The sequence below is a fragment of the Lissotriton helveticus genome, chromosome 9 (assembly GCF_964261635.1).
Source record: "Lissotriton helveticus chromosome 9, aLisHel1.1, whole genome shotgun sequence".
Classification (NCBI taxonomy): Eukaryota; Metazoa; Chordata; class Amphibia; order Caudata; family Salamandridae; genus Lissotriton; species Lissotriton helveticus.
The window spans coordinates 236,113,817-236,185,905 of record NC_136070.1 but is presented as its reverse complement, the minus strand read 5'-3'; the positions used below and the strand labels follow the sequence as shown (position 1 = coordinate 236,185,905).

At 44.1% G+C, this 72,089-nt stretch overlaps 1 protein-coding gene across 1 annotated transcript; it reads right to left on the bottom strand.

The window, feature by feature from the left end:
* Positions 1-13,465: 13,465 nt before the first annotated feature.
* Positions 13,466-55,168, bottom strand: LOC144783161 (uncharacterized). The gene is made up of 3 exons (XM_078662286.1): positions 55,093-55,168; positions 44,866-44,921; positions 13,466-14,143 (listed from the first exon to the last, which is right to left on the bottom strand). Exons 1-3 carry the CDS (start codon positions 55,166-55,168, stop codon positions 13,685-13,687), a joined length of 591 nt encoding a protein of 196 aa, XP_078518412.1. The 3' UTR covers positions 13,466-13,684.
* Positions 55,169-72,089: the final 16,921 nt, after the last annotated feature.

Below are 72,089 nucleotides of genomic sequence, written 5' to 3'. Positions count from 1 at the left end.
TGAGAGTGACGCTGTCTTTTCTCCTGCCGAGAAATCCAGCTCCAGTGTTTCCAGTCACCCTTGCGGGTTGCTGGGAGATCGAGTCCTGAGAGAGAGATAGAAGACCTCCTTCATTCTATGAACCAAGGTACGGAGCTTATTAGACCCTTAGAGAATTCTTGATTCAGATTCTTGGCAAAAACTATCTTAACTCACACTACATCTCACTTACTCCTTCCCACGTACTAGGCTTAGGTTAGGTACACCGGGGTAGGCGTATTTTAGAAACACCAGTTGAGTATGTTTAGTCAACTTTTATCATTGTATGTATTTTATCCGTTTTAAGTATCTTATGGCTTAGAAACCATATCAATGCTTTTAGAGTATTATTTCATAATACTCCTTTTACTGTATGCACTTTACTTTATGACAAGTATTGCAATTGTGCCAATTAACTTCTCTTGCATTCCACTTTTATTGAAAACGCCTGTCTCTCTATTTCTCTGCACTCCTGGTGAAACTAAGCATGCACGATTGACTGAGTGAAATAGCTATCTATTGTTTCCGCGACTCTGGAGATATACTCCTTATTCTGGAGGGAGCAAAGTTGTCATGTTTATGCGGTTGTCAGAAACTAATCCCTTCTTGTCTATTCAGGAAAGTTAACTCCTTCCTGTTCACTCGAGAAAGTTTCTAGTGACCTCTAAGCTAGCTGGCATTCATAATTAAGTCTAACATATTCAGTAGAGACCTAGTCGACCTCAGTCCTACGTCTAAACTATCGTTTATGTTATTCCAATGCGCAGAGCCTATTGAGAATATAGGAACTACACTACAAGAGGATGAGCTGGGTGTCGTCAGTGTAGGACACGATGCTGAGTCCGTGTTGTCTGACGATGGCGGTGATCGTGGCCATGTAGATGTTGACTAGAGTAGGGCTCAGAGAGGATCCTTGGGGAACTCTGCAGACGATGTCGGTGGGTTTGGAGAGAAAGGGGGGAGCCTGACTCTCTGTGTTCGGTTCGAGAGGAAGGAGCGGATCCAGTTGGGGGCGTTGCTATGAATTCCTGTGTTATGGAGCCTGGTGGTTAGTGTGCGGTGTGAGACGGTGTCGAAAGCTGCTGAGAGGTCCAGGAGGATGAGGACTGCGATATGGCCCTGGTCGAGAAGCATACGGATGTCATCGGTGGCAGCGATCAGGGCTGTCTCATTCTGTGGTTGCTGTGGAAGCCGGATTGGGATGGGTCCAGGATGCTGTTGTCTTCGATGAAAGTTGTCAGCTGGGAGTTCACGAGTCTTTGAGTGACTTTGGTAGTGAAGGAGAGGAGGGAGATGGACCGGTAGTTCTTGAGGTCAGTTGGGTCAGCCGATGGTTTTTTGAGGAGGGGCTTCACTTCTGTGCGTTTCCAGTCCATGGGGCAGGAGCCCGAGGCCAGGGAGGAGTTGACGGTGCGGGCTAGCTCTGGAGCAATGGCCGTGGAGGCTCTGTGAAGGATGTGAGGGGGTCAGGGGTCTGCGCGGTCTCCTGAGTGAGTTTTCTTCATAGTGGTGGCAATAAGTTTGATGGACGCGTGGGACCAGGTGGTGATGGTCGGCTTGGCGGAGGTAGAGGCCGTAGGGGGGAAAGCATTAGTTGGTTCATTGAAGTTGTCATAAAGGGTCATGATCTTCTGGTGGAAGAAGGTGCTGATCTTGTCGCAGAGATCTTGGGAGGGTGTGAGGTCAGAGGCTTCAGAAGAGGGTTTGGTAAAATGCTTGATGACATTGAAGAGTTTGCTACTGTTGGCTGCGTTGGCGTTGATTTTTTCTCTGATAAAGGTTCTTTCGTTGTCTCTTATCAGCTGGTGGTAATTCTTCATGGCGATCTTGTGGTCGGTGTGGGCTTCCGTGGTCTTTTGGTTCCTCCACGTTTTCTCGAGGCGCATGCAGGCGCATCTGGCCTTTAGGAGTTCGGTGGTGAACCAGGCCGCTTTTGGAGGACGTTTAGTGGTGATCTGCCGGAGAGGGGCTATTTGTCGGCGCAGCTGGTGATCCACCGGTGGAGTTCCTTTGAAGCGGTGTCGGTGTCAGTGGTGGCTGAGGGGGGGGTCGTTAAGGAGGGTGGCGGTAAGAAGGTCCTCGAGATCTTACTCCAGTTTCGTCGAGGCAGGCACAGGGTTTGTTTGGGTGCGGTGCTGGATGTGAAAGTGAAATGGATACAGTGGTGGTCTGTCCAGGAGTGCCGGGTGGTGTGGGTGAACCGGATGTTCGACCCTTCAGTGGAGATGGGTCTAGAGTGTGTCCTGCAATGTGGGTGGGTGTGTTTACCAGTTGATTGCGCAAGTAGCGCTTTGGAGTCGAGGTCCTGGCAGTTCTCGAGGTGGAAGTTTAGATCTCCGAGCAGAATGTAGTCCGTGGAGGCGATGGCGTGGGAAGCGGTGAGTTCTGTGATGGTGGCAGTGGGTTGGGCGCAAGGTCCTGGTGGTCTGTAGATGAACATGCCCCTCAGTGTTGTCCTGAGGTTGGTGTGGATCTGGAAGTGGAGGTGTTCTAAGTTGGGAAGAGTGATGTTTGGGCTGGACGTGGAGAGTTGGAGGGATGTTTTGTGTGCAATGGCGAGGCCACCCCCCGGGCTGTCTATCCTCTTGAGCTTGTAGCCGTCGGGTATAGCCGTGGCGATGTCTGATCCGGAGCTTGCGTTAGTCCAGGTCTCAGTGAAGAAGGCGACGTCAGGGGCGAGAGTGTCGAGTAAGTCCCATATCTCTATGGCGTGCCAGTGAAGGGATCGCACGTTGAGAAGGATGCAATTGATGGTGTTGGCGGTTATGGTGGCAGGCGGAGCTTTACTGGCTGTGGGTGCGGCGTACATGGAGAAGGTGCTTAGGCAGTGAGCGCATGAGTAGGCTCCTTGTGTGTTGTCGGGCGATGCTTGTACGCAGTACTCGAGGCGGCTGGGTTTGAGTGCGAAGAGGCTGGTGAAAGTGTAGAGGTGGAGGCCAGTGGAACCACGGTTTCTGGCGCCTGGGCCCGGTCCAGGGGCAGACAGGTGTAGATGGGCTTGCCTTAGGCACGCCTTTGGCGCAACAGTGGTGAGTCCGCTGTGCGACCGTGCAGCTGTCGCCGTTATGATGGGGAGGGGGTGCCGGTTCGAGGAGGAGGCAGGCGGGACTCTGGAGGGGGGCGGGGCTGAGGGGAGGGATCACCAGGGAGGCGGTAAGGTGCTACGGTGCTAGTTAATTATGAGGCAGAACCTGTAAAAGTAAAGAAGTCACAAAGCACAGAAAACACAAATCACAACAAGCACTGGTGTCAGAAGCGTGAAATACCAAGTATTCTCAGAGCCTGTGGCAGAGTCGAGCGCGAGGCTCGAACTCTGTTGCTGGGGCTAATAGAAGGCCTTTACAATCCTGAGGGCAGGGTGCTTGGTTCTAAGTGAGATGGACCCCTGCAGTATACGGAGTCCATTCTCCCGGGTTGTCAGTGAAACAGCCGTATACTATATAGAGGGGTACCGCGGAATAACTGGATAAGCATCTCGAAAATGGCTGTATGAATCCTATCATGTTTGGTATCAAACATGTTGGAATCATACCCCCACACCCTAAACAGTATGGAAGGTATGGTTTCAAGCACGGGAAGAGCCCTCCGTTAGGCTCTCAGTGTTCCCGGGTCCAGCCTTCTCGTCCCGTACAGCACAAAATGGTTGCTGCCGACCAGAGACACATTTATGCCCTCCTGCTGCTGAGCCAAGCTCGAGCAGGGGAAGGCATCCACCTCCTGTCACAAGGAGGTGTGACCACCTCCCAGGCAGGATTTCGTGTATTAGGGCTGGGAGGGTGTGCTTGCCAGTGCCTGAAAGACTGCATGAGGGGCACATTTGGGGCCGGATTCACAGAACTAACTTAAGACAAAATCCTAAACTTACTACCATTTACTCATTTTGGTATTCACAGAAGGCACTTACTCATTGATGAGTAAGTGCCTTCTGTGAATACCAAAATAAGTAAGTGCACTTACTCATTTTGGTATTCACAGAAGGCACTTACTCATCAATGAGTAAGTGCCTTCTGTGAATACCAAAATGAGTAAGTGCCTTCTGTGAATACCAAAATGAGTAAGTGCCTTCTATGAATACCAAAATGGTAGTAAGTTTAGGATTTTGTCCTAAGTTAGTTCTGTGAATTGGGCCTTGGTGTCCCTGTGCATAGTCCAGTTCAAACCAGTCCTGGGAGCAATTTACTCCTGCTCTGGATCGAAACTGGACAAAGGACATGCCCAGACCCTCCCCTGGGAAGGTCCCGTGAATCTTGCCAACCCTTTCCATAGGGTACTTAAGGGCTTACCCGGGTGTAGGTCCCTAGATTAATCATGGGGTTAGATTCAGAACTGAAACCACAGCACTTCTACCATCTGGGCACTTTGGACTTGGCTGGACTTCTTTTGGGCCTGACTTTGTGTCCCTTCCAGTAGGCTGCATCGTCTGTGCCTGTGCATCATACAGGAACCTTCCAAGGCCTGTGAAGCATCAAGGACAACCAAAGTAATCTCTCTTGGAGTGAAGGAGTCACTCCCCTGCATTCACAGACACCACAACGAGGATGACCTGTCTGCAGACTCCGAGCTCCTCCAGACTCCGTGGGCTCTGCAACACAGGTGGTGGTTTTCCTCTGTGTCTGAGGTCCGCTCTACCTTCTTACCAAGTTTGAGGCCAGTATTCCTTGTGGGAGCTGCAATAACCAAACTCCTGGGTACCCCTTTTCTTTGCAGTTGCAAAGGCTTGTTGATATATTTGCAAGAAAGTGTTCATGCTCTGAGTATCCCCAACCATGAGCATCTCCAGTGACCAGAATATTTGGCCTCACCGCATTGTGTGCATCGTGGCCTGCATCTTTTGGTGAGCTGCTTGAGGTCCTCTCACGACTCATGTACCGTTGGCCTGTGGGCCCATTTGAGGGTCCCTTTTGTTTTCCTTGGGCTCCTCTGATTGCCCGGGCCTGCCCTGACTCCCCTGCTTGTGGTGAGTGTCCTGGACCTTGCCAGTCCCAACCGTGCACCTTCTTGCCTTGCTGCATGGGTTGCATTTACCAAGGTTTGTTGATGCTTCCGCCGGACAACGAACCCTCAGCACTCGACATCCTTCGAGGGACAGCTTGTATCCAGGTCCTGGTCATCCTCAGTATTGCCTGATCCCTACAACTGCAGAGGCAAAGTCACTGTCAACTTAATTGAAGCACCCGACATTGGAGAGCATCCTTCTTTTAAGTTCCCTGGTCACATCCGAGTGACATAGACTCTGTCCCCTCTGCTTTCAGGTACTCCTCTTCCAGAATCTATGTTTGTATTCCTCCAGACACTTTCTCCTCTTCCAGCAGTGGCACTTTCCTGAAGTCCTCCATTGGGTTTGATGGAGGTTTCAGACGCCACTTCACACTAGTGCACCCACCTCTCCTGGGATAGGGAACTTGGGTACCACGGGATCCATGAGTAGGGTGGCTCTCCAACATTCTGTCTCCCACAGGGTTTCTTCAGGGTCCACTGGGAAGGGTCCCTAATCTTTAAAATTTCAACTGCGACTTGCACATAGACTTGTACGGAGCACGCAGTTGTGTTCACACACTGCACACGCTCTCCGTGAGGTCCCTATCTACATACCTTGGGTGGTTCTGTGGGTTCCCAGCAATTCTACCTCCTCTCGACATTGTCCTGACTCGAGTCGTGGTTCTTATACCAATTTATTAGTATATGGTTTGGTACCCCCCTGGGGCCCACTGTGTATCAGTGCTATTTACTGTGAGTTATTTGCTTAAGTATTGTGTGATTTGTGTCTATCTCCATGTAGGAGATACTGTAACATACTAGATAGTGTTATATAATAAATACATATTTTTATAAATACTTTGTGTGGTTCTCTTTCATTTAATCTATACTATAAGATTACATTCTCGTAAAAAAAAGCTGCTTTACACTCCTTCAAGACTAAGCCTGATTTCTGCTCTCCATAGCTACCACTTGGATAGCTTTCTAAGGTTGTCTGAGAGCTCTTAAATGACCATAAGGGTTGTTCGGACTGGTGCAGGGTGCCACTTACTTTAGTGGACATACTATACCGGACCAGGCTCTCACACCGGTCTAATGTTTCCCGAAACACTTGGTCACGCAGCACTCTGGGTGGAAGCCTCTAACTGAGTGACCTGGCTGGGTACTCAGGTATGTACAGTGTGATCAGCACTGGAGAGGGATCAGAAAGGGTCCAGGGCAAGTATGCTACCACCTCGACCCATGCCATTGCATTGCAGGAAGCCAATCAATAGTCAATCCTCGGCCAGGAAGGCCCGGCAGAAGACAAACGTGCCCTGTTCAATATTGGGGTTTTTGCTCCCCAAAACGTCTACCAGAATGCTGCCCGCTATTATGGAATTGCACTGCAGCTCTAGGAAGGGAACAGCGGGAGTCACCTGATCTTTCTTTTCTAGAGTTGAGCACTACATTGTAGTCTACTCCCCACAGTATCGCGCCCAAACTCAGATAGTCCGGAAGTCTCCAAATCTCTTCAAAGAGATCCGGGTCGTCAATATTGAAACCGTATATTGGAATCAGGCTGATAAAGTGTCCTCCCCCAAAGGGCCCGCTATCATCACATATCTTCCTTGTTTGTCCCATATGACCATGCGCGTATGCCAGTGTATTCCTGTCCTAATGAGTATGGCCAGCCCATGCGCATAGTTTGAGTAGCATGCTAAATGCCTATAGCCCATCCACCCTGCTGGTAAGCGCTTGTGCGTGTACTTTATGAGGTGAAGCTCTTGCAGGAAGCAGAAGTCTACCTCATGGAGATCTAGATTTGCGTAAACTATTCTTACTTTAATCTTGTCATTCAGGCTACGTAAATTCCATGTAAGGCACTTCAGTATAGACATCTCATTCTATCTTGCATCTGGTAATTCAGCATCATGTGCTTCCATACTGTCGGAAGTGCCCCCTGCAACGCAGTGAATGGGGCAGGAGCCGGTCGGGGAAGAGGAAAGTGAAGGAATGCAGGGACTACATGTTTAGAATGCAACAATAAAAACACCCCCCATGAAACCTGCCCTTCATCCACTCCAGCCCCCCAAAAAGGCTGAATATTGTCCCCCAATATGCTGCAATACCAACTAAAGTCTTTGATCACACAGAGAATGGGAATCATCCCTGGGGGGGAGCCTCTAGGTGTCCGGCATGTCCCAGACGGTAGTATCTGTGTGGCTGGACAGGTCTTGCACAGTGAAGCAGGTTACCTCAGTGCTTTCCAAGCAGCATCAACAAGCACATATTTAAATGGGAAATAAAGGGGGGATAGTTACTGTCCTGCAGATTGCCTCTTGTTGTCATGGAGAGGCTGGCGTCTGCTACAACTCAGGGATCAGTGGCAATATTCATGATCAATCATTGTCACTGGTGTGGCCTCCCTCTACCGGGTCTTTTCCTATCATAATGCCTGCTTGGCCAAACAGAGGTCACTCACAAACCTTGCCCCACTCTTCAGATCTGTAAACTACGAGGTCTTTCCGGCATGAAGCATGAGCAACTTCCCCATGTATAGTAGGAAATATTTAACATCAAGTTGCTGCATGGTACATTTAACTGCTAGGAATTCTCTTCTGGCCACTTGCACATCTAGAATGAAATCAGGATAGAAAAACACTGAGATCCCTTGATACACAACGTTCTGCTGGTCTCTCCCTAGTCGTAGCACCGTGTCTCTAGCCTGATAATTTAATAGGTGTGCGATAATTGTTCTAGCGGGCATGCCTGGTGGTGGACTGGGGCCCAGTGAACTGTGCGCTCTTTCTATGATGCACATGGGGACACCGAGTTCCCAAAGAGAGCCCACAGCATTTCTTCTGAGTAGTATTCCACTTGCGCCATTGCGGTGTCCTCCAGAACGCCCATGATTCGCAGGTTGTTGTGGCATGACCTGGCTTCCAAATCCTCATTCTTGTTTCTGATCACCTCCAGTACCTTTTCCATACTGAGTTTTTCCTGAGTCCCCCTGCTCTCGTCCTCCAACGTGGTGGTGCGTTGTTCGACCTGCTCAATACGTTCCTCATGGTTCATCGCCTTCTCTTTGAGGTGATCAAATCTGTCTGCAAGAGAGTAAATGTTATTATCGATAGCTGTGAGGGACTGTTTGAGATCCCTGGAACATTTCTCGAATGTCCTTTTCAGGGGGCGTACGCTTACTGGTCTGTCTTGATGGCTGTCCTCCATGGCCTAGGTCCTCTGGGGGGCTGGCGTTTCTCAAAGACCAGTTTTGATTGCCTGATATCAGCTTTTCCCATCCTACTGGTCTGCTTATATCGGCAGTGGGCCATGTTCCCTGCTTTGCTGAGGCTTACGATCTTCTGCCGAAGTAGGCAGTTAATCATGTGAATACCCCAATCTGAACAGCTGCCTGCTGGTCTGGACAGTGTCTTCTCTGGCTCCTAGTAAGTCCCACAGGGCATAGACCACGAGGCCCCTGCACAGCTCTCGGGGGCAGCAGGGACTCACCTACTCTAAAAGATCTCACTCTCTAAATGGCACCTATCTATTGGGTGTAAGAATGTGGGAGTGCGTTATCCATGTATCCTAATAGGCCTGATTCTCTTCACAGTTTAGCTGCGAAGCAGCCAGTGTGGTTGTCTCACTGTCCTGCGTTACCGCCACTATAGGTGAGAGCCTGTGTAGTGATCCATGGGTGTCGCAGTGCCGTATCTCACCCAATTACATCCAATTTAGCAAGCCCTGCTCACATCAGGCCTGGTGGGCCAGCCGGTCTCAGTTTGTGATGGCTGTCGCACTCCGCCTTGTTACCCTTGGGGCCCAATCACCACAAGTGCCGGAGGCCCTGTCCGCATGGCCCCTGTGTCGCCTTCTTCAGTCGGCTGCACAGTGCACTAGGCATGTGATTGCTGCAAGTCAGCTGGGCTGCCCAGTGCATGTGATTGCAGCCCAGCGGTGGCCCCCGCAGTACTCCTACCCTCTTCCACCGTCTGCCGCGGTCAACGGCGGCTCTGGCAGGCCTATCCTGCGGGGCTCATGACCTACCTCCACTGGCAGCCTTGGGTGCTCCTCCGCTCTACAATGTAGATCTTGGTCGGGTCGCAGAACGACAGCCCAGACACAGCCCTCCGCTTCTCCAGGGCGTGCACTCCAGCTCTCATCTGCAACGAGCACAGGTCCTTGTCTCCTTTACTTGCCGGTTGTGCCACCACATTTCCGATCTCGGTTGGGCCGCGTCCCCACTCAGCTGCAGCAAGGCCAAACTCCGTCCCAGGCCTTTTTTGTTTTTTAGCGCTGTTTCTCACACAGGCGGCATAATGAGGGTCTCCGTTGGCAGTGGGTGCCCCCTGCTGAGTTACATGTGTCAATGCCAGCTGCAGATGTTTCATAATTGGCAGATTTGCTGTCCTGCCCGCAGCCTCACCAAATGGCAGCCATCTTGCTGCCAGGCTAGATAGCACCCCTTCAAGCATCATATTTAAATGTACATCATATGAATGCTACCATTTTTCATTATCATTATTGTCTGCCATGACAGAAGAAGCTTTGCAGTACCAACTAATCAGAGGTGTTCTATCATGATTTAAAGTTGCTCTTCCCCCCAAGGGAAAGAGCCTAGATCCTCGGATATGTCCTACTTGAAAAAAAGAGTTGTACGGCCCTTATTGGAGAGTACTGTTCACTGATCTTGCAGACCAGATGTAGGCCCAGCTGACTGAGACCTGAATGGAAGACACTTCGATGTGAAAGGATGTCCAGGTTGCCACAAGTGCCTGCAGCCAAGTAGACTATGACCAAATCCTAGGAGTCTCGAAAACATTTGCATCATGAGAACTTTTGCACCTGCTGGTGAACATACACAACAACCTCAACCTGTTGTCTGGACATCTAACCCACTGGCTATTAGTGTGCACCTGTACAATTGACCTAATTGTGCACAGGAGCATAGCCGGAGGAAGGTCAGTCAACCTGGTCTCGATTTTGCAGAAGCAGTGCGACCCATTCCTGTTTCCAAAAGGAGCTCCAAGAGTTTCCCATTTCACCTAAGATACCTGGGTGTTTACTGTTGGTTGAAGCTGGTCAGGCTGAGCTCGGTAACATTGCAATAATAGCCCTGTGGTCTATGATATCCTAACTATTACTGTTGGCAGCACCATTTGTACCCTAATCCTAAAGGTGGGACCTTCACTTCACCCTGTGTCGGTAATGAGCTCCGTAAAATTGCCTGTCCCGATGGCTTCCATGTCGACAGCAAACTCATCGTTGTAACCAGTTGTTACCAAAAGACAGATGAATGTCATTGGGTGCAAGCTATAAGGTATCATTCTGTCTTCTGGTGCTCAGAACCTTCATGGTAATAGTCTGTACAGGGTACTGATTGCCTGAGCTGTGTCCATGATTCCATTCCACTATTACAGGAACCTGGTTCACTAGTTTTGATGTGAATTTGAAAAATCTAAATTTTCAAACCGTTAGCAGCCTCATTTTATGGTTTGGATTCCCATATCACTTTTTGGGTAGCAGTCCACTGAGTTAAGGGTAAACATATTTTAGCATTGAAGATAAACTGTAGCAGTTCATTAGTGGATTATGATTGATATATATGAGAGTAGTTCTCAGGGGTTACTTGAGGACATAAGAACTGATCTGTTATGTGCAAACAATGCACATTTTGTTACAGTTGTCACCGTATACATTTGGCTTTTGTTACTATAATTTTTCCAATCACTGTATTAACATTTGGGGCCATAATGTTCCAAAACATTGTTTGAACTTTTTATTTTTCTGTATTGTGCATTTTTTTATTTAATCCACTTTTTCAATATTAACCACAGACCCCTTCAGTTGATTTCATTTTGTGAATAACTGTCTTTTATTTTTTGTGAACTCCAACTCTATTGTCACCTATTTGAGTCACTCATGACAACCCCCTCAATGAAATGTGCATTGTTAAATTACTACTGTGTCAAAGGGATGGAGCATGGTCTGGCCTGCTCAGTGCAGTAGCACAATGAGATTCAGCTTGTGTCCACTCCTTCCCCTTGTTATGGCAGCGCATACAGTAGTGAACTTAAAAGTCAACTCATAGTTTGTTTAAATAACAATAGCAAGTGTCTTCCAATACTTACATACATTGCAGAGGAAGTCCAAATTCAGTTTCAGTAAGTTGAAAGAGGCTCCTCAAAACTGATTTTCTATGTTAACTCTAATTAACTGTGATTATCTGAACTGGCAGGTGCCTCTTCTGAACTTGGACTGTCTGGGCTTAGGGTACTCTAACGCCAAGTACCTCCGGCAGTGAGGCAGCTGCCCTGAACAGGGTTGGTTCGAATCTCTATGTAGATGACCTTAGGGCACCTATTCTCTACATTTTGGAAATAATTTCTGGAGACGAGTAATTCAGGCAAAGGTAGGACTAGATCTTCCACTGTAACAAACAGGGCTGCCTTTAGCTGTCAGGAGTCAAAGTCTTCCTCCTGCTTCCTACGGACTAGTTCTGAAGTGTCATTGGGACTCATGGCAGGCTTTTTTTTAAAGAAGGTCCAGTATATAATTGTTAGGTTATCTAAGAACAATCACTAAAAAGTTCCATTGGTCTAAATGCCCTCGTTTTTCTACAATCTGACGTAGTTCCTGTTTTAAGAGCATGTCCAATGCTACTTAGATTATCCCAGAACTTTTTTCAAATAAAAATCCTGCATGGCTTCAGGCATCCTTTGGCAATTCTTCTGCCATCCAGATTCACCTGCTGCTAAACACTCAGCTGAGCCTACTTTAAAGGCATTTTAGCTTCTGCTGGCCTTTCCATATAATGCTCCACAGAGCAGTGGAGATAGAGTCTGGAATTAATCCCTTTGTGAAAGCTGATGGCACAGTTAATCACTAGGACATTTGAGGGTAGCAAGCCTTTTCACCACTGCCTTTCTTCCTGGGCAGTGTGAGTGTTCCACATCAAATGCCAGGATTCTAACAGTATAGGCAGTAACGCTAGGAGTCCTGAACAGATGGGAAGCCATTTGGTCAAACATGTGAATGCCTAGATATCCTATTAAGCTGGCCCAGTTATACAACATTCCATATCTCATAAGTACCAAAACAACACCGGCTATCTAATGACTTACCGCCTATTTTATATTTTGATCTTTTCAGGCCAATATGAGATTCTAGTTCTTTTATTTCTAGCCTTATGAAACAGGAGTACTGCAATACAACTGTTAGCAGTCGAGAAAGCGCTCTAAGATGCATGACATATATTATGAAGTCTGGAAAAAATATAATGCTCTATAATTTCAAACTTTCCCAAATGGAACATGTAGGGTGCCCTAGTAATTTAATGTTACCTTACAATAAGCTAGTGATATCTTTCTATTTTCCAGTGGAAGTTTGAGGCTCTAAGAAGCAGTCCAAACAATGCTACAATAGTATGGGCTGTATTTCAAGAAAAAGGCATTCAGTTGTAGCATAGAATATGTTTTTGGCAGAGTTTCAACAGACATCTTTCCACAGGATATGTCAAGAACCAAGAAGTCCAAATCGAAGAAATATAGTGAAAAATACACTAAGTTTATTACATTTTTTACACCTCTCCCTCTTTCTCTCTTCTTTCTGTTTAACTTACTCCCTTTGTGAGCTTTTCTTGTTATTTTTACATATCTTTCCTTATATCTTCTATTTGATTACTGCTACATTCCTACCATTTCATCCTGTACTCCATGACACTGTTGGTGGAGAAAATAAGGGAGTTACTAAGGCCACAGAAGCCCACCATGTTACATGGTATATTGATCTGTTTATCACAATAACCACCCAAGAGGTTATCCAGGCGCTTGGGCAGGTGCATAGGCGTGTGGTCCCCAAGGTTTTTATAAGAAGAGCCAGGTCCTCAGCTTTTTGAGGAATTCAATAAGTGAGGAAGAGGCTCTGATGTGTTGAAGGAGGTTGCTCCATGTTTTCGGTGCAATGTAGGAGAATGAGCAACCTTCAGTTTATCTCTTGTGTATATAGGAATGTGCTTGAGTGAGAGTGAGACAGAGCATAGGTGTCAGGTGGGTTGATGAAAGTGTAAGTAGCTGTTCAGGTATTCTGGTCCTGTGTTGAGTATGGGCTTTTTATGTGTGCATGAGAAGTTTGAATTGGCTGCACTTATACCATGTCCATGTCCTATGGATTTAAGAGTATATTTTGATCCAGTGATGGGAGACAGGAAGCCATAAAACCAAATTTCTCTCAAATCGAAAGCATTGTCTTCCCAACCGCTTGAACTGAACCACGGTGTTGATAAAAATCATCAAGGTAGTTCTGGTTTTGATGAGTCTTAGTTTTCTGGACTATTGACAGGGAGTTAAGCCCATCTTAAAAAGTAAGCAATATGTTCCATGATCTGACAATGCAATTCTTTTCTCTAATGCTCTACATCATTGTAGAAAGAATGTTTTTACAAATGAATGATAATGTATTGTTTGCACAAAATGCACTAACGAGGTGATTATTGAGTCATGCATTTATTTTAAAGTATACATTGCAGATGTATTCATTTTAACAATCTCAAATCTTAATGCCAAGATAGAACAGGATTGCACAGTTTTAAGGATGTTTAATTGAAGAGAGGCATGTTGAATGCCTATGTGGTACAACATGCATTAATAGATGAAGACTTTTATTTTCTGCATCACTTGTCACCTTCCCTTCCTAGAAATTGCCTTAGTTACTTTCCCTGCTTTTGACCTTTGTCTTTACCCTGGCATTTTCCTTCATTGCCCTGTCCTTGGCCCTCTTCAAGATTCTTTCCTTCTTTTCCATGTTCTTGACCCTTTCCCTTGTCATCTGCTTGGCCCTTTCCTACTTTGTCTCCATAGCCTTGCATCTGGTCAGCTTTTCCCTGGTCTTTCCCATGTCCATAACCCTCGTCTTTTCCCTGGTCACATCCTTCATTTTTCCCCTGACCATGTCCCTGTGCTACTCCTTGGCATGTTCCTCGAACTCCTTCTTGCCCATGTTCTTGGCCATGACGTTGGCCTGCTCCATGGTCTTTTTCTTTGCCTGGACTGATTCCTTGTCCTTCTTGATGACCATGGCCCTTATCTTGTTCTTTGTCTTGCCCATGGTCTTGCTTTTGTCTGAGGAGGTCTTTTCGTACTCCACCCGTTCCTTCACATTCTTTTCCCTAGTGAGAAAAGAAAGAAAACAAGAGGGAGAGATGGTCAGTTTATGGTTCATTAAAACAAAGGAAATCTGTTTAGTGTAAAGCCCAGTTTTTTAACAAATAGAAGCATCTACAATTTTGCAGAATGCACAATCATCGCGTTTATCAGGTGATCAGTGACGTAATGACATGCACAATACAGAACCTTTAAAGAACAAGCATGTGTCTCATTTGAACCACACCAATTTCTGCACATTTCAGCAGTTCTAGTGCAACGATTCTCAGAGCTTTAGTTAAAATGATATTTTCTACTTTGGGGCTCCCTCTCCTGTAGCAAAACTGTAATTTGTGAGATCTCTTGGTATAATTCAGCACCCTCAAATGGCATATTGTGATGGCACTGTAATGCAAATGCCCCTACTTGTCTTAATGTAGTACTGGCCCTGGATTTGGGAAGGGTAACCGCATGTAAGAGAATACCATTTTCATACATCTACATGCAGCGTATGAACAGTTAAATGACATGAAAGGTTTTTCTTTTAGTTTTTCATGTTTTTTAATTTCATATTCCCATAAACAGGTTACACCGTTTTGAGCACAGCAACTATTTTCCAAGTTTTGCAACACCAAAAATGTTGGCATTGAAGACACAGTTGATGCCATGGTCAATGAGATCAGAAATCACATAAGGTAACATAGATCTGAGCAGATCATTTATGGATGCTGTGTCCTCAACGCTGAGCCTATTATGCTCACAAGGGTGCAGAAGGGAGAAGTCGCTCTGACAACACTTATTAAATAATAGAAAGAGCTGTAAATGGTTGCATCTACTTTCTGTTATTTACTAATTTTAATTTATCTAGAAGCTAAGTTTCTCCTGTTTATGTATTTACGTTACAAGAATATTATGAATGTTACTTAATAGTACTGAAATTACAAAGTGTGACAGATATTAAAAACAACTCTTATAACTCAGTTGAGGATATTATTATTAACTTTGGAGTAAACATGTCATTTTTGGTAATTCACTAAGGTTTTCAGGAGTACACATGTGAGGCAGAAGATATTTGTGATTTCTTGTTTACTAATATGAGAAAGTAGTTCTACATCCATACATATGCATAGTATACAATTTCACACAGGCAACTGTCTTGCATGAAAGCATCTGCACTTTCAATGTTTTTTGTGCCCATTGGGAGAATATTTCTCCTTTGTGAGAAGCCCCTATCCCTACATTCCCAGCCATTTGTGGAAGTATTGCTCTATTCCTATACCCATCCAGTGGTGACTTGTAGGTAACGGTGGTGGGGGGGCAAGGGCAGGGATGGTTAGAAAAAAAAGATTTACCTGATCGTCGCCCGTAACCAGCCGCAGCCTCTTCTTCATCCTTGTTGTTCTGCTGGCTCCGTACAGCACCCAGCTTCCCAAATTCAATCACAAATCTGCTGTCACCATGGCAGCAGCCTCGCAACTGATATGAGCACTGTGGTTCGGCGCTCAGACAGGGACTGACAGCCTGTGCATGTTCTCCACCCAGGCTGTGCATTACAGCCTGGTGGAGAACATGCAAAGTGCGCATGACTGTTTGGCCAGTCTAAGACGATCAGGCAAACAGTCATGTGCACTTAAGGTGCAGTAACTAGGGGGCGTGAGCTGACCAGCTACTGCTATGGGCACTTGGAGCTGAGCTCAATAGAACACCTGTGTATCGCTCATGAAAAGCGGCATCAAAACCATGCAAATGCCTGAAAACAGCAGTGGATCGCAAGTCGGAACAATCGGAGCACCACATGATACCCCTTGCGCCCCACAGAGTTGCTCCAAAGCCTGTTTGACGATGAAAGCGGCAGCAAGCAACATGGCACCTGGGATTCGGCAGGCTCTTCCCAGGGCATAACATCAACTGGACTGCCACATTCAGAATCGGTCTGCCGGAGCATGCAGTGATCGGTAAGTGTGCAGACCTCCCCCCTCTCTGATTCGAGAGCTGCGGTGCACCGGCAGACGAGAGCCCACCCATTGTGCACCGAGATGTAAGACCCACGGGGGTTAGGAGAGCGATGCTCTTAGAATCGGAGGCCCTAAGGAGTGAGCTGGGGGCTGAGCTGATCTGCAGCGCGACAGGGCGGACATGAACTATTCTCCACGCATTACAAAGAAGAGTGGAACTGCACTGCCCCCACGATTAAGGCCCCTAGTGCATGCTTAGCCTGTGAAAACTCCACACAGCCGCTCACGCAATTCAGTAGGCACACTGCCGCACACGCACAGAGGCATGGCCTGAGGCAGCAATTTACACCCGTAGGGGATGACACGTAGAGACACCAAACAGCTGCAACTGAAATTTGATGCACCAAAGGACCAAGACATCGCACAATCCAGCACAATGGCAGAAAGCGCATCCTCCGGTGCACAAGGCAAGGACAACCCTGCCAGACACCAATGCCCTGCTGCTGGAGTTAAGGTCTGGCTTCAAGATGGTAGACAATCGATTTGACCCCCTGGACAAACGACTTGATGGTCTGGGTGAGCGCATACACCGCCACCAGGCCCTGTTAGACATAGCAGACAGGCGTATATAGGACCTTAAGCATGGCATAGCTCAGGCAACAAAATGGATGGAGCCGCTGGAAAGAGTCATGAAGACAATTGGCACTAAAAATGAAGATTTGGAAGCCAAAAGTTGCAGAAACAACATGCGCATAATGGGTGTGCTCGATTTCACCAACATGGGAGGCTCGATCAATTCACTGAGAGACTGCTGACAGAGTTGTTTGGAGCCGAAGCAATTCCCATCTAGGTTCATAGTAAAGTGTGCGCATAGAACACTGGGGCGGAGACCCAACCCTGACTGCCCACGAGACCCATCATGGCTAGGCTCCTGAACTTCAAAGACTGGGACACGGTGCTTTGACTCGCCAGGAAAGTGGGAAATTTGTCTTTGCAGGGATCAACCATTTCCATCTATCCAGACTTCACCGGGCTCATGCAGGAAGTCAGATGCAGATTCACGGGAGTGAAAACCACACTACATAACTTCTGCCTGCGTTACGGGATGTTATACCCTGCATGACTCAAAGTTGACGTCAACGGGAAAACAAGGGTGCCGGACAATCCTATGGATGTACAGAACTTTTGCAAGCAGTATTCCAGAGGAATGTTTTGAACTGTGGAGCCTCTCCTGGCATAGCCACACAGGGTGCCCAATCAGGTGCAAACGCGGATCTTGTCTCAGCCAGCTGAGTTCCAATTCGATTGAACTGAGAACCTATTCCAGCGACGAAGCTGTAAGCACTGAACTCTACAGGAACTGGACGTTGATATACTGTTGAAATGTTGGAAATTAACGTATAAGCTCGGATGAGGACACAGTTGGGCTACATTTATAAAGAGAACGGATGCGTGGGGGGACCACGTGGCGTTGCCAACCCCACAGTGGTTTCACAATGACATTCGATTGGGGTTATTCGCCACGTTGGCACAGTATGAATGAACAGTTTATTCTACAAGGTAAAGGGAGTAAACCTAGCAGACAGCTACTAGGTTTGAGTGAGGTGAGGGGGGGGGTAAAGTAGTAGTTCGAATGTTGGACGTTATTGTTCTGTTTTGTATGGTCGTAACAGCACATTGCGCTAAAGGCTCGCAGACACTACACTATTTACTAATGCATCAACAATGACACATCGGGTAGACACCCGTCGCTGCATGACAGTAACCCTGTTGACGTGGAATATAATGGGTCTCAATAATCAGAAAAAGGGTAGGCAGGTGCTCCAATACATGCAACACCTAAACACCACTAGGTATGGGCTCCCAAGCAGCAAGGCCAAACCCTGCCTTGTATGAACTACAAAAAATTGCCAATGCTGCTAATGTTAATGAACCAATTACTTGTCTCCTTCACACACGACTAGAACACTATGTGAGAGGTATCTGATTTTTGTGAATCAATCTTTTTGATTTTGATTTTATTTCAAGTTTTCATCATTTCATTTACTTTTTGTAAATTTTTTTGTTTCAATGATCATTTCAAGAAAAGCATAACATAAACCAACATTTACTCATTATTGTACCATATCCCCTTCATCTCAATCATACACACTATCACTAAAGATCTTTCTCACACATCATACATTCACACTCCAATATCAAAAAACATTTTTTACAGATTATATAAAATTTTTGAAAAAACCATAGACTCCAGTTTCAAAGACATAAATCACTATAATACAAATATCATTTGATTTGTCTTATGGTTTAAATAGGACAAGGTCTACGTGTTTCGAACTCTCTTTAATTCGGAGTTCTCATCAGGACCATAGACTGTAAATGAGAAAAGAGAGGGGAAACCCTTATTAGTTATTCGTGTGATAAAAATACTGCTAAAGGCTCAACAGCCACCTCTCTGCCTCTTACCTCTCTAATCGTCAAGGACAACTCAAATCCTTAGATCACCAACACCGCAAAGCGGGACCACCTGAATAGTAAATAAACATGTTGGTATTCTTTTCTATCATTTCCACATGCATCCATACTCAAATTAAATGGTACTTCATCACTCACTGTTTTTTGGAGGATGGTACGCCTTTTCATGCTCTGTCGGAGAGAAAAGGCGTTTTAATTAAGATGGGCCTGGTCACTGCGCTAGTTATTCTGACGCCACATCTGGGGATCACTATGTGTCTTACCTATTTAGTGCTCTTTGGCCACACATCAATTGTAGGATGAACGGAGGAGGATTGTTTCCAACCGCGTTGAATCTGGAACATGGTACAATAAAGTTTGAGTGACGTGCTCTCTAAAGCGTTATGTGGCCGATTTTGTTCTTAGCTTGAAGTGATATATAACGCTCACCTTTTTCACTCGTTCTGTTTTCCGATTCAATCATACCCGTCTCTCGATCCTCGGCATTCTGTATCCTTTCGCGTACATTTCCGTGTTATTTATCCATGTCACATGGTTTGTGTCGGTTATGTGGGCGCCATCTTTAAGTGGCCAGGTTTCTTAAAGAGTATGCTATATTTTATGTTGTTTGCAATCATAGGTGCTCGGTACAATACCGGTTTAGTTTTTGGCTTGGATTGACCTATCACGCTCATCTTTTCGCTCGTTCTGTTTTCCGATTCGATCAAACCCATTTCTCTATCTGCGGCATTATGTGTACTTCCGCGCACATTTCCGTGTTGTTACGGGTATGATTGAATCGGAAAACCGAACGAGTGAAAAAGGTGAGCGTTATATATCACTTCAAGCTAAGAACAAAATCGGCCACATAACGCTTTAGAGAGCACGTCACTCAAACTTTATTGTACCATGTTCCAGATTCAACGCGGTTGGAAACAATCCTCCTCCGTTCATCCTACAATTGACGTGTGGCCAAAGAGCACTAAATAGGTAAGACACATAGTGATCCCCAGATGTGGCGTTAGAATAACTAGCGCCCTGACCAGGCCCATCTTAATTAAAACGCCTTTTCTCTCCGACAGAGCATGAAAAAGCGTACCATCCTCCAAAAAACAGTGAGTGATGAAGTACCATTTAATTTGAGTATGGATGCATGTGGAAATGATAGAAAAGAATACCAACATGTTTATTTACTATTCAGGTGGTCTCGCTTTGCGGTGTTGGTGATCTAAGGATTTGAGTTGTCCTTGAGGATTAGAGAGGTAAGAGGCAGAGACGTGGCTGTTGAGCCTTTAGCAGTCTTTTTATCACACGAATAACTAATAAGGGTTTCCCCTCTCTTTTCTCATTTACAGTCTATGGTCCTGATGAGAACTCCGAATTAAAGAGAGTTCGAAACGCGTAGACCTTGTCCTATTTAAACCATAAGACAAATCAAATGATATTTGTATTATAGTGATTTATGTCTTTGAAACTGGAGTCTATGGTTTTTTCAAAAATTGTATATAATCTGTAAAAAAAGTTTTTTTGATATTGGAGTGTGAATGTATGACGTGTGAGAAAGATCTTTAGTGATAGTGTGTATGATTGAGATGACGGGGATATGGTACAATAATGAGTAAATGTTTGTTTATGTTATGTTTTTCTTGAAATGATCATTGAAACAAAAAAATGTGCAAAAAGTAAATGAAATGATGAAAACTTGAAATAAAATCAAAAACAAAAAGATTGATTCACAAAAATCAGATATCTCTCACATAGTGTTCTAGTCGTGTGTAAAGGAGACAAGTAATTGGTTCATTAACATTAGCAGCATTGGCAATTTATTGTAGTTCATCCAATACATGCAACAGCACAAAGCTGACATTGTTTACTTGCAGAAAACACACCTCTCACCAGCTCACCCACCTAGATTTGCAACCTCCTGGGGATCCCTTTGCTTTTTCTCGAGTTATAGTTCTTAGACTCGTTGAGTGGCAATTTTGATGAATAAAACATTGCATTTTGTACATACCTCCTCAGTTACCGATACAGAGGGACGCTTTATTTTGGTAGTGGGAAGACTGGTGGATCATGAGGTCCTTCTAGCTAATGCTTATTCCCCAAACACAGATGACCAAGCCTTTTACATAGGCTTAGAGTCTCAGATAGACTCCATAGATGCCTTACACCTTCCTGGTAGGAGACCTAAATATCCTACTAGACCCCAAACTTGACAGTACCGCTATGTCCCCAGTTAACATGCCCGGTCACTCATGCTGCTAAAATAAATCTGCCATACCTCTGCACTGACGGATGCCTGGAGGCATTTGCACCAGAGGCACAGATTACACACATTATGCGCAGCAATACAATACGTGCCCGAGACTGGACTATTGGTTGCTATCCAATTCAGCTATACCATGGGTCCAATCGGCCAACCATCTACCTTGCGCGCTGTTCAACCACTCACCGGTGCTCCTAACAATACAAGTCCCGGGAGAGGAAGGCTTTGAAAGACAGTGGCGATTTCCCACCATGGCGCTGTGATACACAGTCTTCAAGGCTGAACTGCACACTGCAGTAGTGAAATACTTTGCCCACAACACAAGATCAGTTTCATCACAGGCGGTCCTGTGGGACACCTTTAATGTGTGCATCAGAGGGATCTGCATTACTACCCACACTGGAGTTCTGAGACGCAGCCTTGCAAAATTAGAGGGCGAGCATACTAAAATAGACAGGGGAAATATGGTGGGAGGGGATGGAGATGGCCCTACATATTTGAGCCGCAGAGCGGACTTGCTTGCAGAACATGTTGAACCTGCAGAGCGGGAAGCCCACTACTTAGGAAAATACACGAAAGCCAGACAGTAGGGCGAGGCAGAGTGCTCTGGGGGCACACTCACACAACTAATCTGACCAGATGGCAGCCAGAGCTGCCTCACCAAGTCGCAGAGACAAGATGGCACGACGGCAACTGGTACTTCAGCCACAGGGCAAGCACTACTGCAATACTACACTGACCTTTACACTACGAGAGCCATCGACAGTCAGGGGGAAATTAAGACATACCTAAATGAGATAGCTATTGTCTGGCTACCTGATGCCCATCAACAATTCCTAAGCAAACCCTTCTCCACCAATGAGATAGAGCAGGCCATGGACGACATGGATGGTTTCGAAGCTCTGGGCCTAGATGGATTTCCCAGAGCCTTCTACAAAGCCTATAAAACTGTCTTGGCCCCCCGCCTCCTGGAGGTATATGCTGAGGCACTGGACAAGGGAACTCTACCCCCCTCGTTCAGAGAGGCTGTAATTATCCTTATACCGAAACCAGGAAAGGATCCGGAAATATGTGACTCATACGGCCCACTCTCATTGCTAAACTTTGATTAGAAAATATTAGCCAAGATGCTGGCCGCTCGGCTGGTCATACTTATGGAGCAGATTATAGCACTAGCAGACCGGATTTATAAAACATAGGTCAACAGCTCTAAACTTGAGACCCTTCTTCTGGGTAGTCAACAGAATAGACCCAAAAGTCCGGACGGATGTTGCCTTTTTGGATGCTTAAAAAGCATTGATTTGGTGGAGTGGCCCTTTTTGCACGCAGTACTGAACAAAATGGGCATACTGAAGGGCTTCACTCCATTGATCAAACTACTGTATGTTACACCTTGAACCCGTATCTGGTATAACAGCACAATCATGGAGCCTTACCCTATATCTCAAGGCACAAGGCAGGGTTGTCCATTATCCCCATTATTGTTCATAATTGCAATGGACCCTTTGATTCGTTACTTGCAAAAAGACCATCTGAATAGTGGGCTTCTGTTTAAGCATGGCCCGCTTCTGGTAATCTTATATGCTGATGATGTGGTACTGTACGTTAGATTGCCAGCCACTAATCTCCCACTAATACAGGTGGAAACTGAAAGGTTTGGGACTTTGTCTGGGCCCCACATCGATTGGGAAACGTCAGAGATATTACCATTGATGGAAGTACATACCAGGGCATGTGGGGAGTTCCCAATCCAGTGGTGCGAGACAGAGAACAAATACTTAGGCATACACCTCCACAGAGACAAGGAACAGATACTGAGACTGAATTATGGCCCAGCAATGGAAAAACTACAAACACAGGTGGAACATTGGATTCAATTGCCACTGTCCATGGCGTGGCGCATAGCCATTATCAAGATGATGGTTCTACCCTGTCTGCTCTACCTTTTCCAAAACATTCCGTTTCCACTTACGAATGCATTCTTCACGCAGATATGTATTAATGTTATTAATAAAACTGGTGTTGGGTGGGAAACAACACACAGTAAGTTGGAACACACTGGCATTGCCATACGAAAGGGTAGGATTTGGGATGCCTGATGTACAACTGTGTTACTTGGTGGCACAGTGTGCTACTCCTGGCTCTGGTACCACCCTGACGCATGTGTGCCACACGCGAAGCTGGAGAGGGACTTGGCTCTCTCTACCCCATTAAACTCACTGTTGCCAACTGGTTGTCACGAGACCCCCACGACATTCAAACAGTGTACACTACGTGCTGGGCATGGATGCGGCTACTTAGAAAATTAGAAGAGACAACGCTGTAATCTCCAATGCTATCAATAATTGCCAACCCATGGCTCTCCCCTACATTAGAGATGCTAACTAGATGCACCCTTTAGCGATTGGGTAGAAGTACCATTGGTGACTTGTTCCCTAATGGACATGCATTCTCCCGCACAGAAGACCCCGCTTTGTTCATGGACCACTTTATCCTGGCCCATATACAGGGAGTGCTTAGAGATGCTATACCCACTTATCCCATCGAATCAAAGGAACTCACACCACCTGCACTAGTAATTACAGACCACAGTGGAGAGCACACCATGTCCCGATTGTACAAAGCCTGTTTGGCGCTCATGCCACAGCATAACACCAAAGTAGGGGACACTTGAGCAGTCAATCTGGGGCAACCACTCACTGACAAAATTTGGAAAAGTTGCTGCAAACAAACAAAGCTAGTCTCCTGCAACCATAGACATACACTGATTCATTTTAGGATCCTAAAAATGGCCTACATCATGCCATGGCAGATGGTCCATATGGACAACACTAGATTTGGACACTGTACTAAGTGTAACTTACACGCGGCTTCATTCACACACATGACATGGACGTGCACCATAATAGCTTCATACTGGTATGACATATTAAGGGAGGAGCAACAGATGACTGAGCTACATCTGACCCGCTCCCCATTAATAACCTTACTAGGTTATGTTGACAAGAAACCCAAGAGTATGCACAGAGTCATAACAATGGCAATGCTACTGGCTAAGCGTGAAATAGTCATGCGATGGGGCAGTGAACAGAAACCCATGGCCAAAAGCTAGATTAAGAGCATGATGCACTGTGACTCCACAAGTGAGCTATTCGCAGAACTTCAGCCCATGACATCTTGCCCAAAAGACACATGGTAACCACTGAGGGAATACCTATGGCAACAGGATGGCCACGCCACACAAGCAAGTTAGGAGCAAAATGCACTACACAGCGCCATAAGGTACATTATCACGACATGTAATATGTGTCATTACGCTGAACAACGTGGAATATGGTTGGGGTTGAGACATGCTACAGAGGGCAGGGAACCCAACAGGAATGTCAAAAGTGCAGCATGTGTACGGGTAGGCAGACAAAATATTGATTTTTTTATATCGACCTACAATAAAGTCGATGTTTTAATATCGACGGGACAGAATATAGAAGGTAAGTAATATCGATTTTTTTAATATCGAGGGACAGAATTTCGAAGGGAAGTAATATCGATTTTGTTACTATCGATGTTAGTAATATCGATGTTACTAATATTGATGTTAGTAATATCGATGTTACTAATATCAATTTTTATATGATTTTTATGTATATTATTATGTATTTAATATGTATTTTTTTTAAATGTAATTTATGTAAATGTTGTACTTTAGTACCGTAGCGGGTTGTGGGTTTAGAGGGGAATAGGGTGGGAAGTAATTTAATTATACTAAATTAATTATTAATTTTTAGGAATAATAAATTCATTTTAATTAATTGGTAATTATGTTTTATTAATTGGTAATTACATTTAATTAAATGATTAACTGGTAATTATGTTCTGTAGCGGGTTATGGGTTCATAGGGGAATAGGGTAGGAAGCAATTCAAATGTAATTAAGTAATCATTTATTTTAATTAATTGTTTTTGTTAATTATATTATTGATAATTAATTATTAATTGGTAATTAATTTTTATTAATTGGTAATTAATTTGTATTAATTGAGTAATTGATCATTATTTTCTGTAGCGGGTTATGGGTTTATACGGGAATAGGGTAGAAAGTAATTTAAATGTAATTGAGTAATAATTTATTTTCATTAATTGGTTTTGCTAATTATATTATTGTTAATTAATTATTATGAATTGGTATTTATTATTAATTTATTGTTACTTAATTATTCATTGGTAATTATGTTTTAATAATTATGTATTGGTATTTGTAAATAGTTTAATTTTATTTAATAATTAATTTTTTTAATAGTTTAAAATATTAATTTATTTATAAGTATGTTATTTTTAACTTCTACGCTATCCAACACTTTCCCTACTGTTGCACTCTCTGGAGTGTGAATAGTAATTTTTACCCCTATGCTATCCAACACTTTCCCTACTGTTGCACTTTCTGGAGTTGGAATTGTAATTTTTACCCCTGCGCTATCCAACACTTTCCCTAGTGTTGCACTCTCTGGAGTTGGAATAGTAATTTTTACCCATATGCTATCCAACACTTTCCCTACTGTTGCACTCTTTGGAGTGGGAATAGTGATTTTTACCCCTACGCTATCCAATACTTTCCCTACTGTTGCACTCTCTGGAGTTGGAATAGTAATTTTTACCCCTACGCTCTCCAATACTTTCCCTACTGTTGTACTCTTTGGAGTGGAAATAGTCATTTTTACCCCTACGTTATCCAACACTTTCCCTACTTTGGAGTGGGAATAGTAATTTTTCCCCCTACGCTATCCAACACTTTCCCTACTGTTGCACTCTTTGGAGTGGGAATAGTAATTTTTACCCCTACGCTATCCAACATTTCCTTACATTTTTTAATTTGTTTTACATTTTTATTATTTTTATTTATATTAATATGTATGTATATAGATGTATTTTTAACTAATAATATTTTTTAATATTTATAAGTTATTATAATACTTATTAAAAGGTATTATTAAGTAAGTGTATATTATGTATTATATGTATATGTGTAATTAATTTTTAAATTAAATTATGTATATTAACTATTAATTTTAAATATTATAACAGATTTTTAACTATGTTTATTACATTTATAAGTATTATTTAATTTATTTTACATATTTATTTTCATTAAAAAAATATATATTTTAATTACAATACTTTTGACATCGATATTTTTTCTCTCGATATTTTTGTACTTACCTTATTGAAGATATAGTGTTGATATTGTTGACATCGATATTTTTGTTGAGAAATTTATGTATGCCGATATTTCGTATATCGACATTTTGTCAGACATTCATGTGTAAGATATACACTGATGTTGTTATGTTGTGCATGCTTGTTGAGCCAAAAGAGGCAAATGGTTACAAATGTGATACAAACCGTGCAGATGTGATTTAACTGTTTTGAAGATGTCAATAAACATATTTTTTTTAAAAGTGCAGTAACCACTCCTCCTTCCTCAACATTACGGGAACACAGCCCCGCCCTGCCCTAACCTGGCTGGAAAATACTAAAAATAAAATGATAATAATTTCTGTTATGATCATTTTATTTTTCCTTTTACACTGCACTATGAGCAGTGGGGGAATGCTCCTCCACCTTAGCGGAGGAGACGCCACTGTTCCCATCCTGGAATGGATTTACTAATGCTATTGTAAATCTCTGACCTTTTCCTAGGGTAGAAGTTGGCTGAATAAATGTTTGTGAATAGCCACAATGACATATATTTTAGAATGCTCCCAATCTTTGAGGGCTTTCCCACATCTCATTCTCAGTAAAAGATTTACTTGCTTGGAAAAGTTTGCGTTCTGTTTTTTGTGCCTGTAAAACCACAGTTTGCGAATCACGAATATGGCTTAACACTTAAAATTGCTGCTCAATGTTTAAGATGCACTCTCATATGCAAATAGCAATGGCCGTCATTTAGGGGTCACCAGGGGTCACAGCTACTACCCCTGGTTGATCCTTGCAACCCCTGACACTGCCTTTGCGACACCTGGCTTGAGAGATCACAAAGACAGTGGCAGGAACAGAAGGAAAACTGGGATCATATCAGCCCCTTTTCCTTTTTGATGCGTTTTCAAAACTGGGATGTTTTGATTAATTTATTTGTATTCGAAGTGTCTATAGACAGTATTGTTAGGGGGCACCCAAGGGGCTACAGATAAAACCTCAGTCACCACACTACATTAACTACCAGTACATGTTAAAAAATAATTAAGTACATCTCCACCTTTTTAAATATACTGCGCCCTGTCCACTGTGCTGTTCAGGGCCCACCCTTCGGGAGACTTATATGTAATAAAAAGTAAAAGGAAGGTTTGGGGCTGGCAAAAGGTTTATTTTGCTAGGCCAAAATGGCAGTTTAAAACAGCGCACACAGGCTGCAATGGCAGGTCTGAGACATGTTTAAAAGGTCTACTTAAGTGGGGAGTACAATAAATGCTGTAGGCCCACTAATAGCACTTAATGTACAGGCCCTGGGTACATTGAGTGTCACTTTCCTGGGTACTTACAAGAAAATACATGTGCCAAATGGATGAAAGCCAATTATACCATGTTTAAAGGAGAGAGCACAAGCAGTTTAGCACGGGTTAGCAGTGGTAAAGTGTGCAGAGTCCAGAAAGCCAACACAGATGGGTTATGAAAACAGGACGGGAAGGCAACATTTTTTACAATAACCCTGCAGGAAGGGCTAAGTCAACAATACCATTCTACTTTCTGCTATTCCACTGTACTCAACTCCACTCTGTTCCACTCCACTCGGCGCCATTCAATTCTACACCACTCCAGTGTACGCCACTTCACTGAACCCCACTTCACTCTATGCCAATGCATAATACTCTATTCCTGTGTGTGCAACTACACTCTAAGCCACTATTCGTTATGCTAGTCCAATGTACAGCACTCCGCTTTACCCAACTCTGCATGCTACTGCACACCATGCTGTTCCAATCTACTACACACCACTCTACACTATTCCACTCTATGCTATTCCACTCTATTCTATGCTATGCTATTCTATTCTATGCCACTCGACTGCATGCCAATCCACTCCATGCTAGTTCACTGTATGGTACTCTACTGTACACTACTATAATATATGCCACACCAGTTTATACCACTTCACTTCATGCTATTCCGCTCTACTACACTACACTCTATGCCACTCCACTCTGCGCTATTCCACTGTATACGACTCCACTCTATGCACTATACTGTGCACCACTCCACTCGACATTATTCCAATGAATGCCATTTCACTCTACTCCAATCCACTGTTCACTATTGTACGGTATGCCACTCCACTGTACACTACTACAGTGTCCACCCTCCAGTATAGAACACTCCACTCCTCCCCACCTCACTATTGTATTGTGCGCCACTTCAGTTTACACCACTAGACTCTACGCTATTCCACTGCATGCCACTCCATTTTACACCACTCCAGTTTGTGCCAGTGCACCATAGGCTATTCCATTGTATGCCGCTACATTCTCCAGCACTCCACTATACGCCTCTCCACTTTACCCTATTTAATTTTATGCCACTCCACTCTATCCCACCCCAGTCAACACTATTACACTCCATGCAGCTCCAGTCTACACTACTCCACTGTGTGCTTTGTTTGGAATTTTCAGTTGCAGGAACATCATTGATGTGGGGTGAGCAATACTAATTGATTTGGGAAGATCAATACTATTGAGTTGGGAATAAGCAATACAGGCTAATGAGAGATGAGCAATACAGGCTAGAGTACTGGCAATATATACAGATGGTGGGTGAGCAATACCGGCTGATTGGGGATAAACAATATTGGGTGGCATATTGACATTACTGGTGGAAGTAAGTTATGTAATACTGGCTAATGGGGATGAACAATACTGGCATAAGCATTGGCAATACTTGCGGATGGTGAATGAGCAATACTGGCAGCTAGGAGGAACAATGCTGGCTGGAGTACTGGGAATGCTGGTGGATGTTAGATAAGTAATACAGGCTGATGGGGAGAATGAGCAATACTAGCTGGAATATTGCAATTCTGGAGGATGTAGTTTTAGCCACATTGCGTGATGGTGGATGAGCACGACTAGCCTTGTCTAGTGGATGAATAATGACTGCTGATGGGGAGTGACAATACTAGCTGATGGAATATAACAAAACTAGATGTTTCAGAATTGAAAATATCTACTGATGGCCAATATGATCTGTTGATGTCTGCACAGCACTGTCTATTGAGGGTTGAGAATTATTGGGTATGATGGAAAAGCACCAATGGCAGATATTGGCTAAGCAAATGTGGCCGATGGGGGTGAGCAATACTGGCTGTTGGAGTAGCAGCACTATTGACTATTGGAGTAATGGCAATATTGGTAAATCGGGGATGAGCATAAAGGCCATGGAGGATTGGCAACTAGAGGCTGCACCGTATGGGCTGATGTGGCGTTTTGTTAGAAATATGCTTATTTGGGAATCAACTTCATAATGCCGACAGGAAATCCCTCTCAAAATAAGCAAACGGTGAGCACCTTATTTTTCACACTCTGGTACACTGGGCAATGAGCTTTAAAGGCTGCGCTGTAGGAAAATGTGTTAACAATACTAAGTGGGCTTTGTAATCAAAATGACAATTTCGGATTGCTTCATCCTACAGATGCTTCTTTGCCAGCAAGTGTTTGCTCAGTGGGCTCATCCACAGCTCTTAGTATGAGCACTTGTTTTGTAGGCAAGAAAGGTCACTATAATTTAAATGTGTCTTAAATGAAGGGCATTTGCTTTTCTTTTCTCTATGTTCATCCCTGTGTAAACCGAGTCAAAGATACTGATGGGATACATAGATATTAAGAACAGCTCCTTTATCTCATGTTCGTGATCAAGAGTTTCCTGCTCTCCAACGCTGTGCAAGCTTGTGACAGGGCTCTTGTCAGGACCTAATGGGCTCTCCCATTTGGCTACATCCAGCCTACTGAACCCTTTGTTATGTGGTATGGGTGGTAGTAAAAATGAAACCTGTCAGACAGAATAATCAGATTCTCAGGATACTCTGTTAAACTACATATTTATCAGGCTAAATAGGCTGGAGGCGGGACCACCAAACACAGCACACTATTCAAAGAATGGGGTCTTTTGCAGACTACCAGTGGTTAACCTACTTTTCCTCCCAACAGTTTCACCATGTTCATTCATGGTCACAGAGAGGTAGGTCTGTGGGTGCTCTATAAAACCCTTGCACCTCAATATTGTATGTGTGGTACGTTGGGCTCTCAGAAGGCTGTGTAATATGGGTATTAGAGGGACATTATTTCACAATAAAATAATCTCAGCTGTGATAATGTTGTGGGCCTTGACCATTCCTAAACAAATGGAACTAATTATGTGTGAACAAGATTCTACTTAAATTAAAGACAGTGGTCATGGAATGTTTTTTTATGTTACTGTATATAACCAAAGCTTGTGTGTGGTACCAATACACCATACTATCATCATTAAGAGGATAATTAACATCTCACCAAGTGTGATGGCTCTATCATACTATTTAAGGGCACTTGTGACATGGCAAACCGTGTCTCCATAGACTAAGCACTTTGAAAATGTTCCCAGGTTCCTGAGATGTAGATCTCTATTGTTTTGCAATGCCCCTCCCTGTGGAGACAAATACTAATTGCAGCATTGCATCTAAGTCCTGTTTCTCTTGTTCTAGTAGAGGTATTAGTCTAAGGGGTATAACGCCTTATACCTGGTGGGTTGTTTGTGGCCTTTATGTTCATGATGCCCAGGCTTTAGTTGAAGTGTAAGAAGAAAGGTTTTACCTGAAATATACATTGTAAGCTAGGGCATCTCCTCTATTGGGGTATTTAAGGTAGAACCCACCAGCAAATGAAGGAAGGAGGTGGTTGCTGGAGTGCTCTATTATATTCTAACTGCTGAATTTCACAGACAGAAAACAATGCTCTGCTCCACCCCTCCCCCATGCACACGATTACTTCAATTTGACACTAAATTCACAAGTGTATTTGCGTGTTTGAGGGCATGGGTAAGGGCAAGGCAGTTTTGAAATACTCAGAGCTCTCGGGTTTTGTAGTAAGCCTTGGCAACAGTTCAGCAGAGCACAAAAGCCCCTATTGAATTCTCGAGGGACAGTACAGACACTTCACCAACTCCAGTCCAGGAGTCAGAAAAGCAGCTTGCAGCCCTCCTACTTTGTAGGCCAAGGCTGCTTCTGCAGCACCTATCCATTTGGTTGGGTGTGTCTATGATTCTTGGAAATCTCTCATCCCCTCTGGGGTCAAGCTATATCATTCTAAGCATCAGAGTCAGAATTTTAAAGATGCAAGTGACAACTAGTAAAGCAAAATGTGGGAGACAATTTTGGATATACGATGCTGTGTAGATGTTTTTTGCGCTGCTTTTATATTGGTCTGTTTTTGCATATGTGTATGGTGGGCGTCTCTTTTATTTAATGCTGGCATCTCTGACATCTACTCTACACCTCTCATATACAGTGGACAACTGATATGTATGATATCTAGCGAGTACACTTATTCTCTGATAGCATTCTTGACCTAAATTGTCATTCTTGACATCCTTAAGTCACCCTTTACATATTTATCCGAATGTCTCATTGCAACCCATGGCATTTGGCGGGCATCTCTAGCCTAAGGTAGTCGTTAGATCTGGGACCTCCTTGGTGTGGTTTCCCCTAACATTTTACCTTCCGATCTCCTGTTTTTGCTGACTTTGTCTTTGCTGGCCTTATGATTCGGAGCACTTTACCACTGCTGACAAAGTGCTAATGTGCTTGTGCTCTTTCCCTAAACATGGTAACATTGGCTTGTCTACAACTTGCATCTCTAATTTACTGATAAGTCCCTAGTAAAGTGCACTACATGTGCCTGTAAATTAAATGCTGCTAGTGTGCCTGCAGCACTGGTTGTGCCACCCACTTAAGAAGTCCTTTAAACATCTCAGGCCTGCTACTGCAGAGCCTGTGTGTACAGTTTTAAACTGCCATGTCGTCCTGTCTAGTTAAACTCTTGCCATGCCCAAACTTTTTTTTTAAATACATGTAGGCCATCTGTAAGGTAGGCCCGACACAGACCCAGGGCAAGGTGCATTGTATTTAAAAAGTAGGACATACTTTTACGTTTTACATATCCTGGTAGTGAAAAACCATTAAATGTGTTTTTCACCACTGCAAGGCCTATCTCTTCCATAGGATAACATTGCAATTATCGTAGTACATTTTGTAAGTTTAATTTCCAATTGGAAAGAGGTGAGACCCCAAGTTTGATGTCTCTGAAATCACAAATTAAAATCACAACTTATGGCGAAGTCAGATTTTAAATTGCAAGTCTGAAAATGCCACTTTTAGAAAGGTGGCATTTTTTTGGTTTAGCCATTTGGTGCCTCCTGCGTATCTCTGATCACATGCCTGGTGTGGTAACAGCCCTAGACAACCACAAACAATGGGAGCTATGATGTGACTTGATGGGCCATCCTAGAAGGATGGAAGGAAGAGCTGGACCCAGCCTCACTTACACCTGAATAGGCTGTGTCCTGTCCCCACACAAAGGACAGCATACTGTCCTGTTGTGAATCTGGAGCCATGCCAGGAAGAGAGGCATGGAGGGCATCTGTGCACGTCAAAGGCGTCTCTTTGAAGTCTTCCCCACTTTAAAGGCACCACTGTGAATAAGAACAGGACCTCAGACACCACAACTTCAGTACACTCCTGGACCTGTGGATATTCTGCCAGGAAGAACGACTGCTGTGCTGCTGAAAGGACTGTCATTCTGCTGGACTGCTACTCTGAAGAAGCTGCTGCCTTGCTGTGCCGACCTGTTGCCTGCTACCTGCTGCTCTCTAGGCTGGGGAAGAAGAACTGGAACTGGATCCCATCCTGAACCCAGGACCCCAGAGTGACTCAAAGGGCTAGTCTGATGGCCTCCTGATCTGCGTCTCAGGGACATAACTGGATCACCAACGCTCCAGGATTTTTCTTAACGAGATCCTGACTTCCAAGAGGCCCTTCTCAGGTCCGGGGCCCTTAGTGTTTCTCTCCAGCCATTTAAGTCAGGCTTTTGGGCTCTTCGCAACCACAAATAGATCTGTTCACACCAGAACCACGCCGCTCATACACAAAATCAGCCTCAAAATTGTTTCCATGCACAGCAAGCATTATGCGCCGACGTTGATTGTTACTGCGAGGATCCAGCCTGCTCTGCGCACCCCACCAACTATCACCTCCAACACTCTCTTTGTTCCTGGCAAATTTCTTCCCTGCCAATGGGACTCTTGGCACAAAACTTGAGAATATACACCTTCAGCAGGAATAATCTGGGACTGTATCCAACCTGTGCTCCATCGCATTTGGCCTGAACGTTTGGATTTTACCCGGTCCAGAGTGACCCGATATCGCCGGTTAGTGCTTTATGCTTTTAAGTGCTATTTTCCAATTTATTATTTAAAAATTCATAACTCCGGTTCTAGTTACTGGATTTTTGTCATTTTGGTCTTGTATTAAATATAAAATTAAGCTTTATCTTTTTACCTGGAGTGGAATCTTTTTGTGTGGTGTTTTCACTGTTTTACTGTTTGAAGTGTTGCGCAAATACTTTACACATTGCCTCTAAAGTTAAGCCTGACTGCTCTGTTGCATGCTACCACAAGGTGATTACAGGTTATTTTAGGGTGTGTTTGTGCCTTATCCTGACTAGGATTGTCGTTACTGCTTGACCAGGGTTTATACCCCAGTCAACCAGGAACCCAAGTTCTAACAGTGGGCATCCCTTACATCTAGCAGTGATACCTAGAATACACTGGGGTCAACAACATTTCATGGACATCACCAGTACATGGTGGTCGTTTCTGGCTTATCATGGGTATTGACATTTTGTTCCTACCCTTTGTTGTGGGAACTATGCCTTCTGATGGACAACCATGTGAGGTGGACACTCCTGCCTTGTAGTGGGCATCCCTGACGTGGAGCAGTGGATGCTCATATATGGTAGGCCCTTCTAGTATCTACACCTGATATCTAGTGGGCATTCCTGGTGACATCTTCTGGCAATACCTGACATCAACTGGGCATGTGGCTCGCTTCCTTTGCTTATTGAAGGGCATCCCTGGCATGAAGTGGGCCACCTCTGCATGGAAGGGTAACACATGGCCAGAAGATGGTGTGTCTATCTATTTGAAGCAGTGTTAAGTGAGTATTTGATGAGAAAAATAAGCTGATATGTTGATATTTCAGACCAAACTAATGAATGTATATACATTGAAGGGCTGGTGTTTTTTTGGCAATAGGGATATTGCAAGATAATATCAAGCTTCATATTGGGTGAAAAAAGTGATGGACGGGGTGATTCATATGAGAAATTGTAAATGAGAGCAATATGTTCAAACAATGGTAGCTATAAGATGACAAATGTGTTTATTTACTAAAAATTGGAAGTTGTTATATGAATATGAAATGCATTATTTTCAGAAAATTGAAATCTGATGAATGAGATTGTATTTATGTACAGAATGTCTGCATTGTAAGAAAATAAACTGAACAGCTGATAGTTGACAGGAGAATTGGTCTATTTCTAAAGCCTGACAAACTGATGTTAAGGGATGAAATGAGTGCATTTGTGTATTTCTAAAATACATGTAATCCTTGTGTTAAAGAGATTATTCACTTAGAGTTGAGTGCACAAACGTAGCAACACAACTGAATTTGACCTTGCATAAGATTGTAGATAGCTCTGTGGAAGTTAATTCTTGGAGGTCCACTGCTTTATACGCCGGCTGCCCGAGACCAATTCAAACCAGTCTTTAATGGATGTGTCAGGTAGATATTTTGTGTTGGGACATAGAGAGCCAACACAATTAACAAATTAACAATTGTAAAAGAGAGGGGTCTCCACTTGTGTTTAGGTTAGTTTGCAGCAGTGCTTAACTGAATAATTGAATGTTGTACTTGTTTTATGAACCTTTGTTGAAAATGACCAATATAATTGGCAAATGGCAAATGGTAATTGGCAAATTTAATAAAAATGAGTTGGCATGTATATATTAAGACATAGCAAATACATTATTTAGAAAGAATTGATAGATTTGGTTCTGATAGTTTTTACAGTATTGAACATGGCATGCATTTTACATAATTATATTTACCTGCAACCACTACAGCAAACACATTTGCAAACATTTTACAGCAGAGTTTCCTGAAGACTCCACTACTATCGGATGCTAAGAGATTAATGGATATTTCTACTGTTGCAAATTTAGAGGATGATTTAATATCTCTGCCAAGACTGTTTCCCAAGGAAATTATGTGCGCAAGGCATAATATTTAATTATTAACTATTTAACAGTGAAGAGAGCACCAACTGAGATTATCACCACTATAGATATATGAGGCATGAACCTGCTGGAATGGTGTGACCCACAAGACATATCCCACTCTGAACCAAATAAAAAAGCCTAGTAGATCACAGGTTCTCAGATGCTCCTCCCAAATATGGTAATATTCTTTAAACTAAACAAATATGATTTCAGGGGGGAATTGTACAATCTGTGGTCACTGATCAGTGGAGAAAAGATTGAGGACCTTATTACGAGTACATCGGTCCTAGGACCACTGTATTCAATGTGGCATTCCGACCACTGCAGTTCACCCGCTGTATTACAATTGTGGTGGTCGGACCACCAAAAGCCCGCTATGACACTCCCGGTGCCACCAGGTTCCTGGATCCCACTGGCTGGGGAGGAATGGAGGCCGTGCCGATCCCGGCACTGCAGTCAATTTCGTGACTTGCCCTTCCGCAAGCCTTTTTATGATAGTGATCCTGCTTTGAAAAAGGGCAAGGAGGGAGGCTCCCAACAGGACCCCTGGGCAAAGCTATACATGGGAGTGAATGCAGGGGGTACATGATGTGCTCTCCCCACAAGTGCATGTTTGTGCATGCACTGTGTGGCATGCAAGACATGGTGCATGCCACAACATGCTCAGCCAAGCAGTCAGCACTGTCACTGAGGCGATATGCTGATTAGGCTCTCCTACAAGCCTTACATTCCGCTGCTGACAGACCGCTGCAGCACAGCCCGCCTGCCCAGGATTATACTTGTATCCAGCTGGCATTCTCACCACAGTCATGGTGGTCTTCCTGGGACCGCAGCAGTGGCGATCCCAGCTGAAGACTGCCAAAGTCATCATGAGGCCTTGAGTCTTTCTTCTGGGTATGGTGATCGTTCAGTGTCCCACCTATGGTGATCACCCTCCTTCGGGTCCTTACAAACACTGATGCCTATTTACAAACTGCATTCTGTAGTATGTGTGGTAGCACTACAGTGATAGTACTCACATTCTACAAAATGCAATTTCTAATTTATGCTTCCTACACTACTAGACCTCCGCTTCTGCCTCTCTGATCTTTTCTATGAGAAGATCTCCGCCAGAGTGGTAGGGATCTCTGACACGTAAGTGTATGATTTAGGGGTAAATGTGTGAGGGACAAAGAGGAATGGTTGGAAAAAGGGGAATATCTGCTCCTTAATGGGAGGGGTTTGGGAAAATGTAAAGAGCAATCAGGCATATACATGCTAATACAAAAGCACACCCACAAAAGAGTAAGACCATAGCCATCCACAAACTTCCCTCTAAACTTACTAAATCACAAAAGGCCACAAAACAGAATTAAATGTATTCCAGCCCACTCTTAGAGTACGCATCACAAATGGCAAGTCACTGATACTGCAACACACCCCCATAGAAACAAATGCGGACTGTGACTTAAAATGACTACCCATGGGAAATTATGTCAAAATAATTACATGCAAAGAAAATAATTATTGGGTTAAAACATATACATAATGGATACATGAATATTTTATTATTTACACTTTACCTTATATAAAAAAACTATTTTATTTGATTTTTAAACTTGTTTTAAAATTAAAGATTAATTTACATTAGTTAAGTATATTTATTATTTAATTTCTTAAATATTTATTACAAATAAAAAAGCTACTTAAGCATAGGATTTTTTTTTATTTTGGTAAAAAAATAATATTTATTAAATAAAGAATGTGAGGGCATGTCTATGCGGCACCCAAGATGGCTGCACAGCGCTGAAGGTCCAGCCTCCAACCTCCTCCAGTTATACCATTGACTGTTCCTTACTTGCCGTTGCTGATGCTGGGCCTGCGCACCTCTACCACGGGGGGATTGCGTGGGAGCTCCGCCTGATGCCTGTGTAGAAGAGCGGGCCTGCCCCCGGCCAGTCTACCTTCATTCGGCACCATCGGCGGCTATATTGGGCCGAGACCGTGACACCTTGAAGCAGGGCTCGGAGTTACCTGTGATGACCCCTTCAGACTGTAGGATTCCCTTGAGCACTGGCCATCCTCCCTTGTTCGGAGAAGCGGTCTTTTCGGCCTGGCTCCTTCTCGCTGGCGCTGCTTGGGGCCTTGTCGGCTGCTGGCCAGGGTACTGGCCTACATTGCAGACTATATTGGTGGCTGTCTCTGCCAGCCCCGCCAGCTGGGGACGGAGCAGTGGGCCTGCCCACTGGCACCTAAAGCAGCATTCCTGGACCGCCAGAGTCCCAGCCCCAACTGCCCTCTGTCTCCTAGCGATGGCACAGCCGGTATGCCTTTATCCGCCTCCCAGTTGCCCACCTGGGATCCAACTAGCCCGTTGCCTGTTGCTGTGGGCTGCCTCTTTCCTCGACCGCGTGGGACCCTTGGAACATTTCGTGTTGGGCAACAGGTTTTCTTTTGCCTGTGGCCTGGTGAGTTGTGCTGCAATTCCCCTCCATTAACGGCCCCTGCTCGCATTCGCAGTGTTGTGCCTCTTTGCCCCGACCTAGGCCCTCCTGCAAGGTACCTGTGTTGGGCCTTCTGACCACTCTAGAGTCTGGGCCCGGGACAGATGCCGCAGCACACGTACATGCTGTAGTGGAGGATATCTATTTCTTCAATATTTCCCAGAGCCGGCTGTGTTCTGGACCATCGACTGGGCCCTGGGGTGGCTGCAATGCGTGCACTGACATAGGCATTTCGTCCTGGTGGCATGTTGCTCTTTTTGGGGTCTCTACACTCACACTTCTGGGGACTTTCACCATGGTGGTACATCACTTGTACCCCCTATCACCCTATTAACTCAATGAGTCAATCACTGCTGACGAGGTCATCAAAGTTATTACTCCCTGGATGTCTCCAAGGTCCCCTGTCTGGATGGACTTATGTGGTGTTTTATAAAACATACAAGCACCTCCTCGCACCCCACTTTCAAGCCATGTTTGATGAGTCATTGGAGGTTTGCACCCTACCCCCATCACTACACAAAGCTGTATCGTCCTCCTCTCCAAGCCTGGCAATGACCTCCTACAAGCTCAATCTTACAGGCCTCTTTCACTGTTGAACTTTGATAATAAGATTTTGGCTAACATACTTGCATCCCTCCAGCGCACTTAGGGCCATATTATTAAGTAAGGGCGATACATTATCGCCTCTTCTATCGGCAGGAAACTGCTGCTAAAGCGACGATAATGGGTTTGATAATATGCCCTTGTGAATTCCCATAGAAGCCCAGGTTAACACCAGAACCTGGGCTTCTATGGGAATTCACAAGGGCATATTATCAAGCCCATTATTGCCGCTTTAGTGGCAGTTTCCTGCCAATAAAAGCGGCGATAATGCATCGCCCTTTCTTGATAATATGGCCCCTAGTTTTCAGTCCCTAATAGAGTCTTCCCTCCCGTTCCCGCTGCTATGGCACTTCTTGATGCAGAGAAGGCCTCTGACTCCCCTGAATGGCCTTTTTTGCTCAAAACGTTGTGGAAAGTGGGCCTTCCAGATAGATTCACTTCCCTTATCATGCTTCTTTACTCTCACTGTGTGGATCACATTCGGGCCAGTGGTTCAATTACCACACCATTTCTGATTACAAGGGGGATGCAGGGCTCTTCTCTATCGTCCCTTTTATTCATATTAATTATGGACTTCTTGGTTGAGCAACTGCATGAGAGGCACCTCCACCAAGGCCTACAGTTCACGACTGACCCCTTGCTATTTTCATTATATGCAGATGACATCTTACTGTTTGTGCGACACCCCACGGAAAATTTGGCCCCTCTCGTTTGCAAGATCATAAGATTTGATCGGGCCTCTGGACTCCAAATAACCTGGGGAAAGTCTGAGCTATTCCTGCTTAGTGCAACTACAACTCCCACGGTGTGCGAATAACCCCTTCTGTGGTGCGAGGAAACAGTTAAATATATTGGCATCCATGTACACCACAACAAAGAACAGGTCCTGCGTCTTAACTGCGGTGGGCAATCGAATGCCTAATGACAGATTGAGGGTTGGGTTAGTCTGCCCCTGTCCATTGCGGGCCACATTGCCATTGTCAAAATGGTGGTCCTCCCTCGTTTCTTGTACCTATTTTTTGAATATCCCTGCCACTCTTACAAACACATTTTTTGCAATGCTGAAGAGCTTGTTGTTTAAGTTAATCTGGTCTGGTTGCAAGCGGTGTGGGTTACGATAGTGCTTTCCTATGAGCACAGTGGCTTTGGAGTTTCCCATTTCCAGCTCTACGTCCTGGTGGCCCAGTGTCACTAGGCGTACCACCTGTACACAGAGATACACAAATCCCCTATGACAGACCGGAGCGCAACCAGGCATTAGAAATCCCACAGCATGTGCTCCTCCCAAACGGGCTTCCTGTGGACTCTGCAGACATCCAGGCAATCTCCACTACCTGCTGGGAGTGTAAAAAGCTTCTCAGACTGCTAGGGGAGAGCAGCTGGTACTCTTCTGCTCTGCCTCTTACGGATAATCAATGACTTCTCACTACATTGAAAGCCCTTGTCAAAAGCACACTAACGCCGCATGCACTATGCACTCTTGGGGATCTGTTCCTGGATGGACATGTTCTCTCACATGATGATAGCATGCACTTTTCTAAGGCTACCCGAATGGGTCACTTTGTTCTGCGGCTATTATATAGCTCACTGCACACACAGCTCTCTACTTATCCGCATGCCCCTGCTGAGTTTGTTCCTCTCACCACATTGGTAGAACACGCAGATGGCGGATATTTAGTTTCTGGACTCTATTGTGTCAGCTTGACCCTGATGAGATGAGATGGCTGTCTCAGAGACCTGTGGGAGTGTTAGTAAAAACGTCCTCTGCCAGATACAATATGGTAGTTTTGCTGCCTACAAATCAAATTGATTTCTCCCAACCACAGGCATAAATTGATTCACTTTAAATTCCTCAGATGCCCCTACACCACACCTAGTTTTTTAGCTCACCTGGATCCCTCCAGGATTGCTCACACTGTCCTAGGTGCTGTGAGCATTGATGCCTCACTTTGCTTACATGACCTGGGCGTGTACTCACATAGGTGAGTTTTGGATTGCTGTCTTTGTCCAACTCTCCCTAATGGTGGAGTTTACTGTGACACCCGTTCCACTTCTTGTGCTATTGGGCTATGTGCATGATGTTCCTAAGGTGGCCTGTAGGTTTTCCGCGATGGCTCTTCTGCTGGCCAAATACAAGATTGCTCTACATTGGGGCAGTTGGCGCACACTGCTAGTTGATGAATGACTTCGAAGCCTTACCTTTTGCGACGTTACTGATTTGATTTGGTTATTTAGAGAGCGCAACTATCAGTCCGAAAGGAGCATCCTGGTACTATGCGGGAAGGAAAAAGGAGGACAGGTCCCTCACTTATATGAGAGATGAGCAGAAGGTATCTAAGGATCCAAAGATCCAAGTCTTCAAGGACCTTCTGACTGGTACTAACACCTAGCTGCCATTGTTTGCCCGCCTGACATAGGTGCACCAGCCTTTGTTGTCTGTTGAGCACTCACATTCTCCCACCATGCTTGTCTTGAGCAATACCTCTTTGCTTACCTGTTGTTTGTTCCTTGTGGTTTCGGATGCTCAAATGTACAGTATATGTTGCAATGATGAAAACATTATTGGGCAGGTCTTTCCGCTATTGTCAATTATTTTTGTACATATTTCATTCCCACTCCGTGGGCTGCTATGTATTTCATAAGTGTATTCAAAATGATAACTAAAGCTTCAAAATAATACACAAATTATGAGATCATGTCCTGTAACGGATTTTATTTGGTTATAAATAATTGTTTTAATTATTTTGTGTTTGTAGTTTCCATTAAAATTCAATTTTAAGATGTATCAGGGGCTTACTGTGCACGTATTTATGTTTGACATGTTTTACTTGGTTTCTTCTTATGGGGATACATAAACGCAAATTATCCTGAGCTATAATGTGTATGTATATGACCTTAACAGCAAAAACCCAATAAAACCCTTTGTGAAGATTTTTTTTTTTAAATCTTTTTTCAATTAAATTTTAATAGTTTTCGCTATTCTTTCCTTAGGAATATCTCTGCCCAGGTGGCAAAAGCTCCACCTATGTATGGAAAGTTACTAGTAGGAGCTCTAAACTTGTAAATTCAGTATTAGACGTCTCCACTCCTTGATTTCAGAGGATGGAGACACTGAAGTCTACACTTAGGTGAAAATCTGCCGTCGGAAGTTGTGTCAAAATCTACTCTCCTTTTGAATCATTTTACACACTGTAGAGTGAAGGTAAACGGCACCATTTGAATCTGTTTGAGTTTTCTTTTTAGAAAATTAACTTCTGTCACCAAATTTTCACCATCTTAGAAAGTAAACTGTACAATATCTTACCTGCTTCTGCTTTTGTGCTGCAAATTAAAAAGACACGGTTGGATTGAATTAATATTTGAATTGATGTTGTGTTTGAACAAAAATTCGATTGGTGCAACATGTTTACATAATGAATGTTTTCTTCTGCTATTGGAAAGTGCGACCTCTGCTTGGTGATGACACCGAAATGTTTCTAGGGAATTATTTTTCTTAATTTTTTTTATTGAAGAATGAACATTTTTATCAAAGAAAAATATAGTTTGAGAGCAGGTATTCATCAACTTGTGGAAAAATGAAAATACATAGAATGTGCTACAAACAACTGCTGAAACATTTTCAGAAGTGGCAGAACACCCATTTCTTCAGGACCAGAAGTAGTCTAAGGCCAAAGGAAAAAGGCAGTGGCAGTGAACACTCTATTAATGTTGAAACATGTAGACCATCTAGATCAATTTTGTCTTACAAATAGTCGCATTAATTTTTTAACCATGTCCCAGGACCCCAGTATTAAAACATTTCTCTCCAGGCTTGGAGGGGGGTCCTCTAGACAATTTTAACTTTTCTCTTTTTCCACTCCTGTCACTGAAATACCCGCTCTGCTGTAATCAGGCGTTGAAGCACACCTAGGGGTTTATTAGGATGGCGGGCGGGCTTTGCCCGCCCGCCACTCTTTTGGTAATGTGGACCGCCCGCCTACAGGGCGGGGGTCCCGATTTTGGCATTAAATGTAAATGTAAATGTACAGGAATTTATATAGCGCAAATCACCAAGCGGTTTCTAAGCGCTTGCTTAGGGAACCCGTCCTGGTATTCCCCTGTGAGATAACCCCGGCAGGGTATCCACAAGGTGAAAGCCAGGCATCCCGCCGCGAGGGGCCGTTGTGGAGATTAAGCAAGCTATTGCCCAGAGTCGCAGAGTGTGAACCCGTGAATCAAGTAGGCACCGGAGCGAGAATTGTCGAGTCCATGGACATTTTAGGACTCAAGACCCCGCCGAGGATGCGCCTGCTACACAGGGGGGGCGCATCCTGTATATTTACCATTGCGGCGGGCGGAGCTGAAATCTCCGCCTGCCGCAATGGTAAAAATGAACGTTTTGCATTTCAAAGCACAACATGACAGGCACCGCGCGGTGCCTGCCATGTTGCACTTTGAAATGCGGGGGGGTACCATAGGTACCCCTCATGTGCACCCCTCAAGCCCGGACTCCCAGGGGGCCCGCAAGGGGCCCCCGCAGGGAGTCTCCACATGCCTTTTTGTGGCGGCATTGCCGCCACGGAAAAGCATTTGAAAATGCCCATAGTAATATGGCGGGCGGTGTCTAACAGACACCGCCACCATGTAACTCATTGTCCGCCCCGGCCGCAAGGCGACCGGGGCGGAAAACAGGCGGGCGGTGTTTGACACCGCCGCGGTCCCCCCCGCCATCCAAATATGGCGGGTGGCCACCGCCAGCCTGGCGGAGGAAATACGCCCGACATCGTAATGACCCCCTAAGTATGCACTCGGCACCCTATGTGGAAACCCAATGAGGGTTTCCTATATGTTTAGTCTATAATGCTATTAGGGATGCTAAACACTGCTGGTGTACACCTTTACATAATTTGGAATTTCAAAAAGATGACTACAAGAGACTCTAGCAGAGTGATGGTTATGCATTATAAACAGTCTTAAATAAATACATCAATGAAACACAGCTGCATTAAGCAATGATGTGCAATGGGAATCCATGAATATTTTATTTTGTTGTATATGCCGAAAGCATTGGGAATTAGAGCCTGTTAACCAATGTTTGACATGTTTACTTGCTACTGTCTCTTTTATGAAGTTTTTTCTAAACAATTTTCATTTTGTAGAAAAAAATGACATTTAAGTTTATGTGTTGAGCAACAAACATCTTGTTCCTCCCTTCACTATGGATTTTAAACATATTGTGGAGTTATTTCTGAATCAAGACGTTTCGAAATGCTCAATTCATGACAATATACTAACTGTTCACTGCCACCGATATAGTAAAGCACTCTATGAAACTTATCAACAAGTGATTATTAATAGCAAATGTATCTTTCAAGTAAATTGATAGTTTTTTCACTTTTTGAAAAAGTAAAATGCAAGTAGATGTTTTTATTAGAGCACAAACTAGATGAAAGGGGGCGTCTTTTATAGCATTATAGCCCGCCGTAGTGGGCTATACCGGCTATTAAAGGCCCGCTCCATCGTTAAAGGCCTGAGCCGAAGACGAGGGAGCGGGACTTTAATAGCTGGTATAGCCCAGCTACGAAGTGTTTTAAGGCTATTAGAACATTCTGCCACTACAGGGCAGAATGTTCTAACAAATTGGATTGGGAAAATACTCTCCCAACTGCTTGTTGATGAGAGTGTTGTGACATCACAACTGAACTACCCTCTGTGTGCTACAATCAGACGTTATACAGTAATTAGTCATTTTTAAGAGAGGCACCAGAGAGGTACCTGCAATTACTGGATCTTAGCGCAAGTGAGTCGCTGGAGAGAATACTCCATAGTAATTTAGAGGAATGGGAATACGGGGAATAGACTCTTTTTCATTGAATCAGATACTCTTTCTGTGGGGCGAGTCAATAATTCATGGTGCATCAGCAATAACCCTACTGGCTAGAAAGAGTCTGACCAGTAAGAGAAAACCCACTCTCCTGCCATTAACATGTCCCAAAGGCCTACCCCTATTGGTAGCAGTAGTCGCGCCCTTGGTTTTATATATAGCTACCATTTTCTTAATGGGTCGGCTACCAAGTTTAGAGGCAAACTTAAAAATCCCCTGGGAGACCCTACTCATTTTGGCTCTAGTATTCAATACATGCTATATCCATGAGCCATTGCAGGCAAATATAATCCCCAAGTAGCAAAAAGAATTTAAAGAGACTATTGGGTTGCTGTCAGTAAGGAAGGTTCTGCACAGTTTCCTCATTTGACCACATACCATGGTGAATGTTTTAGTTTTGTTGACCAAATACATTCATAAGTCTCTGCATGCCCACCGGTGTTCTTTCTAGAAGGTACTGCATCATCTGCATAACGCAGCACTGGTATTGGGTGTCTCCCAGCCTTAGGCACATCAGCCTGCAGTGACTGTAAATGGCTGTCCACACCCGTTATTGCTGGATTCAGATAATACAATGCTTAATAAATTAGTTTGAGATTATTTTGAACACTTTATTATATTTTTAATGTGTCTATTTTGCATTGGTTTATTGTGGTGTGTCAATGATTTGTGCTGATGTGATTTATTTAAATTGCCAATAAACCTTTAATAACTAAAAAGAACATAGATGTTGAGATTGTAATGACAAGCAGAGATTAAGAGCAACAATCACTTACAGTGGTCCATGACTTGGGAGGTTGTGGTCTGATGTCGCTAAAGAAAAAACAAGGGTCTGTGAAGGAAAAAAACGTACTTTAGAGAAAATAAAATAAGGAACAGGAACCGTAATCATTCAACTGTGGCGATGTATTTATCAGTAATAACATAACCCTGGATGTAGCACAGGGACTGTGTGCTTATTTGTATCCCTATTACCTGACAGGAGCTGTGAACACAAACTCACACCGCAGCAAAGAATTATACCTCTGGTAAGATTTAAATGATGTCAACCTAGTTACATTTGATTATTTTTACAGCAGAAAACAGGATAGTGAAATGTCTCTTTGCTGTTTAATGCTAAGGTAGCATGTAATACCTCAGTGTAATTATTGATATTTGTATAAATGTGCAGAAGAAATTCGATTTAGTGGCTAAATTATAGTCTCAGACAGAAATAGGAAAACTTGAATTATATTCCCACAAATGATCTTAATCAGATTGTGTGAACCTGGACGATCACTGTATCTCACATCTTGTCTTCCTTTATCTCAGTACAAGCGCCTAACTACTTTTACTAGGCGCCAAACAACCAATGTGCATCGGTGATGTTACTAGGATCCCACTCAGAAACCATCTGACTGCTACACGAGGCCAAAGATAGGAAGATAATGTCCTCATGTGACAAAGGATATGAACCCTCTGGAGTATGGAGAAGTTAGCTAATGAGATGGAAAATGGGGAAAGACAATTTTGGAAATTGTGGAGACCAGTATTTGGGTTTTTGGCAAAGGGCTGCAGTGGTGGAGCATGTCAGAGGAGATGCCAAGCCCTTAGATTGATAGATGACAAGAAGCAACACGAGTGGACCGAGCACTCCAGACTCTAGTGATGAGGTGAAAATATTAGATTAAAGGAATGACAATATTTTTTTATTAATTACTGTGGCAGCAACCCAACTGTATCTATTTACAAATTCACATAATTACAAATATGCCAATAAAAATCATTAAAAATTACAAAGGGCCTGAAAGGGTTAATTTCACAACCGGGTGTAGTGCCAGCAGTTACGTTCTTCTTTTTCCATCTGTTGTTACGAATTTCTTTTCATAAAACACTTGGGGTTGTCTTGTTCCTCCAGCCACATATATGTTCTTTTAGGCACAAAGTTCTAACTTCAAAAATCAACTTTTTGCCAAGATAAATATTTCGAAAACATGCTAACGAGTACTACGTACGCCTAAATTATGCATGCACCTACATATATGCAAGTAAATCAAGCCATTGAAACGCGCGACCTGCTTGAAACATGCACCCACATCACAGAATTTCCACCACACAACCACATTCCCGAGCTCATCTCTTACCTGAATGGAGGGTCAGTCAGGAATCTGAAAACGTTGGCGAAAGTTTGTTATTTATATAGAGCGCTGGCTATGGGTGTGCGCCCCTTGGGCAAGACCCCGCCCTATCAAAGGCAGTTTGAGTCATTTAATGCAGGCAGGTGATGGCACAGCACATCAGGATGAGCCAGAAATAAACGGTTAAATGAATGCAATGGAGAATAATTGTGATTATTTTTAATTATAATAATTATGTTCATCTTTCTGGATCTGAGGTTGTACCATACACAGAGAGCAGATCATAGCGCAGGATCTCACTGCCGCCCAAGCAATAAACCAGAGGAAGGCATCACCAGCTGCAGACTTTCAAGGTCGTGACCCTCCCTCGTCTGTGTCAGTGCTCCTTTCATGAAAAATGCTGCATGAATCGTCAGGGCACTATACAGTATTATTAAGGCAGAAAATGAATGCCACTCCCTTGGTGGTATTTTAAAAAAAGATCTGAGCAATTGTTAAAAGAGCAGAATGAAGCATCTAATCGCTGCCTCATTCTGTTTCTGTATTTAGTCATCTACAGATTCCTGTTGATTCACTCAAAATATTGTTTGTGACTGAATGAAACGCCCCTTGCAGACAATAACACATATATTCTATATATAACACATATATAGAATTATACAAGACAGGCAGCAGTGAATTACGAGGATTTTTTAATCGAGGCATTTTCGGGATTTTCTCAATGACATGAAATAGACGAGAGCGAAGGTCGAGTTGTCGATGATGTCACTCAGAACCACAAGGTAAAAAACATCATCGTAATCCACTTTGTACCCATCTTTAAAATTAGATTTTGTAAGGCCTCCAAGATCATCAGCCTCTGATTTTAAGTACTACGCAGGGGCAGAGGATTGGTAGGGGAGCTGTATGTAACATGGCTGCTCCTCCCTGCCCTAGATCCAACAAAAAAAAAAACATGGTCTCCAGCCACCCGACCCCACCACTCTCTCTCACTTTCCATCCATCTTCTCCAAAAGGGGTGAAACCCTACTTTCTACTGCTGCTCTGACAGGTTCTTGAAAAGTCCACCCAGAGCAGCCTGGACTTCTTTTATGGCATAGCAACAGTTGTTAACAAACAAGTTCTGTTACTCACCCTTGATACATTATGGCTGTGAGTTACTGGGTTTAGAATCCATTCATTCATTCATGCTAATGAATGCTGAACAGCTAGTGAATGCATTTTTTTGTGGATTGGACAATTACTTGATCAAAACATCCTCATCACAAGTAATCTTGGAAGATATCGTTGATGCAGCAAAACGTGAGGTGGTACCCCAGGACTGGTAAACATCCTTTACAATGCAACTGTTACAACGAAGTACCTTTACGACGCAACCATTACAACGCAACTTTTACAACGACTTGCGCTGGGGTGCGCTCTACGATAGGGAAAAGTTTTCAACACCTTCCCTACTCTCCACGGGGACGTGGAGTTGGAATAGTAAATTAAACTATTCACTATCCAGCGCCCCCCAACGCAAGTCGTTGTAAAAGTTGCGTTGTAAAACTTGCGTCGTAAAGGCATGCGTTGTAATAGCATGCGTTGTAATGTCATACATCCCCCAGGACTAGGCAATAAAAAAGCTGTCATGCCTTCACACAATAACAAGCACCCACACTTGTGTGTGGGTTCTATATGATTTAGATTGAAATCAAACTTGATGAAACCACTCCTGACAACGAACTGGTTTCTGCAAATTTTTCACCTTCTATAGCATTCACCAGGTTCACAAAATCAATCTTATGTTTTTCTCCTCAGATTCTTTCTTTTTTTCCAGCCCATCTTCAATCATCCTCTTGTTTCGTTCTACCTGTTCCCCCACACCTTGCATCAATCCTTCAAGCTCACGCCAGTCCCCTACTCATCCTCTACTGGTCTCTCTGCCTCCGATTTTTTTTTCTTTTCACAGGGGGTTCCTCTGTGCACCTCAATAAACTTCTTTTACATTTTATGATATAATATGCTCTCCCTCATCCCCTAGCCGTCTACCCACCTAGCTGTTAACCTACCTGACTACATCTGCAATACCAGTGTGGCTATGGCCCCCGGTCCACCTGTTTTTTATGTGTGCCTGCCAGATTCCTACTACCATTTCCGCTCCCTTTTTTTCCTTTTAGTACTTACCATGTCTCAGTTTTCCCTTTCATCTTATTTTGAAAAAAAGAAACATTTATTTTTACAATTTCAAATACTTTAGGAATTGCAAGTTTTTTTGTTTGTTTTTATACATTGGACCTTTATACATTGGACCTTTGATTTTATCTGGGGTTCAGTATAAAGTTTCCACAAAAAATATTAGGCTAGTGTGAAAATGCTATTTTGTCTTCATGATAACTCAATTTAACAGTTTTTTCAGTAGTCTCGTTTTGTCAGGTTGCTGCTTTCCACTTTGGAAATTCATCTTAATGAGGTAGAGTAATAAGTTGCAGTGGACAAAGCATTCATAAGAGTCCAAACCTCCATCTTTAAAAACTAAATACAAATATTACTTCAAATGTGTGCATAATTTTGATTAATATTATCTGAATGAACTCTAAGCAAGCACACAACCAAAGAAATGCTTTGTATTAAAGTCACTGGGATTTTTTTGATGAGTTTGTAAAGAAATAATAACTAATCTATGATAAAAAGAGGGAAAACAAAATGCTTTAAAAATGTTTCAGCAAGTGGATCTGCAGGTAGGAAATGGAAGGTGGCTACAGTTGTACACTATCACAGTTCATTAGCCACATCAGTCCAAGCATATGATTGCACAAATCAGTAATGATTATCTGAGGAATACCTGAACCACCACCTCCCACTCCACGTACCCACCAAACAACTCTGCTTCGCCGAACTGGCCTTCACCACCATTCCTCGGATCTGTAATACCAGGACCAAAGGGAGATCCTTCTCCTATCTCGCTGCCAAACCCTGGAACACCATGCTTCTCCACCTCAGGCTATCCCCGTTGCGAACCCAATTTTGGAAGGATCTCAAGACCTGTCTCTTCGACTGAACCTCAGTGCCCATCCCGACCTGCAGCTTGTCCCTCCCCCCACCCCAGCGCCTTGAGACCCTCTCAGGTGAGTAGGCGAGCTTAACAATTACTGATTGATGACCATATGAACTATACATCATAAAAACAGACAAAAAGTGCATTCTGGTCAGTGTTACAAAAAAGGAGCGACAGGGGCTGAATAATACAGTGTGTCTGAAGACAGTCCAAATAGATTAAAGGACAAAAGCCCTCACCCATCCTGAGGTGTCATGCTTCATTATAGGTGTTTAAATAATTAAGTGGCATCAGAGGAAAGAGATTGGTAAAAAATACATCCTGGTGGACCTATATAATTGTATTTTTGTCCCCAATAGTTAGTGGTTAAAAAAATTGGGTATTGTTCAATCCAATATAAACCATCAAGATATTTCCGCCTACAGAAAACCGTTGCCACCCGGGTAGAGGCATTTATTAGGACCAGAGATTCCATTCTGCAAGAAAACTGATAAAGGAAAAAAAGAATAATATGGATACATACAACGAATGGTGCTCAATTCACTGGCAGCTGGACCTGTAGCAATCAGGAAAAAAAACACACATAAAAGGACATAAACTAACTGGTGCACAAACAAAAGTGGTGAATCTCAGAGTACGGTGGTTGCATACACCCAGTGCCATGCAGCAAATGTGAATAGGGGGCCTGCATTGAAACATGACACCATCCTTGTAACTGGCAGCAAAAAAAGACAATGGGGGATACTTTCATATCATTTCACATTGGGTTTGAGCCTCAACGTAGCCATTAAAATGAAAAAAACGTAACAGTTTAGTATAACAAAACTGCTGCGTATCCTGGGAATTGGGCACTGGTCTGCAAGGATTTGCAGGCACATGCATCAAACGATTTTGCGATCGCAAGCGGTGCGAATCGCAAAAATCGTCCGTTTGCGATCGCAAAATCCTCATTTGAAATGCATGAAGGGTCAAGGCCCTCGCAATTTAAGAATTCGCAAATATTTGCGAATTCTCAAATTGCGATTGCATTTAAGGAATCGCATTTTGCGATTCCTTAAATGCAATGCATGAAACATTAAAATATTTTTATTTCGCATTTAAGGGGAGCAAATTACCATGGGGTTGAACCGCATGGTAATTTGCGAAAACTTTGAAAAATGCACTTTTGTTCATTTTTCAAAGTTTCATGTTGTGCCCACACATGCCCTAAGGGCATGTGTGGTACAAAAGGGGGTGGTGATGGACGGAGCATCTGAACCAATCAAACACTCACACCCAGTCAAAACATCTGGGTTTGATCCATCGCCGTTCTTTAGCCCACTCTGCCGCCCCAGTTCAGACATGGCTATATGCAAATCAGTCTGACCCTGCGCCTCATGGGAACAGTCCAGCCTGAACCGCCAAGCAATCCCTTCCCTGGACTGGAAACAAGCTACCGAGGACCGGTTTCTGGCATTCCAGCCGTCTTCAGCCCGGCTTGCTTGAATCCAGTGGCAAAGTGAGCAAGGGACTCACGTCTGAGCATACCCTGGCGGCCAAAGCGGTACAAAAGGGGGTGGTGATGGACGGAGCATCTGAACCAATCAAACACTCACACCCAGTCAAAAGATCTGGGTTTGATCCATCACCGTTCTTTAGCCCACTCTGCCACACCAGTTCAGACATGGCTATATGCAAATCAGTCTGACCCTTTGCCTCATGGGAACAGTCCAGCCCGAACCGCCAAGCCATGCCTTCCCTGGACCGGAAACAAGCTACCGAGGACCGGTTTCTGGCATTCCAGCCGTCTTCAGCCCGGCTTGCTTGAATCCAGTGGCAAAGTGAGCAAGGGACTCACGTCTGAGCATACCCTGGCGGCCAAAGCGATACAAAAGGGGGTGGTGATGGACGGAGCATCTGAACCAATCAAACACTCACACCCAGTCAAAAGATCTGGGTTTGATCCATCACCGTTCTTTAGCCCACTCTGCCACCCCAGTTCAGACGTGGCTATATGCAAATCAGTCTGACCCTGTGCCTCATGGGAACAGTCCAGCCTGAACCGCCAAGCCATGCCTTCCCTGGACCGGAAACAAGCTACCGAGGACCGGTTTCTGGCATTCCAGCCGTCTTTAGCCCGGCTTGCTTGAATCCAGTGGCAAAGTGAGCAAGGGACTCACGTCTGAGCATACCCTGCCACACTTATGGCGGCCAAAGCGGTACAAAAGGGGGTGGTGATGGACGGAGCATCTAAACCAATCAAACACTCACACCCAGTCAAAAGATCTGGGTTTGATCCATCACCGTTCTTTAGCCCACTCTGCCACCCCAGTTCAGACATGGCTATATGCAAATTAGTCTGACCCTGTGCCTCATGGGAACAGTGAGCCCGAACCGCCAAGCCATGCCTTCCCTGGACCAGAAACAAGCTACCGAGGACCGGTTTCTGGCATTCCAGCCGTCTTCAGCCTGGCTTGCTTGAATCCAGTGGCAAAGGGAGCAAGGGACTCACGTCTGAGCATACCCTGCCACACTTATGGCGGCCAAAGCGGTACTAAAGGGGGTGGTGATGGACGGAGCATCTGAACCAATCAAACACTCACACCCAGTCAAAAGATCTGGGTTTGATCCATCACCGTTCTTTAGCCCACTCTGCCACCCCAGTTCAGACATGGCTGTATGCAAATCAGTCTGACCGTGTGCCTCATGGGAACAGTCCAGCCCGAACCGCCAAGCCATGCCTTCCCTGGACCGGAAACAAGCTACCGAGAACCGGTTTCTGGCATTCCAGCCGTCTTCAGCCCGGCTTGCTTGAATCCAGTGGCAAAGTGAGCAAGGGACTCACGTCTGAGCATACCCTGCCACACTTATGGCGGCCAAAGCGGTACAAAAGGGGGTGGTGATGGACGGAGCATCTAAACCAATCAAACACTCACACCCAGTCAAAAGATCTGGGTTTGATCCATCACCGTTCTTTAGCCCACTCTGCCACCCCAGTTCAGACATGGCTATATGCAAATTAGTCTGACCCTGTGCCTCATGGGAACAGTGAGCCCGAACCGCCAAGCCATGCCTTCCCTGGACCAGAAACAAGCTACCGAGGACCGGTTTCTGGCATTCCAGCCGTCTTCAGCCTGGCTTGCTTGAATCCAGTGGCAAAGGGAGCAAGGGACTCACGTCTGAGCATACCCTGCCACACTTATGGCGGCCAAAGCGGTACTAAAGGGGGTGGTGATGGACGGAGCATCTGAACCAATCAAACACTCACACCCAGTCAAAAGATCTGGGTTTGATCCATCACCGTTCTTTAGCCCACTCTGCCACCCCAGTTCAGACATGGCTGTATGCAAATCAGTCTGACCGTGTGCCTCATGGGAACAGTCCAGCCCGAACCGCCAAGCCATGCCTTCCCTGGACCGGAAACAAGCTACCGAGGACCGGTTTCTGGCATTCCAGCCGTCTTCAGCCCGGCTTGCTTGAATCCAGTGGCAAAGTGAGCAAGGGACTCACGTCTGAGCATACCCTGCCACACTTATGGCGGCCAAAGCGGTACAGAAGGGGGTGGTGATGGACGGAGCATCTAAACCAATCAAACACTCACACCCAGTCAAAAGATCTGGGTTTGATCCATCACCGTTCTTTAGCCCACTCTGCCACCCCAGTTCAGACATGGCTGTATGCAAATCAGTCTGACCGTGTGCCTCATGGGAACAGTCCAGCCCGAACCGCCAAGCCATGCCTTCCCTGGACCAGAAACAAGCTACCGAGGACCGGTTTCTGGCATTCCAGCCGTCTTCAGCCTGGCTTGCTTGAATCCAGTGGCAAAGGGAGCAAGGGACTCACGTCTGAGCATACCCTGCCACACTTATGGCGGCCAAAGCGGTACAAAAGGGGGTGGTGATGGACGGAGCATCTGAACCAATCAAACACTCACACCCAGTCAAAAGATCTGGGTTTGATCCATCCCCGTTCTTTAGCCCACTCTGCCACCCCAGTTCAGACATGGCTATATGCAAATCAGTCTGACCCTGTGCCTCATGGGAGCAGTCCACCCCGAACCGCCATATGTGCACAGATTGATTTCAGGGGTGTAACAGGGTGTCCTGTGGACACCCCTGCACCCTTGAAATCGCATTTTCAATTTGCGATTCGCTAATTGCCAATCGCAAATTGAGAATTTCTTCCCATTCATTCCTATGGGCCTCTAGGCCCATAGGAATGAATGGGGAGGTATTCTTTAATTGCGACTCGCAATTAAGGAATAATAAGAAATCGCACATTTTTTAGCAATTTCTTGATTGCATTTTGCAATTCCTTAATTGCGGTTCCTTATTTTTCGCAATTAAGGAATCGCAAAATGCAATATTGATGCATGTGCCTGTTGATTCTTAACACACGGTTGCAGGGATTTAGTTCAATGCACCATTACTGAGTAAGGAATTCCAGGTTACTGTAGCCCCAAACAACACACTGAACCTTCCTGCAGGCACAGTGGCATTGCTTTTTGGGTTACTAACAGTCCTTCAAGTTGTTCAGGGAAGTACTGGTAATTCAGAACCAATTCCGTTCTTAGAACAGCACATTCAAACATTGCACTAAGAAAAGACACTATGGGCCCGTTTCACAAAGGTAAACTTAGACGTTTGGTCTAAATTTAGACCAAACATTTAAATTTACAGCTTTGGAAATGTATAAAGGGCGTTTCTGGGTGCTATCTTTATATCCACACTCGGGGCACAGATCTGCCTCGAGTGCAGACATAAAGCTATTACTTGTAAACCCCCTTTGTGAGCTCCAAAAGTCGTAAACTTAAAGACGTTTGGTCTAGGTTTAGACCAAACGTCTAAGTTTACCTTAATGAATTGGGCCCATTATATTTAACCCCTTCGACGCTCATGACGAGCTGGGCTCGTCATGCAGTAGCCTCCTGCTACGCTCATGACGAGCCCAGCTCGTCATGTAAAGTGCATCTGCTGCTTTTCCAGCACAGGGGAAAAATCCCCATAGCGTTCAAGGTGTTAAAGAGTTTATTTTAACTGTTTCTTGCTGTTCCTTAGTACATGAAAATTAACCACACAGAGTATAATTTAAAAAGCATTTATGCATGCCGCAAGCAGCGAGAATAACATGAACAGTTCTAAAATGCTAGCAGCCTACCACCCTGAAGTTATTTCTATGCACTGCACTATGAGAACATAAAATAGCTCACATAAGAAAATGCTACAAGGACAGATTGGTAACACTAATAATATACCCCAGCACACGTAAGTTTAAAAGATGTTTTCAGATGTTATTAACACACAAAACAATAAACCAATCAGTAGCTCAACTGTTCCCAAGCCAACACGTGTTTCGTCGCCTCAGTAAGTTTGTACATGCGACTTGTTCACGGCTGAACGGTTTCACAGTTTTGCAGTTTTTAATGCAGCGATAATTCCAGGCCACATATATTCATGTGGCGTGAGGTGAACTCCAAAAGTTAAAGTTAATCCTGCCGGGCAAGTGTAGGTTCGGTTTACAGCATATAAGCTCCCGACTTTGAAACAAGGAAAAGCCGCCGTTCCGCGTACTCGTGCCCCACGCCGGTCTGCTCGAGTACGCGGTACGGCGGCTTTTTCGCTGTTAAACTGGTGTAAAAGCCTCAGCACAACGATATTAATCAATTGCGGTAAACATTATACATGTCTATATCTCCTGTGTTAAATTCTCCCATAAACAATGCTTTCCCTCTAAAGAGCGTTACATAACGCTCCCAAATTATGTTACCAAGTCAACTATTTCTAACTTCAGCCTAAGTTCGCCAATACTTCATGACTATTGAGTGTTAAACAAACCCACTAAACAACATAATATTCGGTAATCCCTCATACCTCCATTCTTCGAGTCAAAACTTCCACTCTTTTCCTGTGAGCGGGTCATTTCACTCTCATATTTAATTCGGCTCATTTTTTTAACTTCATAACCACTCCCACCTAATTAGCCGTTTGTTTCGAGCCACCTGTTCGGACGTCCCCAAGAAATACAACTCCCATGAATCACCATATCAGTTAGTCAAACCTTCCCAGATCAATTCATTACCCCCATTAATTCTCAAGTGTGGAACCACCCTAGGTAACTAAATCGAATACACCGCCCTTCCCTGTTTTGTTTAAAATGCAACGCTTATGTAACACCCTCATTACCCATGGCTTGATTGTCAAACATGATACGATGAAAAAAATCAACATATATATGATGGAACAAGTCAACATCAATAGTTCAGACATAACAGTATGTAAAAGTCCAAGATGTAAGTCCCCGTAGCTGAAAGTCTTTAATTTCCAAGAGATGTGAAATGCATAAAATGTTCAGTTCTATGGTGTTTTCCGGTTTTTTTCTCCGGTTTCATTGTAATCCTTGGGTGCTGGGTCATTTAGATGGGCCGGCCCAGTAAAAATGAAAATACGTAGATTCTGTTTGTGCTTTGTAGGGGGCTCATCTTTCTGGGGTTTTGTTGTTCCTCCATGTCTTTTCAAGTCATATGTTGGCACAGTTTGTGATCCAGCTGTGGAGGTTGTGTGCTGCGGTGTGTGTGTCTGACGTAGTTGGTGATGGGGTGCTGACGAGGGCAGAGGTGAACTTGTCTTCGGTGACTTTGTTCCAGCTTCAGCGGGGAGGCGGTGGGCGTGCTAGTGTACGGTGTTTTTTTTGAAGGAAAAGTGGATGCAGTTGTGATCTGTCCAGAGGAGTTCTCTGGTGTGGCTGTAGGATACATTGTTTCCTCCGGTGAAGACGGGGTCAAGTGTGCGTCCTGCCAGGTGCGTGGGGCAGTGACTAGTTGTTTCAGTTCTATGTTGGCAAAGTTTTCAAGGAGGGTGGCGGCGTTTGAGTTGTCATGGTTATCTAGGTGGAAGTTCAGGTCTCCGAGTAGGATGTAGTCTGTGGACGCGAGGATGTGGGGTGCGATGCAGTCGGTGATGGCATCGGTAAAGGGAACGCGAGGCCGGGCAGCCTGAAGATTAGGGTTCCGTGGAGAGTCATTTTGGGGTTGGTCTGGATCTGGAGGTAGAAGCGCTCCATGAGGGTCGTAGTGTTATCCCGGAGGGTCGTCATTGTGTTAGGCTACCACCCACCTGAAAACCAGGTTGTTCCATTGGGGAGATACAATGCTGAATCCCAATACCCCCAAGACCCTGCCTTTGAAAAAGTGATTAAAACACTCTGTGCCAAGGGAGAATCCCAGAGGAAAGGGGACTCGGACAAAATAAAAAAAAAGGGAAAAGATACTGCGACCTCTGGTTCATAGTACTTCTGGTGCACTGACAAGCTTCTACCTTCAGCTTCGTTTTGACACTATTTCGTGACACTGTGCTTTTCTTTAAACAATAAACAAGATATAAGTATTAAATACTGGATTCAGATTACTCATATATCAACTAGTGAATATTATCAAGATACGTTCAATGCCTTCTATTATTTATTAACCCTGGGCGGAGTTCGTGGAGTCGCGCTACACGAAGTTCCGCAAAGTGGTAAAAACACTCACGAGCTTCGCGTAGCTCTGCAAGCATGTGGGGTCGCTTGTTGTGTCCGTATGCAACGCGTTTTTTTTCTGTTCAGGAACGCTGTTTGCGTTCTCGTTGGGAAATATCACACAAACTTGCCCATGCGGTCACCAATGGGCGCGGCCATCTTGTTTTATCACTTGTCCCGCCCGGTCGCAATGCTTATTTCCTGTTCCTGGTCATGTATTGCGTGCTCCCACCCATTTGCGATGCAATGCTTTTTGTGTGCTCTGGGGGGAAATATCGCACAAACTTGCCCATGCGGTCGCAATTGGGTGCGACCATCCTGTTTTTTACTCTATTGCCATGGTTCTAGGCCTGCTTTTCAATCCTTTGCTTCTGTACACTTTTTTAAAATCTTTTTTATTTATTATCTATCTCTCTATTTTCCTGATACTATATTTTGATTTTTTTCTACTTTTTGTGACTTTTTCTACTACTACTACTACTACTTTTTCACTCTTTTTCAATAACTTGCTTTTTTCATTTCTTTTACTAACTTTTCTAATTCCTCCCTTTTTTCTGCCCCCCCTGAGTCCCAGTACCATGGCCAAGGGAGAGGGCAAGGCCAAGGGCAAGGCTACTCGTAGCCGCAGACTTGGCCGTCTTCCCTGTGTAAGGCGGCGCCCACAAGGATTGCAGGCTAGGGACATCTTCACCGCGGCGGAGGTGGCTGCACTTGTTCTTTTTGTACAGTGCCACCTTCCCTTAACCCAAGGAGCAGGCTTCCGGCCTAGGTCCAGTTACGGGCTCCGGGAGCCTCGCCAGCGGTGGGGGAAGGTGTGCCGGGCAGTGTTTCGCTGCTCTGGTGTCCAGCGCATTAATACTAACCTGACGCACCGGTGGTCCGATATCCTGGACCGGGAGCAGGACCTGCTAGGTGTGGAGATCCATGGGCTTGGTGAGTAGCTATTTAATATTACTACTTTGTGTTCTTCTGCTCTGTGTTATATATTATGAATATTTTTTTTTTCCGAACAGCAAGAATGCTGCTGCTTGCATTGCAGGTAAATTCCGTTTAAAAATCTTCTGTGATTGTTATGACACCGGTGCTCGGTGCTACTAAACTTACTTGTCTGCAACTTTGTGCTTGCTTGGCCTGATTATGTAAGAGTTTACTTTAGAGAACTTATGTTAGGTAATGCTAGAGAGACTCTAGTCCTTCCTTTGGTCTTCTGCCACTAAGAAGAGATAGTGGTGGATTGATATGTTTAGTTACTTAGCTCTGGTTCGTAGAAGGGAATTTTCCGTCTGTTATGAGAAAAATGGTGCACGTTAGTATAATGCAAGCATTTCTCAGTCATGCCAAAAAGTGTAGCATGTTATGGCTAAGCAATACGGACTGACCAGAACTCCATAACAAAGTGGCTTGTTTTTCGACTTTGTACGCAGCGCTCAGACAGTAGCAGTATGAGCTCATGTGGGCTCAAAGGTGTCATACACAACAAGCTGCGAGGTAAAGTGTGCCAAAATAAAAGATACAAAGCTAAAATGGTTGCTTGGCTCAGGCTAACTTAGCAAAGACTAGAATGACCCTAGGGATCATCTAACACTACTAGTGTATACTCTACTCTAGTACCCTATTTGTACTAATGATTTACGTTGTATATGTATGCATTAACTTTTTTACAATCTTGCTGGTAGAAAAGAATAAATGGGGGAGGTGTATATGGCATCTAAAAATTGTGTAACGTTTTTTCTAGGCGTACTACCGACCACCAGTTTTGGGGCCAGCCGAGATAGCGACAAGGCCACTTTGGAGGGAGCAAGAGATGCGGCAGCTGCAGGGGTGAGTCAACAGCAGTGGCGGGCGGTGGTAAGTTATATTCCTTACTTATTGACATTACACTCTCTGCAAGGGTGTTCACTGTACTGTTGAGACTTAGTAATAAGAAGTTGTTGTGAACAACTGTTGAAGAAGAGTCCCTTTACTTACCATTAGCAATAGCATTAGCGGCGGGAGTTGAGTAACCAATGGCCTGTTCTATCTGACTTCAACTCAGCTGTGAAAGTTTTATGGAGAAGACTAAGAGTCAGATAAGATGACCTTGATGGATGTGTTGAACGAAAAGGGAAAGAAGGGTGGAAGGGTGGAAGGAGGAAGGACAGGCGAGATGGAATATTTATGACTGGCATAGCAGGATACTTGGGATGCATACATAGGTGGCTGACAGGAATTAGATGCATGGGTGGTTGAAGGATGGGTGGAAGGTGAAAGAAAAGATGCCTGCCTGGGTGGGTGAAACTGTATGGGTGGATAGCAAGAGTCCTCTGGGGTGTTTGGGTCAAACTCAAAGCCAAGACAAGCAAGGAAGGACGCATGGGTGGTGGTTTAAAAAAACAAGAATAAATGTTTGTTGTTGGTGAAACAAACTAAGATTTTTTGAGAAATTAAGAAGAATGATGGATGACTACTTTGAATGGTTGGATGTCTGGATGGTATTCATCATAGATAGCATAGGTGGAGACTGCCACTGGATGAAGAGTCTTAGTTTGAAGAGAATGCAAAAAAAAACGTGCCAGAGTAGCAAAACCAAGGAGAATAGAAGTTTTATTTCTCAGAATACTGCCTTGACTCAAGCACAGCATATATAGTGTGTATGTATGTAGTTATAAAGCGCTTTCCTCTGACTCCAAGGACCACTCCCTACCTATGTTAATTTATTTTTGACCAGCCTGCCATTGGTGGCCCATCGGCTAGTTACACAATCAATCAAAACAAAGTACCTCATGTCGTTCCACATATAAGCAATGATCATTGGATCAGATATCATCTGCCATTTTGTAGTAGTCAGGGCAGGGTGAAAGTGAAATTGAGCAGTTGCCCTTGATGTAAGAGGATGGCCTGTGCCACCCTAATAGAAAATATGAGCTTCCCACCTGCAGATAGTAGTAAATAAAATTAACATCAGCCTGCATCATGACTCTAGTATGTTTGTCTTGGGTGCAAGCTGACTGAGCTGGTATGCCGGCTACAACGAGGTTACGTAATTTCGCTAAACAAGAGCAAAGAAGAAGACTGGTGTACTGTCTACTCAAGTCCATAGTGCTAGTATAATGCCTGATACTCCCACAAATGTTAGAGGCCTAGAAAGTTGGAGGATAAATGCATATCACAAATGTTATGTACTGTGCTTGCTAGTGCTACTGTGCCACTATGTGTTGAATTAATTTAGTATTACTGTTTTGCTGAGAGTATTGGTTACAAGAGTCTTTTTTTCTTTCTTGATATAGCTCCAACTTCCCAAGCAAAAAAACCAACCAGGAAGGAGTTGGCAGCTATGGCCCGGTGCCGGAAGCTGGAGGCTATCTGCCAAGAATACGGGCGGCTGGTGATTCTGGCAGAGGAGGAGGCGCCTCCTCCAATGCCCTGGGCCCCAGCCAGGCCCCTCCAGTGGTACAACGCCGCGGTCAGGCAGCCGTCACACACAGCACTATTACATCCAGCACTGCTGCCCCCTCCTGTGGATACAACTGCAGGGCATATACACACCGCATGCTCCTTAAGTATGGGCCGAAAATCCGTTCTGAGCACTGCTTGGTAATCAATGAGTATGTCTTTGCACAGGGTTCTACTATGAAAGACATCAGGCTAGAGTTGGAGGAATGGAAGCTAGTTAAAAGCCTGACAGACAGGCTTTGTCCTATTGTGGTCTTCACGCGTGAAGTCAGCAGCGAGGACTGTACTTTGGGCAAAGATATCCCATTGTTGCGCATGCTAGAGCACCAACTGAAGGCAGTGTCTTCAACGTTCAAAGGTGAGACTGACAAGCAAGACACATATCAGTTGTCTGTGAGATTATTAACCCGCCTAGTTGTCAATGAAAGGCTTAAAAAAATACATACAGAACAAAATTACATTTCTGCCACTATTCTGGATCCACGGTACAAAAAGACAGTGGCCAGCAAATCATTCATTCCTTTTAATGAAGCAGATGTTTCAAAGTACAAACATTGGCTAGCTCTGTCAGCCACTCGGTATGAAAAAGAGCGGCTGAAAATTGAAGGAACCACCTCAAGTACTACTGAATCAGCAGGCCATCCGGCGTCAAGTTCCACTTCTGAATCTGTGGCCGAAGGCAGTCACTTTCCCTCACAGCCGTTAATGACACCAGCAACCGTATCATCATCCTCACCTGCACCAGGCCCAGCCATAATATTGTCGGAAGCGGATTGGCTAACTCATCAAGGGTTTGCTCGTTCCAGTGATGCAAAGGCCACCGATGGTACGCAAAGTGGAGCACCCCTGGAGAACCTTGATTGGATGGTGCAGGCCTATCTGGATGACCCAACAGAGGTCTTCGTTAATCAGAACCCATTGCTGTATTGGTATGGGAAAAGGCCTCTATGGCCACTGATCACCAACCTGGCTCTAAATTATTTGTCTTGCCCACTCGCGAGCGTGTCTTCTGAACGTGTTTTCAGTGCTGCTGGTGCCATTGTAACTTCAAAAAGGACCCGCCTCTCGCCCAAAAATGTTGAGAGGTTAACAATGATCAAGATGAATCAGCACTTCATACCACCAGATTACAAAATACGTGAATGCACGCAGGAAGAAGAAGACACCGACTTAGGTGACAGAAGTTCTTCTCTGTTAGCTGATGTACTCCCGTCTCAAATCACAGAGTTTGAGGACGAGCTCTACTTCCCTGACACCGAGGCCTGAAAATTACTTCCTTTTTTTCGTTCTTATTCACTTTCTTTGTTTTGCAACTTTTACCACAACAAAACTCTAATCACCTAATCACAACAAATCCATCAGCAGCACTGTCTTCATTTTATTATTTCCTTATTGATTTGAAGGTGCCGCTGTCTGCATTCCTGAGGTTCACAAGTTCACAACTCAGTCATGCTCCTCTATCCTCCTCCTCCAGACTCCCGCTATCCATTTCCCTCAAGGCAGATGGCTGGATTACGCAGAATCAAGAAACTTTGGCTTCATAGTTGAGTCCCCTCAAGTGGGACTGGAATTACTGACTACATGCTAATTGCTGACAGTTATTTCTGAAATTGACAGGAGAGGCTGCCCTGTGGCCCTTTAAGAACAAGATGGGGACAAAAAGTGGAACAGGTAATGAATAATGAGAAGATGGCATGGTATGCAGTGGACAGCAATGGCTGTCTGGCTCTGATGAAAGCAATTGCTGTTTGTTTGTTGTGCATGAAATGAATCATATGTCTTTTGTTATTATTTAATCTTTTACACACTAAATGTAACTCAAGTCTACTTTTTTTACCTTGTTTAATTCAAATTGTACTTCAACTGCAGGGGCCACTACGTTGCATTTTCCAATATGCTAAATGTCCTTGGACTCACTGTTTGCCAATACACCATGATGATGATGAGTGTTGATGATCAAAGTTAAATAATATATATTTTTTCTTTATAGTCACTCACTGGAATGGATGGATCATCATCGTCAGTTTACGGAAGAACTATGGCCAATTCGTGAGTGGCAAACAGGTAAACCAGTCAACAACAACTACTACAGTAGAACTACATGTCTGTCTAGTCGTGGTATGGAGTGGTCGAGCCAGTGTAGTGTTGTTATGCCAGAGTCCAGACAGCAGTTCATGTAAAATTGCGACTATGTGGCTTGCTGCATACAATTAGATATGCTTTGTCTTTCTGTGTCAAAGAGGTATGCTACATCAGGTTGCTTCACTCAGTTGTGCCTGCCTTGACCATCTGCATGGCCCTGGCCTCCTGTGTGCTAATTACTATCCTTGAAAAGGAGACTCAGAGTACGCACTTTAGAAACGATGCTTGTATGTCATACTGTCGGCTCTGAAACTGAAAGTGTTATTTTTGCACTACACAGCGTACCTTATTATTTTTCTCCGTGGTGTTTTAATATCACTTCCTGTTTTTCCAGCAACAATTACAGGCCAGCTTTTACCCTTTGCGATGGGAAAAACGATTAACTCAGGCTTACCATTAGCGATCTGCAATTCCGCATCCGCCAGGCAGGCAGTGGACAGTGTGTCTGGTCACCAAGATTGATCGACGGAGCGTCAGATGGAATGGAGGATGCTGGATGCATGCAACTTCCCAAATTCAACAGGACATCTACAACATACAGTTACAGTATCCTCTTCACTTCTCCTTATATTTTAAATAATGTTATTGTTATGAACTTCTGTGAATGTGACTCTGTGCATTTGTTTGCTCTCTGCTTCAAATTCATCCCTCCAGCCATTGTTTAGCTTTTTCTTTGCTATTTGTAAAACTAATTTAATGTACTAAGTATTTATTCTCTCTCAGGGCAGATAGGCAAGTGAAATTGCGTAAGTACTGCAGCCCTGTACTGTCACATTGTTTCTTCATAGTTAGTAAGTTGTAGAAAGTACTAGTTAGTTTTCAGTAATCTAACCATCCATTTAGCAAACAACGTCATGCATGCAGTAGTGCATGCACTTCCTTTATGTCCCTTAAAAGATTTATGGATATCTTTGTATCCGAAGATTTGTTTATCTTCATTTGTTGTTTGCCCATGCTGTGTTTATTTTCCTCTCTCCATAAAACCTTCCCAAAAAACCCCATTCCCATCCAATTTTCAAACCCTAACCCTCTTCCCCCGGGCTGTGTGGTTTCATTGAGGTGTGACTAAATGACAACAATAATTCCACACACTTGCTGGAGGATAAGGTCAAAGCAACAGAAAAATCATTCAAATCAGAATTTCCTGTGCGCCATCGTGGATTGATCATCAACAACATCCTCCTCCTACACGTGACAAATCGAATGCTTAATGCTTTTACGCTGCTGTGTCCTTCACCTTCAATACTATTTCTTATAGTAGCCATACTCCATGCAACTAGTACTGATATTTTGAATACTTTAGCACTGCTTAGGCTACAATTTATGGAACTGTTCTCTACCATACTATCTATCGTACTGTTCTAATGCTACGCTCAGGCCACTCAATGTTTCTTTTCTTTTTTTTTCATATGCTGCTACTGCCAGTGTGTACCACTACTACTACCAGCACAACAATGACATTTCATCCGTCCAGGATTCCATACCCAACCTTAATCACCATTTGCCATGCAGCCAACCCTGTGCCTAGCCCTATACTTAAACACAAATCACAGGTAAGATAAGCATTTTGGGGAGGTAGAATAATGGGCTAGGACTCAGAGGAGAGGAGAGACTGATAGTAGTACTAGTAAAGTACTAGTAGGGCAATTGAATTAACTAACTCTGTTAGTGGCACTTTTGTACATTTTCGGACGTTTCGATAATTCATGCTGGTAAGTTTGAGGAAACCAAACGTACAGTAACCCCCGCCCACCACCCCACAAATTAATATGAACGCGTATACTATGTTTAAGTATGTAAAATAAATAAATATATTTTCCCTAACAAAAATAAACTATTGAAAAGACCCAACTTACCCCCCTCCCTAACCCCAACCAATGTCCAAATGTCCTTCAAAACTCCCTTTGAATCCCCAACGCCCAATTCCCATCCACCCAACAGTCTTTAAAAAAGGGGCAAGGGACAGTCACTTCTTCCGGTGGTGTCCTGTGGACAGGTGGTCCCGCATCTCTTTGTGGAGGTCCCGGAGCTGGAGCTGGAGCTTAACAACCACGCGCTCCAGGGAGTCCACTCTCCGGCGGAGGCGGTGCTGACGTGCCATCCAGACTCTGGGGGGGCAGCTGCTGGTGTCTTCTTAGCTGCTCCATCGCAGCGGGAGGCTTTCGGGCCACAGCGCCGTACCGCTGGAGGCTGCTGGCTGGTGGACCCGGGGGCACTGGAGGAGGATGCAGCTGTTGCCGTCTCCTCCTCCTGCTTCCGAGCCACCATCTGCCGATATTCGGCACAAATGGCCTCCAGTTTCCGGGCCCTGGCCCGGAGAGCCATCTCCTTTCGGGTGAGCTTTTGTGGAGCATCTATGAAGAAAGAAAGAAAAATACTGTAACAAATACTCTTTAACAATAACACAAAATAATTCAACAGAAAGTTGTCTCACAATAACACTAGCAACTTGCAAGCACAGTATAACATTTTGGCATGTATCTTTCCGCCGTCTTTGCAGGCCTGTAACATTAGTGGGAGTTTCAGGAATTCTACTAGCAGCACTATGGACTCACCACATAGTCAGAGACTCAGAGAGTACACAAGTCTTCTTCATTTTTCTCTTGTTTTGCAAAAGAAATTACTTGTACGTGAACTTGTGGTAGCCGGCATAATGCCAGCTCAGTCAGTTTGCACCCTAGAAAAACAGACACAAGCCATGATGACGCAGACTCGCATTACTTTAAGCAGTACATGCAGATGGGGATAGGGAAGCTCTTACTTTTCTATAGGGGTGGCACTGGCCATACTCGGTTACATCAAGGGCTACTGCTCAATGTAATTTATATTTTGCACTGCCCCCCGGGCCTTCACTACTACAAAAGGAAAATGAAGATTATTCATTTCTGATCATATATCCAGCCGATCACATGATCTTTGCTTATATGATGGATAACTTTAGGTGCTTTGTTTTGATAGATTGAGTGAACAACAGCGATAGTCCACCCATGATTGACCCCGCAGAAAGAACATTATTAACATAGGGAGTGAGTGTGATACCCATAATTGCCGGAGGAAGGGACTTGACTTGATATAATGTGAACTATATAATACATACACAATATATGCTGTGCTTGCAAAGTAAACTACTGTACTGTTAGTCAAGGGAGTATTTCTGAACAATCACAACTTCTAGTATTTGGATTTCCTCTGCTTTGCGACTCTGGCACGGACATGCTGTTCAAAGTAACACTCTTCATCCACTGAACGTCTGCTCTACATAGACCTCTGCTATCTATGAGGAAGAAGATACCATCCAGGCTTCCAAAGTAAACGTCTATCATTCTTCTTAATGTCTCAACTGTACCAACGTTACTTTTTCTCAACAACCAACTAACACCCTAATTATTTTATTTGGTAAACCACCGTCTTCACTTGCATTTGAGTTTCACCCAAATGATATATTGCAATGCACACCACATGTGCATTTTCTGATTCACCCACACAGGCAGGCATCTTTTCTTTCTCCTCCAACCATCCTTGCTTCAAGCAGCCATGCATTGGATTCCTTCCTATCAGCCACCTCAGCCTGCATTCAAAAACACGTATCATTCTTTACAGTCATAAATGTTACGACTCGCTCGTCCTTCCTTTCACCCTTCTTTCCCTGTTCGTTCATCACATCCCTCAAGTTCATCTGATATGACTTGGCTTCACGATAAAAGTTTCCCAGCTGAGTTGAAGTCACATAGAGGGGGGGCCATTGCTTACTCGAGAACTAACGCCGCTAATGCTATTGCTAAGTCAAGGGTGACTGTCTTCTCCGTGATTGCCAAAAATGTAGTTCTAAATTAGTAACTGTGCTTAACAGTGCAGTGTACTTGTACTAGTGTACTGTCTACTGTACAGTACATCATACACTCCTTTGGGAGCCTACTCTAAAATGTCAATAAGTAAGGAGTATAATAACTTACCACCATCCGCCGCTGCTGAGCCATCCCCCTCAGCTCCTCCTGGTGGCATTTGTGGCGCCGCCGCATCAGCCCCTGGAGTAGTGGACGCCTCCATGCTGCTGGCCCCGGCACTGGTGGTAGGAAGTGCTGCATCAGATGTTGTGATGACGCCTAGAAAAAACATGTCATATTTTTAGATGCCATACACCACCCCCTATTTCGTCTCGTAATGGAAGAAAATGTTAATACATATCCAATTTTTAATTATTGGAAATGAAAAAAAGTGACGGTTTTGGGGAGGGTGTTAACTTATGCTTAGCCATTACATGCTGCCCTTTTAGCGCAACTGATGAATGCTTGCTTTTTAACGTGCACCATTTTTCTAAACAGACAGAAGATTCCATTCCCCTTCTGCCAACAAGAGCTTTTCAATTCACCACCTACTCCTCATCACCACCAGTACTTTAAGTCCAAACAAGGTGAGGGCTCCAGCACAGTTATTCTAATAATTAGATGTGTTAAGTTGAAGTATATTGATTCCTGGGAAGGGTGTTTAAACTTTAACATCATCTATCACCACTGCTCGCTCGGAATACTGCGCTATTAAAAATAAAGAAATTGTTTTTTTATTTCTTATGTGAAAATAAAACTTTAAAACTAAAAAACACTGTGTGGTTTTTGTTCACGAGTGAGTGAGCGAAAGGGTTTGCACTATTGCACTTTACAGGCATGCTTCAGTGACTCTGATAGGTCGGGACTCGGCTGTAGTCTTCTTCTGTTCTTCTGGGTCGTAAAATCATTGGTCAGACACACTGGATAGTCGGTCAGGGGATTGGGGGTTCAACTTCTGTTCGGAGTGAGGTATGTGGAAAGTCGAACTGTCCATCCTATCATCAACAATGTCCTATTTCTTTTGTCCATACTTCTGTATGTGCAGAATAGTCCCTGAAAAACTGGCGGTATGGTATGTGCTCCTATCAAAACAAAGACGCCAACTACTAGCTTATTCTTGGTGGACACATTGACATTTTGTTGTTGGAAATTGTCAAAGCACTTACATTAAAAAGACTGGAATAGACAGCAAGGGCAAACCAGAGGACTGCACTCAGTGCCTAGAGCTATTGCTGGATCAGAGTTTTGTTTAACACAGTTTGCTGACTGGGCAAACTTAGCTACCTACACAGACCGAATCATAATAATAGTAAATAGTAATAGCACAGAGAGTGATAGTAGAGGCAGGATAAGAATGTAGAAACAGTCTACAAGAAGATCACATACTATTTTGTAAAAAATAGAATTAGGAAACAGTTTGGAATGAATAGGTGCTGTTAAAGTTAGGGAAGTATAATTATTAATATTAATATTAACATTACAACAGAACAACTTACTGGGGCCAGCAGAAGAGATCTAGGAGGACCAATCCTACCCACCTTGTTCCGCCGGCGTCACTGTTGTCCCCTTGCCCCTGGGAGTTGCTGATGATCATGAAATAAACACAAACATGGATGATTGTTTTTTTGAAATATTTGATTTCTTTGGCCACAATCTAAAATTATCTCGGGGAAACAAATTACCAACAATTGCACTACATGTATTGACCTATCTCATCTGGTCAACTAAGAGGATAGTACAGTATTGCTGGATTTGCAGACCGTCTACTTGGAAAGTTATGTAAATCACTAACTAAAGCAACAACAAAAAGGTTCTACTACGACTGCCAGCACTCAGCAGCACGCGATGTCACAGACACAGTCCGTCATCATGATTGCAGACCTCTGAAAAATGTCCTACTACTAATAACAAGTCATAATACACTCAACCTATCAATCAACCACTATCTCTTCTTCTTAGTGGCAGCAGGAGTACAAAGGAAGGACGAGACTTGAGTCTCTAGTCTCTCTAGCATTACGCAGTTCTCTAAAGTACTACACTCATGCATAATCAGGCCAAATGAGAACAAAGTTGCAAACAAGTAAGCATAGTAGCAACGCCACTGAGCAGGCGAGCACCAGGCTGCAGTCACAGAAGCTATAAACAATAATTTACCTGCAATGTAATCGAATCAGCAGCATTCTTGCTCTTCGGGAAAAACATATATTAGCAATATAATAACACAGAGCAGAAGAAAACAAAGTAGTTATTAAATACCTACTCACCAAGCCCAGGGATCTCCACGCCTAGCAGGTTGAGACGGTCCTGCTCCCGGTCAAGGAGGTCAGCCCACCGGTGCGTCGCCTGTTGGTAGGTGCGCCGGACACCCGACTCCCTAAACATGGCCGGGCACACCCTATCCCAGAGCTGGCGACGCTCCCGGAGGCCATACCCTGCAGCGGGCCTGCCGCCTGCTGCGATGGTCTTCAGGAGGCAGCGCTGAACATAAAAGATGAGTGCGGCCACCTCCCCCGTGCTGAAAATCTCCCGGGCCAATACATCCTCCCCCCTTAATTGCCCGCAAGGGAGCCGGGTACGGGGTGCGGGACCCTTCCCCTTGTTCTTCCAGGCTCCCTTTGCCATGGTCCTGGACAGGAATGGAAATAATAGAAAGAGAATTGGGAAAAAGTAAATAAATGTAGAAAAAAACACAAAATATAGATGTAGAAAAAGAGAAGGATAGATAATGAGTAAAAAAGATCAAAAAAAAGTTCAAAGAAACAAAGGATTGCAAAGATTAGGGGAGGATTGAAAAAGCAAGCCCAGAACCATAGCAATGAATGAAAAACAAGATGGCCGCACCCATTGAGGACCGCGTGGGTAAGTTCGTGCAATATTTCCCCCGCGAGCACGCAAAAACGCACGCGACCACGTAATCGCGCCCCGCGCACAATGCGAGCATGCATATAGCGCCCGGAAACGGAAATACGCAGCGCAAACAAAATGGCAACGTCCATGTACGACCGCATGGGTAACTAACTTCGCGGTCGTACTGCAAGCCGCGAACACGCAAAAATAATCCTCAAATTCGCACGAATTCGCGGATTATACAGAACACAAATTCGCTTACCGCGAATTCGCAAATTTTGCCCATACGTAATGCTCCTCCGAATGGCGCGTCTAGAGGAGCGCTTAGAGAACAGAACAAGAAGATCAAGGTCCTGCTGAAGGAAATCAGAAGAACCCTCTGAAATGACCCTGTTGGATTGCCGCTTTTTAATCCTTTTTTTGGTGGGTGGGACTTGGTCATTGGGGTTTATTATTATGGACAATTTGGACATTGGTTGAACTTTCTCGTTTTGGACATTGGTTGGGGTTAGGGAGAGGGGTGGGACTGGTGTTGTGGGATTTTTTCTATATTTTATTTTTGTTAGGGTATTAAATTATATTTATACTTAAACATAGCATACGTTGTTAATGTTTTGTGGGGGGTACTGTTTTACGTCACATGGTTTCCTTGCTGCTGCAGGGCCGCAGCCAGTGTTTGATTTAAATAATCTGCTGATTTTGTAACACACAAACAGATAGATGCGGTACCCCTCACTGAGTGACTTGTCCCACTAGTACTGTCAGTCGCTCCTCCTAGTCCATTATTATACCTCCCCCTAACTTCTTATCTTACCTGTGATTGATGTTTAAGTTAGGCACAACAATGGCTGCATGGCGAGGATGGTTTGGTTTCCCAAGATGCCATTGTAGTGGTGGTAGTAGTAGACACTGGCAGAAGCATTTGCAAAGAAAGAAAATGAAAGTCAGTCACCTGAGAGAGACTCTGGGAGGAGTAATAGAGCAAAGTACAGTACATACACAAGAAGACTGCCAAACAACAATAATAATGTTGATTAGCAATGCTAAAGTAAAATAAAACATAATGGTGGCGGGATAGCCTAGTATAACTGGTTACAAACTGTAGTTGTGTTGAGTTACTCGACACAAGCGTAACCTTTAGCTGTGTAGGAGGATGATGAATCCAATCGATGCCGGCAATTGATTATGATGGATTAGGTTCCTTTGGAAAAAGATTGACTTGCAAATATACAGAGCATGGGTGGGCAAGCAGAATAAGATCCTCGCCCTGCCTTGAAATTGAATTAGTGTTGCTTTCACCACATCCGCCCCAGCAAGCGTGTGATCAAATATTAATGTACATTAAATTTAGTCACACCTCAATATTAATCACACAGCCTGGGGGAAGAGGGTTAGGGTTTGAGGAATGGGTGGGAAGAGGGGTCTGGGGAAAGGTTTGACAAAGAAAAACACTACGCACGGGCAAACAACAAAACATAATCTTGGCAGACGATGATCGTATTCATAATTCTGTTAAGGGAGAAAAAGGAAATGCATGCATGATGATGATGATAACTTGATGGTAATGATAAGTATTACTTACTAACTAGACTAGAACACAGTACTGGGCAGCAGTATATTATTAATTATTATGCAATGTGCCATGCCTGTCTGCCCTCAGAGAGACCCCAATTACATACATTTTTACTTCTGTTGTACCAGGCTTAATTTTTAAAGCTAGCAAAGAAAATAAAAAAAATAGCTGTAGTAATGATTGAAGAGAAAAAAGGAATCAAATTATTTAAAAGATGATGAATGTTGATACTAAAGTGTTACTGTATATTATCCTGGTCAAATTGGGGAGTTGCATCTCGGCATTCCTCTTGGTCCTCCCTTCCATGGACGCTGCATCCGTCAATCTTGGGTGCCAGTGCCTGCCTAGCAGATGTAGATTGGTAGGTGAGTGTGAGTTGTTTTTCTCTATTTAGCACAGGGTAAAGACCGGCCTGTAAGTGTAGATGGGAAACAAAAGGGATATTTAAAAATCATGAAGAAAAAAAACCATACATTTCGGAGCAGTGCAAACACTTTCAGAGTGGCATGGCTAAATCATGTCTACTCTGTTGCCTGTTTCCAGCATTAACCTACAACAGCAACAGGACAGAGCAGACCCATGGCGCCTGCCCAACCTCCACTTAGTTTAGATTTTGACTGAGCCAGAGATAGCATACATGTCACATATACAGCAACATAGCTTTTTCCAAAGTAGGTAACTAAAACAATGGCATGCATAGCTGTCAGTCATGGTAAAACACCTTCACTCAGCAACTTTCACTCCGCATACCTTCACTCCTCATACCATTACAACGCAAGTACCATTACTCCGCAATACTTTTATAACGCATACCATTACATTTTATATGCTTTTACCACGCATGCTTTTATAACGAAATTCGTTGTAAATGCATAAATGGTAAAAGCCTGTTTTTAAAATTTAAGATCAAGGTAATTATATGGTTTTAGTTTGGGGGTGTTGGAGTATATGTTTTAGGGGTTATGGGGTATTTTAAGGGTGGGTTTGGGTTATGGGGTACAGGGGTATTTAAGGGTTAAGGGATAGGTTTGGGTTTTGGGGTACAGGGGTATTTTTAGGGTACATGGCAAGGTTTGGGTTCTGGGATATAGGGGTATTTTTAGGGTTCAGGGCTAGGTTTGAGTTTTGGGGTATAGGGGTATTTTTAGGGTTCAGGGCTAGGTTTTAGTTTTGGGTTACACGGGTGTTTTTAGGGTTCAGGGCTAGGTTTGGGTTTTAGGGTACATGGGTATTTTTAGGGTTCAGGGCTAGGTTTGGGTTTTGGGGTACAGGGGTATTTTTACGGTTCAGGGCTAGGTTTGGGGTGCAGGGGTATTTTAGGGTTCAGGGCTAGGATTGGGTTTTGGGGTACAGGGGTATTTTAGGGTTTAGGAGTAGGTTTGGGTTTGGGGTACAGGGGTATTTTTAGGGTTCAGGGGTAGGTTTGAGTGTTGGGGTACAGGGGTATTTTTAGGGTTCAGGGCTAGTTTGGGTTTGGGGTACAGGGTATTTTTTAGGGTTCAGGGCTAGGTTTGGGTTTTGGGGTACAGGGGTATTT

Excerpts from the sequence above, each read along its gene's own strand:
- LOC144783161 (XM_078662286.1), bottom strand. The coding sequence starts at position 55,168 with ATGAGCCGAATTAAATATGAGAGTGAAATGACCCGCTCACAGGAAAAG. Across the intron at positions 44,922-55,092 it reads TTTTGACTCGAAGAATGGAG|ACCCTTGTTTTTTCTTTAGC; the intron begins GTATGAGGGATT and ends TTTCCTTCACAG. Across the intron at positions 14,144-44,865 it reads CTCCCAAGTCATGGACCACT|GGAAAAGAATGTGAAGGAAC; the intron begins GTAAGTGATTGT and ends TTTTCTCACTAG.